This window comes from Pyrus communis, chromosome 3 (assembly GCF_963583255.1).
Source record: "Pyrus communis chromosome 3, drPyrComm1.1, whole genome shotgun sequence".
Lineage (NCBI taxonomy): Eukaryota > Viridiplantae > Streptophyta > Magnoliopsida > Rosales > Rosaceae > Pyrus > Pyrus communis.
In genome coordinates this window covers 3377729-3438898 of record NC_084805.1, presented here as the reverse complement: position 1 = coordinate 3438898, position 61170 = coordinate 3377729, and the positions used below count along the sequence as shown (strand labels likewise).

The 61170-nt window shown below is 38.0% G+C and overlaps 7 protein-coding genes across 9 annotated transcripts in view; 1 reads left to right on the top strand and 6 right to left on the bottom strand.

The window, feature by feature from the left end:
* Positions 1-493: 493 nt before the first annotated feature.
* Positions 494-9121, bottom strand: LOC137727442 (protein PSK SIMULATOR 1-like). The gene is made up of 12 exons (XM_068466301.1): positions 8730-9121; positions 6637-6935; positions 6426-6518; positions 6234-6324; positions 4344-4434; positions 4013-4098; positions 3737-3806; positions 3363-3463; positions 1815-1925; positions 1641-1717; positions 1345-1389; positions 494-1264 (listed from the first exon to the last, which is right to left on the bottom strand). Exons 1-12 carry the CDS (start codon positions 8883-8885, stop codon positions 769-771), a joined length of 1716 nt encoding a protein of 571 aa, XP_068322402.1. The 5' UTR covers positions 8886-9121; the 3' UTR covers positions 494-768.
* Positions 9122-15799: 6678 nt separating this feature from the next.
* On the bottom strand, positions 15800-21226 carry LOC137728788 (protein PSK SIMULATOR 1-like). The gene is made up of 11 exons (XM_068467554.1): positions 20997-21226; positions 20229-20554; positions 19889-20081; positions 19150-19246; positions 18567-18661; positions 18398-18470; positions 18093-18199; positions 16956-17072; positions 16739-16815; positions 16524-16568; positions 15800-16441 (listed from the first exon to the last, which is right to left on the bottom strand). The coding sequence occupies exons 1-11, from the start codon at positions 21147-21149 to the stop codon at positions 15925-15927; spliced, it is 1800 nt and encodes a 599-aa protein (XP_068323655.1). The 5' UTR covers positions 21150-21226; the 3' UTR covers positions 15800-15924.
* Positions 21227-23178: 1952 nt separating this feature from the next.
* LOC137728787 (protein PSK SIMULATOR 1-like) lies at positions 23179-30898 on the bottom strand. 2 transcript variants are annotated; one of them, XM_068467552.1, is made up of 13 exons: positions 30565-30898; positions 29723-30343; positions 28451-28776; positions 28214-28306; positions 28021-28111; positions 27160-27253; positions 26510-26607; positions 25940-26009; positions 25334-25437; positions 24507-24623; positions 24289-24365; positions 24071-24115; positions 23179-23988 (listed from the first exon to the last, which is right to left on the bottom strand). In XM_068467552.1, exons 2-13 carry the CDS (start codon positions 30077-30079, stop codon positions 23472-23474), a joined length of 1989 nt encoding a protein of 662 aa, XP_068323653.1. In that variant the 5' UTR covers positions 30080-30343; positions 30565-30898; the 3' UTR covers positions 23179-23471. The 2 variants fall into 2 exon arrangements, with proteins under 2 accessions (XP_068323653.1, XP_068323654.1); XM_068467553.1 differs by lacking the exons at positions 29723-30343; positions 30565-30898 and adding an exon at positions 28916-29256.
* A 3406-nt stretch (positions 30899-34304) lies between these two features.
* On the bottom strand, positions 34305-39237 carry LOC137729221 (protein-tyrosine-phosphatase PTP1-like). Of its 2 annotated transcripts, none has more exons than XM_068468083.1 (9): positions 38672-39237; positions 38499-38595; positions 38331-38413; positions 38095-38235; positions 37638-37772; positions 36026-36174; positions 35794-35935; positions 34863-34949; positions 34305-34697 (listed from the first exon to the last, which is right to left on the bottom strand). In XM_068468083.1, the coding sequence occupies exons 1-8, from the start codon at positions 38855-38857 to the stop codon at positions 34863-34865; spliced, it is 1020 nt and encodes a 339-aa protein (XP_068324184.1). In that variant the 5' UTR covers positions 38858-39237; the 3' UTR covers positions 34305-34697. The 2 variants fall into 2 exon arrangements, with proteins under 2 accessions (XP_068324184.1, XP_068324185.1); XM_068468084.1 differs by having other exon boundaries at positions 34305-34608.
* Positions 39238-39991: 754 nt separating this feature from the next.
* LOC137729302 (protein WHAT'S THIS FACTOR 9, mitochondrial) lies at positions 39992-44793 on the top strand. The gene is made up of 2 exons (XM_068468203.1): positions 39992-41998; positions 44428-44793. Exon 1 carries the CDS (start codon positions 40054-40056, stop codon positions 41956-41958), a length of 1905 nt encoding a protein of 634 aa, XP_068324304.1. The 5' UTR covers positions 39992-40053; the 3' UTR covers positions 41959-41998; positions 44428-44793.
* Positions 44794-59390: 14597 nt separating this feature from the next.
* LOC137727677 (protein DETOXIFICATION 54-like) lies at positions 59391-61076 on the bottom strand. The gene is made up of 3 exons (XM_068466502.1): positions 61041-61076; positions 60869-60877; positions 59391-59960 (listed from the first exon to the last, which is right to left on the bottom strand). The coding sequence occupies exons 1-3, from the start codon at positions 61074-61076 to the stop codon at positions 59391-59393; spliced, it is 615 nt and encodes a 204-aa protein (XP_068322603.1).
* The window catches only part of LOC137728883 (G-type lectin S-receptor-like serine/threonine-protein kinase At1g34300), a 4108-nt gene continuing 3196 nt past the window's right edge, over positions 60259-61170 (bottom strand). The window contains exons 1-2 of the mRNA XM_068467678.1: positions 61041-61170; positions 60259-60933 (exon numbers count right to left, since the gene is read on the bottom strand). The exon at positions 61041-61170 is cut by the window's right edge and continues 3196 nt beyond it. The gene's annotated coding sequence lies outside the window, so the exon portion shown is untranslated. The remainder of the gene's footprint in view (positions 60934-61040) is intronic.

The following is a 61170-nucleotide window of genomic DNA, read 5'->3' as shown; positions in this document are numbered from 1 at the left end:
CATATTAAGATTGTCTTTGAAATTGAAAATGTAAAAATGTAGTCCTTGAAAATGGGTATCGAAATCAATGTGGTCCTTTCACAATTCTGTAAAAAAATTTGTTATGTTTTGATCAAACACGTGTATAAGTCCCACAAATTTGATAGAATATCATCACTTGGATAAATGATTCAAAATAAAGAAATAATTTGATCATCTATCGTAGCTCTGCATTTTGATTGTTAATTTTTTTTATTTGTTATTATTTCAGAATTTAAAATTAACTATTTTTTTTACATTTTAATCCACATGACAATATTTAATTAGACTTGTGATTTAGTTTGTTTTACATCAACACATAACAGACTTTTGACAAAATCGTAACGAAAGAATCAAATTGATTTACAATACTTATTTTCAGAGACTACATTGATCAATTTTTAATTTCAAGAACCATCTTAATAAGGTAAGTCAATTTCAAAGACAATTTGTGATAATTTTTTTTTTTAAAGTTATACAGCTATGCAATTAACCTAGTATAGGCCTCCACAAACAGCACTACAATCAAATTTAGCAACAACCAATCAAGGGCGCCAAATAATGAGACAAACCACAGTTCAGTTGAAAAGTCCAAAAAAGAACTCGAAACACAAACCATGTGCAACACGAGTTATTTCGGATACTAAGTTTTTCAGAAAATTGGAGTGAGATGATAAATTAATAATTTTAAAAAATTAATGATACTATTTACACATATGAGACCTTTATACAGAACATGTTGATCTGCAGCTACTTGGAGCCTTTGGTTGTGTCAAGTCCATCAATGACATCCAACAGTTTGATCCGGTCGATATCAAAGTCGATCGGCCTAGGCCTCGATATCAGACTCTGAATGGGGAATGGAAGTTTCCTGGTTTCACTTGGTAGGGAGTGTCCGCAGCTCTTACTCAGCCTTTGGTGTTTGCTGAACCTGCTCTGTCCCGCTTCATAATTTTGACTCTTACTCGTTCCAAGCCTCAGGTTGTTCTTACTCACATCTTGAAGCATCTCTTGATCTTCATCTGCCAACAGGGGGGACGAACAGTTGGCGTTGTCTGTAGATAACCGATTAATAACAGGAGTTGACGGCATTCCACCAACACCTGCCCCCGCCTGGCTCATCAGATGGTGTAGCCAAACGATAAGTTGACAGATATAAGCTTCAGTTACTGCCTTATCAGCATGGTGTAGTGTCTCAATCATCAGAATGCCAGTCTGGTGACTATGTTTCCAGCGTGCCTCAAACCTACAAAGTTCAGTTAGAGAAGCTTAATAAATATATTAGGGGGGGGGGGGGGGGAACATAAGTGAGAGACGATAACTTACTCTGCATTTTCCCACTCTCCGACCCAGCCAAAGTTATGAAGAGCTCTACACAGGCCAAATTAAAACAGTCACGACCGGTCCAAGTTAGAAAGAAAACCAAAAGTAAGTTTCAAACAGTCAAATCATCGCAGAAATATAAACGGAGCAAAAATAGCATCTGGTCACTTGAGCATTCATCATGATATTCCCAAAGTGTTTTTTGTTGTGAGAGTTTCGATCTATACGCTCATTTTTAAGAAGGGTTACCAGATGTTATCAGGCTCAATTAGTATAAATGTAAAGAGTAGGAGCTTTACTTGGTTGTGTTACTTGCAACAGGAACAAGCCACTCCAATGTTTTCCCCATTTGATCTTTGATTTGAGGGATGGTGAGCTGCATGAAACGCCGTTTGTTAAGTTAAATCTTCAACAGAAATTGCTTGAAGGGGAATAACTTTTGGAATAGCAGTGCAACAAAGAACATAGCTCACCTCAACTAACCGTAATTTTGAGCGCAAACCTGACATTACATTGGATGGCAGCCCTAGATATAAAGTATCCCTCAACTTTTGAGCCACCGAACTTGATCGAGACAGAGACACCTGGGTGCATTCAGATATTAGCTCAGCACAAGCCCTTGACTAACAAGATTCAATATTGAGCATCTCCAAATGCCTTTTAATTTTCACTCAATAGAAAAATGACGGACCTCTGGAACGAAAGTTGAAAAAGATTGTTCAAAAATAATATGAGAATCCTCTAAGATCCCAAATATAAATCCTAATGAACAGCCTGGTTTATCTTCTTCCTCAAATAGGACATAGTTTATTAGTTTTGGGTGTAGAGTGGGAGTTAAGCCTTAATGTTTAGGGTTTAAGGAAGTGAAAAGAAAACAAACATGGTGTTCAAATGGCAAGGGATCCAAGAGTGGAGAATCCTGTTTAAGACGCCTTTCGTGCACACTTGCATGTATATATAAAACAGAGTAATTTCAATCAGTCATATATAACAGAAGGGCAAAATGGTGTCTGGTTTTTCATCGTTCCAATGCCCAGGAAGACTACATTATCGCACGGTGAAATTTCTGGGTAACTTTTATAAAGCTTACGTCCAAATTTGAGTAGACTGACAAAAAAGGCTGTAAAGAAACTCAAATAGTGTGTAAGACTACATTCCCAGCCCGGCGAGTTAAAAGTCGATAAAAGTAAAAGGAAAACACACTTAAATCCTTTAAAAAATCATGAAATTTGGCTACTTGGCTTTTTGCCTCTGCCTCCAAATGACTTCTCTAAAAGCTTAGCAAATATTGATCTTAGCCTTATCTATTCACTTCTCCTTGACATCAGAGGATGTTGAGAAATGGATCTCAGCAACACCCACCCACCTGATAATATACGCGAATCAATTATGTCAGGTAATATGTAAAGCATGCATTAGGCCTAGCACATTTATGAATTACCTGTTCTGCATCTAACCTGAAACCAATTGGCAAGTAGTCGACTGATCTAGCTCCTATGCATTGAGATGCAGGGCTCAAAATGCCCAACTTCGGATATCCTATTTTCAAGAGAATCTAGCATGGAAGTAGTCTTCAGTAGCCTCCATAACCTTAATGGTCTTTGTGGCAAGGGTATACTATTTCCTAGACACGGACTCATTAGAACGGAGCTTATATGTATACAGAATTGCCTAGATTACCAAGTTAAAACAATTGCTCAGGTCTAGTGTGAGGCAGAACTTCGCGCCCGAGTCATGGTGGTGATCGCGAGCTTCCTGTGCTATGATCTTTGTTTGCAGTTTAGTTGTCCTATGAGGTTGAGCTTTGACAACAAAGCAAAACATCATATTTCTCATGAATGCAAACAGACTCCACAACTTCTGCAAGCTATGCTGATTTCAATTTCGACTCATTTGATGGACTAATAGCGGAATAGAGTGTAGAGATGATACAAGTTTATAGAGCATAAGAAAGGAAAAACATCACCAAAGGTAAAATAAAATTAAAAAAGGTTTAAATAGCAGGTGATTCAATCACTTACGAGTGTGTTAATATGTGAAATAATACTTGCATAATGTAATGCAATACCAGCAGGCCCCAACTTCTTGTAGTTCCTCTCAGAACTTTCCACTGGTTCTTCAGCTGCAAGGAAGAAGGGAGACATATCAATATCTTTAAAGCCACAAAGAGCAATAGGAGAGACAAGTAATCTGATTTGTAAAGTCTAGATGGAAGATAACACTAATCAATAGTTTTCTTTCGGAACAAAAGAAGTATTTGCCTATGACATGCTTCTAGATCCATTGTAACAGTCTTTTTGTCAAGTTGTTATAACATCAACGAAAATAGTATGAGGATGAAAGGAAAAACAAGGCGGGGCTATGATTTGGATATTTCTTTTTTTTTAATACATACCAGCACTGCCAAAAGCTTCATGAATCATTACATGTAATAAGTGTACAACATCTACAAGCTTCCACACAACCTGTGAACACAAGATTTCAGATTGAGTTTCTGGAATATCCTTCACCAGATACTACTTCTGGAGTGAATACATTATACATGGGTGATAATATCAGGAAACAGGAAAACCCATCAAGGTTATTTATCAATACTCGGAAGCATTAATTTCTGCATATTCCTTCCTGTATGCAGCTAGAAAGAGTTCAATAAAGCACAATGACTTGCTACCTCTTCAAAAGTCTTAGACCAGAGTGATTTGTTCTTCAAACTGCTGACAACCTTCACTTGCTTCGCTCTTGAAATTTCAAGGTCTCCTACATGTCAAGAAATTATTACATGATAATTTCTGATTTTCCTTATGGCTACAAATATAAAACTAAGAAAGAATCCAGTTTAATAATTTAATAATCTACTGAAAGAAATTCAACTTGATACAGTAGCAGCGGTTCCAAGCGCTTTAAACTCATCCATCATAAATAAGAAATAATTTTTCATTTTTACCGCAATATCATAATGTAAAATAAAATGAAATTTGCCTAAAGAACAAACCGAAGGATACCTCTTCTAGCAGCATTGGAACTATCATCTTTAAGCTTTTGCAGATAATCATGTTCCATTTTCTCCAGCAAGTGCAACTCATGACATAATTCCTGGAACCACGGAACAAATTTGTCTTTCCATCAGTAGAGTTCAAAAAGGAAACAATACATGTATACCATAAACTATGCTGTTAAGTATTTGTCTCGTCAACATCATACCTATTATATACAATTAAAATGGGAGAGAGAGAGAGAGAGAGAGAGAGACAATGATCTTTCCCCTTGGGTTCATAAGCCTTCAACTAGTTAATGATCTAAGGAGTTACTATTCATAAATTTTCTATTTATTGGCACAATTGTACTGGAATATGGAATCCCTAGTAATGTTTCTTTGAGTTCAACCACATTATGTTCTTTTTTTTTCATCCACATTAGATTAAGGACCTGAGAATACTGCAACGGTACCACAGTTTATGGTCTAATATCTGATACTTGAAGAAAGTTGAGGTTCCACCATAAAACCAATTGGCAATATGGGGAATTCTTCCCATCATGTGGGATTCATTCTCAACATGCCCCCACACTTGTGGTCAATTTTCAAGCCAAACACGTGAACAACATAAACAGGGTGATGTGGAGCACGTCTGGCTGTTGGGCTTCACACGTAGGACAACCTGCTCTGATCCCATGAAGAAAGTTGAGGTTCCACTTCCACCATAAAACCAATTGGAAGTAGGAAGTAGCCTAACTCCTAATAAGCCCATACAAGACCCCTTGTCCCATCAATGTGGGATTCATTCTCAACAATACAGCAGGGGCTCTTTTCTACTGTTTACTTACGGCTTATATCCGTCTATCTACAGTGCAACTATAAGAAAAATCTCAGCAAAACAAGTGAAGTGCAATTTATAGATAAGTACACGTCATTCTGATCCAGAACTTCAAATAAATGCACTCTTTAGCATAGGTGCATGTGACTAAAGTCCCCTGATTTGGCGAGAAAAGTGTGCCTCAATGCAATCCCTCTTAAGTCTTAACAGATGCTTAGCTTGACCTAAAGGATGAGCATACAATTACTTCTAAATACTTGTGCATCGTAAGTTATGCTGGACCAAGGACAACCGGCCAATAATTTCCATCACTCATTTACCATCTAACGCGAAATCCTCTTCAGTTTACCTTCTAACAAAGTTTTAGTCTAAAAACTACTAAAACCAACAAATACTCAATGTGATTTGCAATTAATCTAAGTTGAAATCTATCCAACAGCAATATAATAGCCGGAGCAATAATAGCAGCAACAAGCCTTGCCTATTTCTCAATTGAATGCGTAAAGCAAGCAAAATGCTAAAGGAACATCAGATAAATAAAGAGAGAATGGTGGCTGGTAAATGACTAAAGTGAAGCACTGGCTACTAGTTTGAATACATAAAGAAACAAAAACTTTTCCTCTGCATTTCACACTTTCCTTTCTGATAATATTCATGCAATGACTTTTTAGCAATGAATATGTGCAGTTCCACTAAAGGTAAATAGATTGAGTGCACTTCCAAGAGTCAATCTGGAAAAAACTTTAAACGGAAAACCAGACTATACAGGCACGTGCTTATTCAGGTAAATGGTGTGAAGCGTAAAAAGAAGATAATGAATGTTTTCCCCATCCTATTCCTTAAGAGAAAATAAAATGTTAGGTAGAAAACTCATTTAACCACTACCCAGAGATAAGAGCTACTGTGAATGCATATAACGTCTTCCAAGTGAAAGAAAAGGAATTTGTGCTCTGATATTCTTTAAACTTGACCCAAACTGTGATAAACAGATACACGAATTTTTAAGCTAACCCATTAACAAATACACGCGTAACTAAGAGAGCAGCATTTTCTATAAAACATTAATACGTCAATACTCACCGCTGTTGATTGAACTAAAGCCATCAATTGTTTCATATCTGTCTGCACTTGCTTCTTAAAATGCTTCTGTTGCGTATCATCTGAACCAATCCTAATAGAATGAACAATTCCAGATTGAACAAATCAGAATCTCAGTTAAAATGTTGCAAATAACCAAGAAAGTAAATAGTCACAAAATTCCATTAGTATTACTTCTTAAAGTAGAGATCCAGATTACGAAACTTTGGATCTTTCGAATAGTTTCCAAAGCGCACCACATCTCTGATGAATAATTTCAGTTCTTCTCTGCCAAACCAAAACAGGATAACATTATTCAATTGATTTAGCAAACATGTAAGGAAATAATCAGAAAATTAACGGTAAATAATAAACAACAACAAATAGTATTATTCTGATCAACCACCTCTTGTCAGCAGCAGCAATTCTCAGGAGCTCATCCATGTCTGTAGATATCAAAGTTTGCACCCCTTTTGATGGTAACACCACCTCCTTTAAATGTCTGATGTTATCCTCTGAAAGGGATTGCATTAGGTTGCCACCCTTCACAATTGTATTCGCTACTTCAAAAGCCAGAATTGAAATTTTATTCCCTTTTTGTGGAACGGCTGAGGCAAAATCAGTTGAGCTCAAATCTTTCAGGCCACTACCAAGCTTGTCTAGAATTTTGATACCCCTGCCCAAAAGTGAGCTTACTTCTGAAACCTATTAAACAAAAGAAACCTATTTAGTCTCTCAAAAACTTATCCACAACATTTTCAATATTTAGACCAACTATAACTCAGGCCTTACAATATATAATTAAATAACTGCAGTAAATTACTAGCAAACTACGCTGTCAATCGGCATAATAATGTTAGCGAGCATTTAGGTTCAGAAACATCTTTATTGACCATCTCTCCACCAACATAAATAATGTTTACCTCTCCTCTTTTAATACTTTGTCAAGAAAAAGTTAACACAGAGAAATATGTGATAACTGATAAGGACATCAAGCCATGTATGGGAAGACTACAGATATTCGTTTTGCATTTACAGACAGTTATATGAGTAAGAAAACATAGTTGGTGGATCAATCTGAAACTATTTCCGGGTAGAATGGTTCATACAATCGGGAAGGAGTGGCCTGAATTTGCAGTTTCCCATACTTACAAAACTTAAGATCCAGTTGATTTTATTTCATCTACATTGTTTGGGGATAAATATTGTATCTTCATTTTTCACGAACTACCAGTAGCAGATATTTTCTCGCCTTCTCGGTAATGAAAAACAATTTCTAAGACAAGGATGAATGACAAACCAAAAATATGAATGAGACACCAAAAATAGTTTTGAGACTAATGTTCAAAAACATGAATGAGACAAAAAGCCATACGACAAGGATGTACTAACCCCTTCAATCATCTTATACACAATTGTGGGTATAAAGAAACTTCATAAGAATCATGTGACATTGGCACAAAGGAGATAGACAGAAACACCAGAAAACTAGTCAAAAATTTAGCCGAATCAAAAGATCCTCAATGATGGGAAAAGAAGAAGGATTAAAAGGCATCTCATAAAGGGATAAAAGGAACTTCAACTTAGAGGGAAATTGTCAATATGCCCACAATTCGTAGCATTGCTTTAACACCATAGTATCACACACAGAGAGATCATACTCCAAACATCATTACGTCGCCAAAAACAGTTTCACAAGTGGAAATGAATGTTATGGTACAGAAATTCTCAAATATGTGCCACCTTTTGCGAAGCTTATGCTTCGCCTTGCAAAACCTCATTTGCTATAAGTTAAATAATATATTCTCAAAACCTCATTTGAAATAAAAATCCAAAAACTAAGGGCCCGTTTGATAACCATTTGATGTTTAAGATTTTAGGTTTTTGCGTTTTGTGCTTAAGATATGCGGAAATTATATGGGGGAAAATGGGAAATGAAGAAGAGTGGGAAGGATGGTCGCATAGGTGTAGAAGAGATGCATCAGAAACGGCAGACAAAATAAAAACTAAAAACCAAAATCTATTTTAAGTTGTTTTCACTTTCGAAGATTTTGTTTCATCCATTGTTCTTTATTTATTCCCCTTCCTCTAACTATCATTCTTCATCACTCCTTTTCATCCATATACTTTATCATATCTCATACACAAAAAGTAAAAACTAAACAAAAAACCAAATAGTTATCAAAAGGGTCCTAAAATTTGAGATTAATATCTCACTAAGAATATCAAATGTAACTTTCAGGATTGCTAGTGATATGATCACCAAGACGGCTCCAAATTTCGGGCAGTGGAGTTAGCCAAGTGCAATTCTGTGGTTTGAAACTCGGCAGAAAACACACACAACCACAAGAAATGTTCATCAATTTTACATCTTTGCACACCTTTTAATCAATAAGACAGTACCAATCCAGTTTCCAACAACAACATCAGAATTCCAATTTCCAACAGATCAGATAAGTAAAACAAAGTTGGGAAATTACACCAAGGTGAAGAATTTACCTTTGGAGCAGCAGTCCGCTTAGGAAAGCAAGGAAACTCATCATTGACTCCTACGTCAGACCCATTGCCACCATATTCGGGATGGTTATTGCCTAAAACTATATCCACTTGTTGTACTTTGGGCGGCTTCTTCACCATGTTCACAATCCCGCCCATTAATATTGAAAGAATTCAAGCCCAAATCAGTAGCAATTCCGGAAGAAGTGAACGGTGAATGTGTCTATAGAGAGAGAGAGAGAGAGAGAGAGAGAGGAGGTGATGGGAATGAATGAATTAATGAATGAATGAATGAAGGAAGGTGACAAGAGAAGAAGACTAGGAAAATTCTCGGACGACTTTTGGGGGAGATGTCTATATGTTTTAGCGCCTTTTATTTCCCTTGCCATGCAGGCGCAGGAGGAGTTGTCTTCTTTTCTCCGCAGTTACCAGGTAGGATCCTTTATCAACATTGAACCTCGCCAAATAAGGCCTCGTTTGGATTGGTTTGAGAGTGAATTTTACCTGGAAAAAAAAAAATGTTATTCATTTTAATCTTTTTAAAATATGAGAATACACGCCATTTAGTACTACAATTGTGGTATTTCTCTTTACTTGTAAGTGAGATGTCATATGCTCGATTTTCGTCAAAAGCAAGTTTGAACTACGTTATAGCCCTACTTCTTAGGGTAGATAATATCATTTGTTAAAAAAAAAAAAAAAAAAAAGATCTACATCTTTGAACTTTTAAATTATTTTGAATTTAAAGCGTTATTTATGTCAGTCTAATTCACGATACTAAATAAGCCTTAATAATTTCTTTTTCCAGTTACTAATTCGACAATTTAATAATATTTTTCACCAATCCAACTCTCTTAGAGCAACTCCAGCCCAGCACTAATTGACTGGCACCAAGTGAAGAAAACAGCCCGGCATGCAGGGAATGAGCTCCAGCCCGCAAAATTAACTGGCACCCAGTCCGTGCCAGTCAACAGCCCAGCCCAAAATGGACAGACCCAGAGGCCGGTCCATTTCTTGGCGCGTGCACAACACGCGGTGGAGATGGCGAGTAGCCGACAGCGTCTGCAGGCAGTGGGGCCCGCGGTGCAGGGCAAGTGGACTGAGTCTGTCAAAGGGCTACGTGGCCCTCCTCAGAGCCGTTGGATTTCCAACGGCTAGTTTTTGTAGGCCGTTGGATTTCCAACGGTAAAAAAAATTTAAATTTAAATTTTAAATTGGACCGTCCGATCACAGATCAACGGTCCACGTTTATTTGACCAAAAATAAAAAAATAAAAAAAAAAAGGCCCAACGGTCAGAAATTTGACCGTTGGCCACGTGGCAGCGTGTTGGCTGTTGGATTTGATTATTTTTCAAATCCAACGGTCCAGATTAATTACAACATTAAAATTTATTAAAAATTAATTAAAAAATGTCAAATTTTTTTTTAAAAAATACAGAAAAATTTTAAAAAATTAATTAATTTTTTCTATAAATACATAACCCTCATCTTCCACCTTACACCACATTTCAATATTTTCTACACTTTCTACACTTTCTACATTTGAATATTTTGTACACTTTGAGAGAAAAAAATGACTTCGTGGAAGCTCAGTGAAGATGTTACGTTGTGTGAATGTTGGGTTCGCACTACTCATGACCCGATTACGGGTAATGAGATGGATAAGCGAGAAATGTGGAGTAAAATTACGAAATCGCTCAACGATGTACATGGAAAAGATGCCAGATCTAGTCAAGGTCTTCAAGGTCGTTGGAAAAAACTCAACGCATCCTTTACTTGTTGGAAAAACGCCCTCTCTCATGCTTCTGGTAATTTGCGTAGTGGGACAAGTTTAGCGGATGAGGTAACAATATTTTTATTTATTTATATGCATTCCACCCACATCAATATTTTAATTTATTTAATTTCTTATGTAATTTTTATGTAATATGCATTCCACAATACTTATGTAATTTTTATATAATTTTTATGCATTCCACAATTCTTATGTAATTTTTATGTAATTTTTATAGACACTACAAGCACAAGCATTCTACAATGCAAAGAATCATAACAAATCATTCAACAAATAGGAATGTTGGCAAATTGTCAAAGATTGCCCTAAATACAAAATTGTGGCAACCGGTCCAGAAGTTGTCATGCACGGTATGGGTCTACACAGCCGAACAAGAAGCCAACACATTTGAAGACACGGAAGGGATGCCTGAACAAGTGCCAGAGACCCAACCGACTCGTCAGTCCCTCAGGCCTCAAGGTAAAAAGGCATCAAAGAAAAAAAGTAGTTCTTCCAAAAATGACTACACTAAATATATGGAGGAACTTACTCGTCAAGGTGAACTGAACATGGCATGGGAAAAGACTAGAGATGAGGAAAAAGCTGCTGCTATGGCAGCAATTATTGCAGCTACTGAGGCTCGTGATGCGGCGGCTGAGAGACAAAGAGAAATAGTTAATCGAGAGAACGAGATGATTAGAGAAGCACTTCATCGAGAGAATGAGATGCTTAGAGAAGAAAGGATGGCTCAAACAGATCGTGACACTATGAACAAGTCTCTAGTAGGACTGTCTCCGAATTCAAAATATTTTTGGACATCAGAAAAAAGAGATGTCATGCGAAGGAGGCGTGCAAGAGATGCCGAAACAAGTCAAGGGGGTTCCAGCTACAGAAATCCTAGCAGCCAAGATCCTAGCACCACATATCCTAACTCCACAGACTTTATTTAATTTCTTATGTAATTTCTTATTTACTTTTAGAACTTTATTTAATTTCTTATGTAATTTCTTATTTATTTTTAGAACTTTATTTAATTTCTTATGTAATTTCTTATTTACTTTTAGAACTTTATTTAATTTCTTATTTACTTTTAGAACTTTATTTAATTTCTTATGTAATTTCCCATCCTTGCGATCTCATCCACTTGATCTGCAAATGCTCCATATGCAAGCATTCGCAAGGCAGCCGTAATTTTTTGCTCAGGAAGAAGACCTAGAACATGAAAAACATCCTCTTTTTGCACAAAATATGGATCATGGTTGCAAACATCACTCATGATTTTAGCGAACAAACTTCGTTGCATTCTAAAACGACGTCTAAAAACATGATCAGGGAAAACGCTGTTGGGAATAAAATAATCTTCCAAGAGATCTTTACCTCGTCTTTCCCTTCTTCTATCGATGTTTGCCGCACGTCCGGGTTTGGCTATCTGACCCATAGCTTCCATGATACAGCGGGAATGTGAGGCCCTCCGCCTTCTATGGTGATCATCCTCATCCTCCTCCATTGCGAAGGCCTCATCTCCACCTCCACCTTGGTCAAGATTGACCAATTCTTCCTGTTGTGCCAACAACCTTTTCTGCTGCTCTTGCAACTGTTTATACGCTCTCCTTGAAGAAGACATTGTAAGAACTCAAGATTTGAAAACAATAAAGAAGAATTCTGAGCTAAAAAAAAGGATTGAGTTTAGTGTGAGGATGGATGTAGGGATGTAGGGTTTATATGGACAAAAAAAAAAGAAGATGAGGTTCTGGACAATGCCACGTGGCACTACGTGATTGGTTGAAAATCTTAGCGGAAATCTATTCAAAAAATAGTACGTTCGGATAATGACACGTGGCGTGACGAGATTGGTTAAAAATCTTATCGAAATCTTGCCTAAATTATTGTAAACAGGAAGTGACACGTGGGTTGTCGGGATTGGTTGAAAATCTTAGTGAAATCTATTAAAAAAATAGTACGTTCGGATAATGACACGTGGCGTGACGAGATTGGTTAAAAATCCTATCCGAAATTATAACTATTTTTTTTTATTTTATAAAAAAATTATTTAATATTTTAAATGGACTGGGTGCCATCGCATTTTGTAGGGGTGGAGATCGTTTGTGCCAGCGCATTTTTAGACTAGGTGCCAGCACATTTTTTTTGGGGTGGAGATGCTTTGGCCTATTACTGTTCATTGGGTCTATTACTGTTCAATTAAGTGGATAAATGGGCTGGATGCTGGCGCAAAGTGGATAGGGGTGGAGTTGCTCTTAAAGACAATTTCAAAATCAAAGTATGATTAGTCCATATACAACCTCCTTCACCCTAATAATCCTTGCATAAAAATAAAAAAAATAAAAAATCATAAAGAAGCTGTCCTTTTTCCTTAACCGCCAAGCCTAAAATAGTTCAATGTCAGCATTAGACCTCAAAACACGACAACTAAAATTTTACTCATGATAAAGATAGTTAATTTAAAATATTTTGAGATATGTCGATTTAGTGGTATTCTTCTTCATCTGTAAGTGAGAGGTCTTAAGTTCGATTCTCGCAAAAGAAGAGTTTGAACCACATTATTGCTAACTCATAGTGAGACTAAGCTTACCATCTCTCATTTGGTGTAGATAATATCATTTATTCAAAAAAAAAAAAATTGTGATAAAATATGGAACTCATTTCGCTTTCATCAGTAATCACCCCAGAAGAACATAAATTGGATTTCAATTTCCAAATAAGAGACGAGTCAACTCTAAAACTAAGAGTTGAGACGACCTAGTGCTTGCTCGTGTCATAATATTTAGCGCGTTTTTTCTACTTTTAATGCAACGTCTTCCCACACAGCAATTACTTGTAAGTGCATGCAAGGTTCTTTCTACCATTTTTCACGGGATTAATGGATATAAGCGCCGCAGATGAACATTGGATAAAATGTTATCCTATCATGTTAATTATTGGTGTATTTTGAGAGAGCAAGGGAGGAGCATGAACTTTGGATTATTAATTGAATATTCTGTACATATTAGCTACTAAGGAAAGCTATAAACCAGCATCTTTTCCATCTACAGAAATTTAACTTACATTGATCAAAATACACTTCTCACCCTGCATTTTGACATTCAAAACGGCCATGACTTCTCTCGTTTCTCAGCACCTATGCCCGCTTCCATAACATCGCCACTGCCACAACAACGAGCACACGACAAGGACATATGCCGCCGATGAACCTACTAGACATACATACACAAGAACCACTTCGCCTCTGCATTCAAATACTTCGAATTGTGTCCACCCGATCAATGACATCCAGTGCTTTGCTCCGGTTAAAATCAAAGTCAATGATTGGAACGGAGGATGGCCTCCTGATTGGAAATGGATCCTTCCTACGTTCACATGTTGGGGAGTGGTTAATACTCTTGCTCAGCCGATTATGCTTGCTGAACACAGAAGTCTAGAGGTAGCATAACCCCACCGAAATATGTTTCCCAAACTTACCTGGATACAACCCACTCTCACACTCAAAGTCGGTTGCTCCACACTAAGATAACCCCCATAATAAACACATTGAAGCCTAAAAAGGTATTGAAACTTAAAACCTGCAAGCTTACAGTAAAAAAACAGTATTTTCACCACCGTATTAAGTAGTTCACTGACGATACCACATACTTGTTTATACTGAAGTAAAAGAAAAGGAAAAAAATATTATCACAAAGGTTGAAAATTTAGGAAATGAATATAACATCATCAACTCACAAGAAGATCAATTTGAGTGATAATATTTGCATAATGCAAGGCAAGACCAGCATTTCCAATATAAAAATTCCATCCGAACTTTTGACGCATACCTGCATTTCCAAATGCTTCATGAATATCCATATGTAAGAAATGAACAACATCGACAAGTTTCTCCACGACCTGTAAATAAGATATATAAGGATGGTTGTAGAACTTCAAGGGAAATTCTATTGGCACAGTGCACCCACGATCATCGTTCAACAACCCAGAACTTAAGCACAAGACATAGAATTCACACATCCTAGAATATTCTCAAAATGTCATAATAAAAAGAACAATCTTTTTATTTCTTCAGAACCAAACAATCTAAATCAAATAAAAGTAAAGGTCCCCTCCCTATCGCTGGCTTTGTTTTTTTTTTTTTTTCTTTTCTCCAAAAAACCAATTAAGTAATTTGCTTTCCTAGAGAGGTTTAGGCTTTAATGTCTTTTTATGACATCCCTTCTAGAAATTCGGATGAAGAGTACTTTAAAATACATGGGTGCATTCTCTAGCCGCAAATTGAAGCTTCCAAAGTTTTATGATGTGACTGACAAATATATACCATCCACTTTATGTGTGCTGCATTCGATCAACAGAAAGTTATTTTCAGTTGCACCTAGGTGAGATACACAAATAGAAATACTGACTTGCTACCTCTTCCAAAATTCGGGACCAAAGTGATTTTTTTTCTTCAAACTTCTCACATGCTTCCTTTGACTCTTCAACTCTGCTCTCAAGATTGCAAGGCTATCTCAAGATTGCACCTAGACGATTAGAGTTGCTTGAGAGCATGAATTTTATATCTGAAAAAAAAGCGATTCATTTTAATCTTTTAAAAATATAAAAATGATACGCCCTATAGTACTACGGTTGTGGTATTTCTCTTTATTTATAAGTGAGATGTTATATATTCGATTCTCGTTAAAAGCGAGTTTGAACCACTTTATACCCCTACCCCTTAGGGTAGATAAAATCGTTTGTTTACAATAATTGACTTGCATGGATCTTTGAACTTTAAGTTATTTTGAATTTAGAGCGTTATTTATTTCAGTTTAATTCACTATACTAAATGGACCTTAACAATTTCTTTTTCTAGTTACTAATTACAATTTAATAATATTTTTAGCTGCTTGTAAGTGACATGTTTTAAATCCAACTCTTATAAAAATAATTTCAAAATCAAAGTATGGAACTTATTTCGATTTTGTAATCACCCAGAACAACATACATGGGATTTCGATTTTCAGATAAGAGACAAGTCAACTCTAAAAGTGCGAGTTGAGACGACTTTGCGCTTGCTCATGTCATGATATTTAGCATGTTTTTTCTTCTTTTAATGCAACGCCTTCCCTCGCAGCGATTACTTATAAGTGCATGCAAGGTCCTTTCTACCATTTTTCATGGGATTAATGTATATTTATAAGCGCCGCAGATGAACTTTGGATAAATGTTATCCCATCAAGTCAATTTAACTTACATTGATCAAAATACACTTCTCACCCTACATTTTGACATTCAAAAACGGCCATCACTTCTCTCGTTTCTCAGCATCCATGCCTGCTTCCATAAGATCGCCACCGCCACAACAAAGAGTACACGACAGGGACAAATGCCGCAGATGAACTTACAAGACATACATACACAAGAACCACTTCGCCTGTGCATTCAAATACTTCGAATTGTGTCCACCCGATCAATGACATCCAGTGCTTTGCTCCGGTCGAAATCAAAGTCAATGATAGGAACGGAGGATGGCCTCCTGATTGGAAATGGATCCTTCCTACGTTCACTTGTCGGGGAGTGGTTGCTACTCTTGCTTAGCCGATTATGCTTGCTGAACCTGGTCCTTGCGGTGTCAAATTCTTGACTCTTACTAATCCCCGGTGTCAGTTTTCTCTTACTTGCATATCGAAGCATTTCTTGGTCTTCAACTGTTAATATGGGTGATAAGCAGTTGGTTTTGTTCATACATAACTGAATTGCCTTCTGGTTGGGGGAGCAAAGAGGGGATTTAACAGGAGATCTAATTCCACAGTTTCCAACCCTCGTTTGGTTGACGAGATGGTGAAGCCACACCACCAGTTCAAGAATGTAAGCCTCGGTTCTATTTTTATCAGCATGGTGCAGTGTCTCAATCCTCAGCAAGTCAGTTTGACCAGCAGGTTTCCAGTTCATCCCAGACCTAAAGAATTGCAACTAATAAAATTAAGAAAATATTGGGAAATCATAAGTAAATGGAAAGGCGCCCGCAATTAAGAACTCGCCCAGTGTTTGCCCATTCTCCAACCCAGCCAGAGCAATGATGAGCTCTACATAAAACCGCATCGCAAAAAGTAATCAGTAAACAGAATTGAGGGAAATGAGAGAGAGTTGTGAATAATTACATCGTCAAAAATGAAGAATGTGGACACCAATAAAATTGGATAATATGTAATCACTACAGTTAAGAGGGATAAAAGAAAAACTAAAGAAGCTTTACTTGGTTGTGTTATTGGCAATGGGAACTAGCCACTGCAACGTTTTCTCCGTTTCAGCTTTAATTTCAGTGATTGTTTGCTGCGAAAAGGAAAAGCATTTGAAGATAAGTTATAGATTAGTGCACGCAAGGGCATACAAATATGAGCTTACTTTGTAGTAGTAAAATACAATGTAGGCGAGTTGTTATAATTCCACTTGTTAAATAAAAGTATAGATACCTCTTCCTTCAACTGAAATGACTGTAGTTTTGATCGCAAAGCTGATTTCACACCAGGCGGGAGCCCCTGATATAAAGTATCCCGTGTGTTTGAAGGCACAGAACTTGATCGAGACACCTGGTTACATTCGAACATTAGCTCAGAGGTCATGGCCCAAGTGATTTGATATAAAGCATAAAATTCCCATTTATCAAGCAACAATAAACATAATATTTGATTGAAGGGAAGAATGATTATTGTGCTTTAACAGAAAGTAGAAAACTTCCCCTCATATACCAGGTAACTACTATAACCTGCTATTTGCTAGTTATGCTATACACAACTGAAGGAAAGCTAATACACATGCATTGTCCGAACTGTAAGGATGACAAGGATCGAGCTACAATCAATGATCAAGATGCCGCCATTTGTCAGTAGATTAGGTGGTAAGAGTTGTTAAGTTTGTTGAGAGAACGATTACTTAGAGAGTAAGGCAAGACTACTGTTGTATTCATTACAGTGAAAAATATACAAGAAGCATTTCTCATTTCTCTCTCTCTCTCTCTCTTAACTTCTCTTTCTACATTCTGCACCATTGATAACCTTCAAGCTCAGATCTCTATAGTCTCACACGAACATCCTATACATATGGAATCCAACTGACAGAAATCAGAACCCAATACAGTATTACCGTGCATGAAATCATAGGACTGCTCATTAAAAATAGTCTAGAGGCAGCAAAAACTTTAAAAGAACAGTAGAGGGACGGACAGATTTTGGCACTTAAGAATAATAGGTTGCACAACCCAACAAGAATATGATTCCGAAATTGACCTGGATACAACCCACTCTTTAACAGTCAAAGTTGGTTGCTCCACACTAATGACTAAGAGGTTGCATAACCCCATAATAAACATATCGAAGTCTAAAAGGGTGGGTATTGAGACTTAAAACCTGCTCTTACAGTAAAACAATTGTATTTTCACCACCGTAATAAGTAGTTCACTGATGATATCACATACTTGTTTACACTTGAATTAAAAGGACAGAACGGTTGAATATTTCGGAAATAAATATAACATCAACTCACAAGAACATCAATTTGAGTGATAACCTAAAGGACGAAGAATATTAAAAATGAATTTACATCAAACTCACAAGCGTATCAATTTGAGTGATAATATTTGCATAATGCAAGGCAAGACCAGCAGTCCCCAATGTTTCGTGATTATTCGGAGAATCATTCCCAGGTTCATCATCGGTTCCTGCAGGACGAGAATCACATAAAAGTCACTTGATAATCGATTTCAATGGCAGCTTCCACATATTTGTTTTGCAAGTTTAAAAATTACTAGAGATGAACGCTATCAACAAGGTCAACTTTCCACTGCATCTCAGAGCGGAACTAGAAGGCCTCGTAGAAGACCATTATCAGACATCTCATCCAGACTTTTGAAGCATACCTGCATTGCTAAATGCTTCGTGATGAATCTCCTTATGTAAAAAAAGCACAACATGGACAAGTTTCTCCACAACCTGTAATTAATATCAGATATTATTAGAGTTTAGAAAGAAAAGTAATTTTCGTTTGCACCTAAATGAGATACAGAATTAGAAACACTAATAACCTACCTCTTCAACCATCCTGGCCCAAAATGATTTTTTCTTCAAACTTCTCACAAGCCTCCTTCGATTTTTCAACTCTGCTCTTAAGATTGCGAGGCTGTCTGCTCCGCGTGATAAGCAAACAAAGTACAATTAAGTTCCTTTCTTTACGATTGTGTAGCCATTTCATTGGCAAACACAATAATCATATAAACTGAAGAAGACACTATTAGATGAGACACCCCACGGGAATCGGAGATGTATTGACTTGGAGTCGGACCACCCACAGGAGCATTTGAGTGGCCAGGCATGGCAAATGTAAAGTTACAGAGAAAAAAATGGATAATAACAGTAAATTAATTACATATTGAACAAACTTCGGAAGTAGTATTAATGTAAAATTATTATTACGTAAACATGGGCATAGCAAAACTGGCAACAAAAAAGTCTACAGTCGTGCACACGCATGGACACACACAGCACAGGTGAACTGAAAACCTTTGAAGTGAAATCTAATCTTGATTTCTTGATACACTCAATCATCAACTGAAAAAAAAAAATGCAGACAAAATTTCACTACATTTTAAGGGAAAAAAAAAAATGCAAATACCTCTCTGGCAGGTTTCTGGATTGTCTATTTGCTCTTGAAGCTTACACCGGTACCCTTGTTCAAAATAATCGAAGGAACACAACTCACGATATAATTCCTGTAACCAAGAAAAGCTTAGTTCTTCCCTCGACAAATTTCCAAAGAATAATATCAGTCCAGCAGTAACTTTGCAGTTAGAACATTTACTAGCAACTCCAAGGCTTGTTTATTTTGTTAAAAAACAGAACCAAATAAGCTAACAAATACACGGAGACTGACGTAGTTACATGGACGCATTCTAAAAAAGTCAAAAGCATGAGTAACACTCTAATTTTCAGGCAATACTCTCTCTCTCTCTCTCCATGGAATTTCAGTGATAGTATTCAATTACTCGATGCGGAAGGTCTACTGAAACGGTGCATAATGGTTCTGAACACAAGAAAGATCTAAATCCAGCATGGAGAAGAGTTAAAACACTCATGCGGCTTGAAAGCCCTTCAACACAACGAGGACTATGAGGATGCTCAACAACGTTTTTAGCATAATTGTAACAAGAAGACTAAATAGGACTAATTTACAAAAATAATAGACAAGACCTCTCAAAGAGGACTAATTTACAATTATGAAAATCCGAACCCATACTCATTAACACGCATCCATCATTACGGAAGAACGAGAACAATCCCTGACCTCATTCGAAGGCAAGTCACATATGGATACAACTGCAACTAAAGGCTGCATTCTCTATACGTTTACTTACATGTGTATTTGAAACTAACATCATCAATTGCTGCATTACCACCTCTGCATCTTCCTTCAATAGCTTCTGTCGTGCAACCATAATGTTTGAGAAAGGGCACTGGTTAAGATAGCGATCCAGATAATGCCACTGAGGGTCTTTACAAAAATTTCCAAACCGCGCTACTTCTCCCGAGAGAATTTTGAGCTCTTCTCTGCCAGAATTGTACCAGAACATTATCAATCTCCGACTTCATATACAATTATTCAATATATAAACACCACATGTTAATTAAAAATAAAGTAGCTATAGCTTGTTCTGATTGTTCAGAAAATTATACAAGGAATTTTCAGTTATCAACCTCTTGTCAGCTGCAACAATTCTCAGCAGTTCATCCATATTTCGTGAAACTAAATTCTGGACCCCTTTTGATGGAAGCACAACCTCTTTTAAATGTTTAATGTTATACGTTGACAATGATTGCATTAAATTTGAGCCCTTGACAGTTGTGTTTGCAACTTCAAAAGCCAAGACTGAAATTTTACTCCCTTTTGTTGTCGCCCTAGAGGTAAAACCAGTGTTTGTGTTCAGATTTGCCATGCTACTACCGAGGCCATAGATTGCTTCCACTGCCCTCCCAAGGCTAGATGTACTAGCCCTGCCCAGCAGTGAGCTCATTTCCGATACCTATAACCGAAAACAAAAGCAAAATACAATTTAACATGTCTATTCAACATCAAAGCAGTACCATTCGTACTCTAAATCTGAGATTCTGAATAAGAACAGAAAGAAACCAAGTTCGAAATTCAAGATGATAAGAGCAGTTGTACAGGAGAAATAATTAGTCATGATTATATATAGGCATCCGCATTTTTTTTTCATAAAAATAGGAAGTAGTTGTTGGATTCATACCAAATCGAACTTTAACGATCTAAATCGTCTATTTTTCAAGTTGTATCTTATAGATCATTTTTGTAAAATATTAGTCAAATCAGAAATATTTAAGATATCTAATCAGATAATTGAAATTCAATATAAAATGAGTCACCTAATCCCTATTTAAAAAATAATAATAATAAGAATCCCTTTGCATAAAAAGGGGTGTGTGTGTGTGAAGGTTGTGATTTACCTTGGGAACAGCCAGCTGCTTAGGCAAGCAAGGAATCCCATCATTGATATCAAGTTCCTCATCAGGGCCATTGCTGCTGTCATGCTGACTGTTTAAGTTTATGTCAACATATTCTACTTTGGCCCTCCTTATCACCTTCTCGAGAATCCCCATTATGTGTCTGTCGTCAGTAATCACCCGAGAAGAACACACACTCGATTTCGATTTCGATTTCGATTGAAGAGTTATGGAAAAAGAACATATAAGAATGATGACCTGAGAAAAGACAAGTCAACCTACAACCCATAATTGAGACCATCTTTCGCTCGCTCATGTCATGATACATTATATTTTACCGCGTTTTTTATGTAGCCCGTTCTCACCCAACAATTACTTGTACAATAACGGTGAAAGCTAAAATTTTAAATTAAATTTGTAAACAAGAATGCTTGGGGGATCAAATTTTAAGAGTAATATTAGAAAAATTAAATTTGTAGATAAAATTTGTAAACTAAATATTTTGTTTCCAATAGGAATGAACACGTTTATTAACATTTAAATAATAACCCGATAATCAACTTTCATATCACTTAGTTTACAAAATTTTATTTATAAATTTAGTCTCCCTTGTAATACCCAATTTTAAAACCAAATGATGTGGCTCCTGATGATTGAATTGTTACTTAAGTGTTGATTAACGTGTTTATATTTTATGGGTGACATATCATTTTGTTTCAAATTATTTGAAAAAAAAAAAAAATTGGAAGTTTCATAAAAAGGTTTTGAGCTAAGTTTATTTTATGGAAGGGCCCAACAAGTCGTTTATTTATTTATTTAAAATTTGTTTGTCCTTATCATTAAATAAAGTTAATAAATAATATTTTATTGATATACAAAGTTTTAAATATTTTTTCATTAATCTACCTTGTGACATCCCACATCGTCCAGGGGAAGTGATCCTTAAATGTATATTCCCATCTCTACCTAGCACGAGGCCTTTTGGGAGCTCACTGGCTTCGGGTTCCGTAGGAACTCCGAAGTTAAGCGAGAAGAGGGCTAGAGCAATCCCATGATGGGTGACCCACTGGGAAGTTGCTCGTGAGTTCCCAAAAACAAAACCGTGAGGGAATGGTAAACCCAAAGCGGACAATATCGTGCTACGATGGAATCGGGCCCGGGAAGTGATCCGCCCCGGGCCGAGATGTGACATACCTTCTGAACATGAATTGCAGGATTTGCAGTTCTGTCTTCTATGAACCTCGATAAAACTGAATAACATGGCACTGTCATATTAAACTGACTCCTATAAAATATAGATCTTCTACCACATTGCTCTTGTACAAAACAGACAATCACAACAAAAAATTAGGAGCAATTTTTCATTACCATCATAAATATCAGTATTTAATTAAATGTCTTTTAATTTTTGCAATGCAGTTTGGTTTTTGTGCGGTTTCATAAGGCCAAAGCCGAAATCAAACCACTTTCCTACACTGCGGCTTGGTTTCAAACCAACAAAGTTTCAAAACCACAAAAACTGAACCTTTGGATGCGGTCTGATTTGATTCGTGTTTCGATTTCGATTTCCTATTCTAAGTGCCTACCCCTACTTCTCCTAATGTCAAGACGAAGCTTTTCAATGTATTGGAGGTACCAAAGGAAAGGAGTAGCGCACAAGATTTGCTATGCCAAATAGAATATAATCGTCTTCAACGGTAGTAATAGAAAAAAAAAAATTAAGCTCTTAAGTGGTAGTAATGATTACCACTCTATTTATCACCGTTGAATGAATTTAAATTTTGAAATTTTTGTCTATCCATTACACAGATCTTGAAATATAAATTCATCTTCCATTGATAAATCGGATAGTAAGCACCACCATCAAACATTACCATCACTTGATGGTGATGAGTAAAAATATTGACTTTTTTCCACAACATCTATTTAAACATGCACTTGTTGCCCCACAATGTATTTTAACTGTTAAAATAAAAAATAAAATTTAAAGACATAGTTGAAAAGTGGATTAAAGCACCAAACTTTTAGTAGATAATAAAACTGCCACTTAAATTAGCAAATGATATTTTGAAAAATAGAATTTGCTAAATGCTTTAAGAACCAAAGTCTGAATTGTTTTAATAGGGCATAACAGTGTCAATCCTATCATGTTAATTATTAGTGTATTCTGAGAGAGCAGTGGAGAAGCATGAACTTTGGATTATTAATTGAATATTCTGTACATACTAACCACTAAGGAAAGTATAAAACCAGCATCCTTTCCATCTACAGAAATTTAACTTACATTGATCAAAATACATTTCTCAATTCTCACCCTACATTTTGACATTCAAAACGGCCATGACTTCTCTCGTTTCTCAGCATCCATGCCCGCTTCCATGACATCGCCACCGCCACAACAAAGAGCACACGACAGGAACAAATGCCACAGATGAACTTACAGGACATACATACACACGAACCACTTCGCCTGTGCATTCAAATACTTCGAATTGTGTCCACCCGATCAATGACATCCAGTGCTTTGCTCCGGTCGAAATCAAAGTCAATGATAGGAACGGAGGATGGCCTCCTGATTGGAAATGGGTCCTTCCTACGTTCACTTGTCGGGGAGTGGTTGCTACTCTTGCTCAGCCGGTTATGCTTGCTGAACCTGGTCCTTGAGGTGTCAAATTCTTGACTCTTACTAATCCCCGGTGTCAGTTTTCTCTTACTTACATATCGAAGCATTTCTTGGTCTTCAACTGTTAATATGGGTGATGAGCAGTTGGTTTTGTTCATACACAACTGAATTGCCTTCTGGTTGGGGGAGCAAAGAGGGGATTTAACAGGAGATCTAATTCCACAGTTTCCAACCCTCGTTTGGTTGACGAGATGGTGAAGCCACACAACCAGTTCAAGAATGTATGACTCGGTTCTATGTTTATCAGCATGGTGCAGTGTCTCAATCCTCAGCAAGTCAGTTTGACCAGCAGGTTTTCGGTTCATCTCGGACCTAAAGAATTACAACTAATAAAATTAAGAAAATATCCGGAAATCACAAGTAAATGGAAGGCAATCTGCAATTAAGAACTCACCCAGTGTTTGCCCATTCTCCAACCCAGCCAAAGCCATGATGAGCTCTACATAAAACCGCATTGCAAAGAGTAATCAGTAAACAGAATTGAAGGAAAATGAGAGATAGTTGTGAAAATAAACATTGTCATAAACGAAGAATGTGGCCACCAAAAAGATTGGATAATATGTTAAACCACTCCAGTCAGGGGGGATAAAAGAAAAACAAATGAAGCTTTACTTGGTTGTGTTAGTGGCAATGGGAACTAGCCACCGCAACGTTTTCTCCATTTCAGCTTTAATTTCAGCGATTGTATGCTGCGAAAAGAAAAAGCATTTGAAGATAAGTTATAGATCAGTACATGCATGGGCATACAAATATGAGCTTACTTTGTAGTAGTAAAATACAATGTAGGCGAGTTGTTAATAATTCCACTTGTTAAATAAAACTATAGATACCTCTTCCTTCAACTGAAATGACTGTAGTTTTGAGCGCAAAGCTGATTTCACACCAGGCGGGAGCCCCTGATATAAAGTATCCCGTGTGTTTGAAGGCACAGAACTTGATCGAGACACCTGGTTACATTCAAACATTAACTCAGAAGTCATGGCCCAAGTGATCTGATATAAAGCATAAAATTCCCATTTATCAAGCAACATAAACATAACATTTGATTGAAGGGAAGAATGATTATTGTGCTTTAACAGAAAATGGGAAACTTCCGGTCATAGACCAGGGAACTACTATAACCTGCTATTTGCTAGTTATGCTATACACAACTGAAGAAAAGCTAATACACATACATTGTCCGAACATCCTACATTTATGGAATCCAACTGACAGAAATCAGAACCCAATACTTTACAACTACGCTTGAAATCCCCCAGGCATAGGACTGCTCACTAAAAAAATAGTCTAGAGGTAGCAAAAACTTTAAAAGAACAGTACGGAGAGAAACAGACAGAAGGATTTTGGCACTTGAGAATAAGAGGTTGCATAACCCCACAGAAATACGTTTCCCAAACTGACCTGGATACAACCCACTCTCACACTCAAAATCGGTTGCTCCACACTATGATAACCCCCATAATAAACACATAGAAGCCTAAAAAGGTATTGAAACTTAAAACCTACTAGCTTACAGTAAAAAAACTGTATTTTCACCACCGTATTAATTAGTTCACTGACGATACCAAATACTTGTTTATACTGAACTAAAAGAAAAGAAAAAATATTATCACAAAGGTTGAAAATTTAGGAAATGAATATAACATCATCAACTCACAAGAAGATCAATTTGAGTGATAATATTTGCATAATGCAAGGCAAGACCAGCAGACCCCAACTTTTTGTGATTGTTCTGAGAACCTTTCACAGGTTTATCAGTATCTGCACGACCACAAAATTCACACAAAGTCACTTAATAATTGAACACTATGATTAACTTCTAAACAATTGTTATGCACAATTGAATATTACAAGAGATAAACAATACATGTACAGATATATTACAAGATATGTTAGCTTTAATTTGGAGATGTTATCTTTACCAGAGTGGAGTGGTTCCAATACCATACCATATATCAACTACACTTAAATTTGGGAATTGTTATTAGCACTCCAAAATTACAAAGAAAAACACTTGTGATGAGTGCACAATGAGAATTTTGGAGTGCCAATAACAATTCCCTTAAATTTTTATACTAATTCAACAATGCCAACTTTTTAGCAGTCAGGTGCAAATTTGTTTTGTAAGTATTAAATTTAATCAAAAACAAGAAATAGCCATTATCTTTCTCAGCCTCCTGTCCCACTCCCAACTGTCCAAGCAGACTCCAAGCAAACTTAGAATACCAATATAAAAAATTCCATCCGAACTTTTGACGCATACCTGCATTTCCAAATGCTTCATGAATCTCCATATGTAAGAAATGAACAACATCGACAAGTTTCTCCATGACCTGTAAATAAGAGATATAAGGATAGTTGTAGAACTTCAAGGGAAATTCTATTGGCACAGTGCACCCATGATCATCGTTGAACAACCCAGAACTTAAGCACAAGACATAGAATTCACATATCCTAGAATATTCTCAAAATGTCATAATAAAAAGAACAATCTTTTTATTTCTTCAGAACCAAAAAATTTAAATCAAATAAAAGTAAAGGTCCCCTCCCTATCGCTGGCTTTGTTTGTTTTTTTTTCCCAATTAAGTAATTTGTTTTCCTCAAGTGGTTTAGGCTTTAATGTCTTTTTATGACATCCCTTCTAGAAATTCGGAAGAAGAGTACTTTAAAATACATGGGTGCATTCTCTAGCCGCAAATTGAAGCTTCCAAAGTTTTATTATGTAACTAACAAATATATACGATCTACTTTATGTGTGCTACATTCGATCAACAGAAAGTTATTTTCAGTTGCACCTAGGTGAGATACACAAATAGAAATACTGACTTGCTACCTCTTCCAAAATCCGGGACCAAAGTGATTTTTTCTTCAAACTTCTGACATGCTTCTTTTGACTCTTCAACTCTGCTCTCAAGATTGCAAGGCTATCTCCTACACGTGACAAGAATATACAGGCACAATAAACCAAAATTACTTTCGAGCAACTCTAATCATTTCATTGCAAACAAAACAATAAATTGAGGGAAATCAAAATTTCAAAAATATGGAAGGTTTTGTAGGACACGTTTAGATGAGGCCAACCACTGGTATTAAAGGTTTATTGGCTTAGACCAACAATGGAAGAACATTTGAGTTCCCCGGCATGGCATTATAAAGGTACAAACAAAGAAAAAAAATCTGGAAATACCAAAATAGTAACAATTAAAAAATTACATAATGAACAAACTTCAGAACAAGTATTAGCATGGCATCATTATTAGATATGAGAACTGCCGAAACAGACCATGGAAAAATCTACAATTCCACACACATACAAATATATAGAAAGTATATAGATGTACTCCTTTCTTTATGACACTCAGTCATCAACTGAAAAAAAGACTGGATAAATACAAAACAGAATAACTTTATTAACCTACAAGACCAAAATATAGCGATAAATTTTCATATGACATTGTAAAGGAAATACAAGATGCAATTTACCTCTTTGGGTAGTACTTGAGTTGTCTTCCTCTTGAAGCTTCCGCCGATAATCTTGTTCAAATCTGTCCAAGGCATGTAACTCATGATATAATTCCTGTAACCAAGAAAAAGGTTTGCTTTTGTTCAGTAAGGTTCTAAGGAACAACATATGCCCAGCAGTTGCAGTAACGTTTTTTAACACCACCAATGCTTGTTTACTAAATTTTAAGTTATCATTCAGTAAAGTTCTAAGGAACAACATATGCCCAGCAGTTGCAGTAACATTTTTTTAACACCACCAATGCTTGTTTAATGATTCTGCAACACTAAAGAGTGTTAAATCCTAAATTTGATTGTCTTGCTTGAAAGCCCTTCAACTGAATAAAGACTACAACAAAGCTAAGCAACGTTTTGAGTAATTAACTGTAATCTTCATACGGATAGATGATTGACCAAATATTTTGTACTTCAAGCAACAAAACCTATTATACTTAGAATACAGCTGACAAAATATAAAAATAAGGGAAGTTATCAACTCTTAATGCTACAGAAACAAAGAAACGAGGAGAAACAGCCTCTTTGATCCATAATATGAAGCATTTTAATTCAGTTTCATTTGATATCCTAGTTATAGAATTCAACCATGTCAGACAAGAAAGCACATAGCTTGAGGAGGGGACCTTATTCAAGATAACTACAAACAATAATGTAAAACTAATCCAATGACATTCTTATGCCAATTATGTTTCCCAGTGGAAAGAGATATTAAAAATATTATTATTTTTCTCTTCAACATGTGCATGCTGTTACAGAAACTTCTAAGGTAAGCCACTAATGGACACAACTGCTACTAGAGGTTGCATTCTCTATATGTGTACTTACAGCTGTATTTAGAACTAACGTCATCAATTGCTGCATCACTGTCTCTGCATCTTCCTTCAATTGCCTCTGTGGTGTAATTTCTGAACCCAACCTAACATTTGGGAGATAGCACGGGTGGCAGTGTCAGAACATCATCTAAGGAGTTAAACAGAAACAGACATGAGGAAAATATCAAATTTTTTGATAGGTTTACTTTTCAAAATAGCGATCCAGATTATGCCACTGAGGATCTTTACAACGATTTCCAAAACGCACTACTTCTCCCGAGAAAACTTTGAGCTCTTCTCTGCCAGAATTTTACCACAAAAATATTAACTCTCCAACCTTCATGTACAATTACTCAAGACATAAACACATGTTAAGAAACAAAAATAGTAAAAGCTTGTTCCGATCATTCCGAAAATTATACAAGGAATTTTCAATTATCAACCTCTTGTCAGCGGCAGCAATTCTCAGGAGTTCATCCATATCTCTTGATATCAAATTCTGTACCCCTTCTGAAGGAAGCACAACCTCTTTTAGATGTTTGATGTTATCCTTAGAAAGGGACTGCATTAAATTTGAACCCTTGACAACTGTGTTTGCGACTTCAAAAGCCAAAATTGAAATTTTATTCCCTTTTGTTGTCACCCCTGAGGTAAAACCACTGCTTGGATTCAAATTCGTCATGCTACTACCAAGGGTGTCCAATACTTCCACTGCCTTCCCAAGGCCAGCAGTACCAGCCCTGCCCAAAAGGGAGCTTACTTCTGATACCTATAACAAAAGAATAATAAGAATAGGAATTAGATAACGGATAAAGTGATATGACAACGATGGTAAATAGTTACAAATAACATTAAAGGGGAACATCCCTATAATTGAGTTGCATCCCCTGAAAAGGATTTTCACATACAAATGGGAACATCTTTCTGTGAAGCTCTTGATCTGTGTAAAATGGCCCTCCAATCGGGAAAAGAATTCCTCTGGAGACCGAAACCCACAAAAAATTCCAAATATCTGTTCTATTCCACAAAGCTTCCACACTCACCCCTTATCTGTCAAAAAAGCCTTCTACTTTTCTGCATTCACACTACCCAAGAGTCAAGACACAGCCTTTGTTCAACACCTCCATAAAACTACAGCCTTTATCCCTTCCCCAAAAGCCTATAATTGTATTCTTCTCGCTAAATAGTGTGGTAGATACTGGAATACCCTAGCTCAAATCAGCTCCTTTATACTTCCTACTTTCTAACGATGTGTTCTAAATATTTGTTCAACCAAAAGACACTCTGGAAAAAGCCCTGATAATTCCTGAAAGACTTTCCTGTTTAAAGTATTTCACTTCTCACTTCTATTATCACCAAGTCCAGTCAACTCCCTCAATCCAAACGAAGTGGGAGAAACAGACGGACAAACTTTTCTTCTAGTCCAAGTTTCACGCCAGTATTTCTAAGTCAAACCTAATTAAAGGTCAACTTAATACGCAATAACTCATAAAACTGGCGTCTTTGAACAGCTTGTCACCCTCATTCTGATGACCACACTTTTAGAGTAACAGTTCCATCCCAACTCGCTACGGAACAATTTGTGGTTCCAAAGGGTATAGAAACCAAAATGTGCATCCAGTAACCATTCATACTGCAATTTCAAATCATTCATTCCAACACAACATAGACAAGAAGTGAATGACTAAAAATTAACATAAAAAAGTCAGGATTACCTTTGCCACAGCCTGCTTAGACTTGGTAGATCTATTTTTGTGCGATAAGGTCCTCGACAAGTGAGGAATCCCGTCGTTGACATCATCTGTAATGAGCCCATAAGGTACCATATTATTTGTCTCCGGCAACATAAATGGGTCTCGCAATTGTTTATCCACGCCTTCACTAACTGGGGATGGAGTCGAATTGGAATTCAATTTCGGGGGCAGACCACGAGATCCATTACTAGGATGGCCATTAGCAGTAGGAATGCCTCCATTGGGGGCATTATTTACATTGACATCGTCTACAGTCGATCTCCTCGTCTTGGAGCACATCCCACCCATTGTGTTGATAAGCCACAAAGTATATTTCATACAAAATCCAAAGACAAGAACTTGAAGCCTCTTCAAGAGTTAAAGCCAACCCAACTCCGGACGACTATTGCTATCTATAAAAAGCTAAAGATTGAAGCAACCAGTGGCGAAATCGGAATCATCCTCAACGAGTTATAAAACAAGAATGACCAACTCCAAAGCTGTGAAATAAGTAATACAGATATCCGGGTTCAACATAGATTACCGCAAAACCAATTCTGATCACTTTTGGAGTTCCAATCCATCAACTCTGGATCACAGAAGCTGCAAAATCAAGAAATTAACCATAACCCATCAATCAGAAACATTCATAACCAACATTAAACTACAATGAGGATGGAATCTGCAAAGAACAGAAAAACCCCACATCTAAAAATTACATAAATTGCAATATTTGAGATTTTACAAATAGATACAAAGCAAACCAAGCAATAGTAGTTACAAATTGTACAAGTTAGAGAGAGAGAAGAGTGGAGGGGACTTACAGCTGGATCTGTGAGAAGATGGGAGAGATTCTGTACTGCAATACTTTTGAATAGGTTAAGAAACAGAGACGGTGATAGGAATGGAAAGATGGGTTTTTTATTTCCTTCTTTTTTCAGTACATGCAAAGGGAGGTACAGCAAAAAAGAAACTAAGAAGAGCAGAGGGAAAACTAGAGAAACCTAGCAAAAAGCAAAAGAGCAGCAGTCAGTGAGAAGACAGTTTTTGCACTCTCTCAGTCTCTCTCTCTCTCTCCCTCCTTATTCTCTCTAGGTTTGGTCAGTGGAGGCTCTGGGCCTGGCACAAACAGTCTCTTTCTTTCCCGTTTGAGGAGAAAGTGAAGGTGGTCAAAACCCAAAGTCACCAACCGTACTGCTAATCCTTGTGTATTTTGCTCAATTTATTTGAACCCAATAAAAATAAAGAAAAACTAATAAAAATGATTTGAAAATTTTGAGTTTTAATAATAATGATAAAATAAAGGGCAAAGTGAACAGTACCAGATTGACTTTTTAGTGTAAAAATATGGTTTTTCGTTAAAGTGAACAATACTGAAAGCTTTTCGTTAAAGTTTCCTAAAAATAAAACAGCAATTGACCATTTACCATAGTAGTGAAAAAGTATTATGTTTTTATATGACGGCATGAGTTCAAACACCATCAATAAATTATCTAATATTTAACTTACTAACGTTATCGCTCGACTTAAAAAAAAAAATTAAGCTGTAGTTGTCAACTGAAAAATCATTAGCATTTGACAAATAAAAGTGTCTTAAGGATTAAGCTTCGGTTGGCACTCAACTTTTCCAATAGACGTTTGACCCACCAAAGAAATGGGTCTATCTTTATTAAAAATACGGTACAAATGTGATATATAATTTTTAATAAGAGTAACATTTTTGCTAGGTTTATTTAGTTTAACCGGACTAGTCAGAATGAGGATCCTCTCCGGATTCTTTTTGTGAGAATCTTGAGGATCTTCAAATCGTGTCCGTTTATCGTACATCGTTTGAAATACTTTTATTTAAAATTAAATATGAATAGTATATAATAAAAACTGATCACATAATGTACGATAAACGAACATAATTTGAAAATCCCTAGGATCCTCACAAAAAGAATCGTGAGAGGATCCTCATTCGACTAGTCATACACCAATATTGGTAAGTGAATGTGTAACGTTAATTAAAGATTCTATCTTATCAAGTATTATTTTACCTTTTTTGGTGTTGATTGAATATTACACCAAGTGAAACTAAAATGTCTTACAAATATATGGTAAGTCTAACATTATTTTTTTGATGAATTATATTTTACAAATTTGTCATTTTAAATTCTCATTCATAGAAAGTTAAAAATAATACTTATTTACATGAAATTTCACGCGGAAATTCTAAATTTCTATACGTATGAATCTAAACAAAAGAATTGGTGCATGTCAATTTATAAACTATGACTTTTGTTAAAATTCCAAGCTTATTCCCTCATCTAAACATAGTGTAAAAGTAAATCAGCAATTCACTCCCCGAATATTACCAAACAATACTTGTCTTGGTAGCCGTATGAACACTGAAAATTCGTTTCAAATAATATAAGGTGAAGGAGAAAGACACACATATGCATCTAAAGAAAATGATATTTTTATTAGGTTTGCAGAATGCGACCAAGGAAGGTGTAGTTTTCATGGATTAATAATGCATGTTTTCTTGTAAGTAATGCTATGCTTTGTCTTTTATTTAAATCCAAAACTAGTTGGACGACCTTCTTGTAGATCTATGATGAACTCTTGCCGAGTCAACTGAGTCATGAGATGTAGGGTCCTTTTTAAAATGATGGATGTCAACTTTAGCAATTGGATTCTTTCTTGGGACAAATATTTTTTTACAAGCAATGATAAAGAGATTTCATTAATTAACTAACACAATTACACAAGCTGTTAAATGGGTAAATTCTCTCATGACTAATAATTTGATCTGAGAAAAACTCTTACATGGTCGTCATATGAACAATAATCACTGAGAACACACAAAATTATCACCAAAAGACAAGACCACATCATCTGCTAAGGCGGCACAAATAATTACAACAAAACTAAACTAATCTGAATTATAAAAACTTAAAAAAAAAAACGACATAACCATATGCCTACATTCATCTAAGATGAACAATTGATGGTCAAGATTTACTTGGTGATGCCAAGATGGATAAATGATGTGTTGCCTTCGTTTTGGGCAAGACCAAATCAAGTATGTAACTTGGAAGATCAAACAAAGACTTTTGGGGCATTTTTCGTCTAAAAAAAGGGTCATATACTTTACTTGGGTCTACGGGGTAGTCAAAAGCAACCTATACCAAAAATCAAAGACAGATAAAATGATTGAATGTATTTGATTGGGAAAAACTTACGCAAGAGAAGTGGTAAGGAGACTTTCTCAATTGGATTGTCTATGGAACATCTGTCACCTCACAGTTTGATATAATATTTTATAATATTGACACGGAAATTGACGTTAAACTGTGAAATAACAGACAGTCCATAAAGAGTCTAACTTTTGAGAGAGTCTACTTAGCATTTCTCACTTACACAATATATATTTGTAACTTATGTTGTAAGAATGTCCTTTACATTGGGAAGAGTAGGGGAGGAAGACTTGTAGCATTGCTCCTCTTTCATGGGTGGCTTATAAGTTGATTTTATGGTAGAACCTTAATTTCCTTCATGGTAGAACCTTAACTTTCTTCATACTTCCCGTATTGGCAATTAGTTTATGGTAGAACCTCAACTTCCTTCATGATATTGTGGAGTCTCAACTTTCTTCATACTCCTCATATTGCAAATTGATTTATGGTGAAATCTCAACTTTCTTCGGTTTGAAGTTCGCTCGTGTACGAGATAAATTACACATTATTAATTGATCTTAGATTATTGATTAAAATATGTTGACTCCTTTCTAGTTTAATTCCATTATGTGTTGGTAAAATGTACTGAATGATAATAATATCTTACCATCTCATTCCTGATAGCAATCTACTAAAAAATTAAAGGAAATTATTTCTATAACGTTATTCGATATGCTACCATATCCATGATGTCACTTTCTATGCAATATTAATAGACAATTAGACGTGATGCTGAAACTTTTGTCATATTGTAATTATGAATAGCATTTTTTTTTTTGCATACATGTTGTGTTGCCTGTGTATACAAAGGGCAAGCTCACTTCGATACACTAGAACTTCTATGAATTTTATTTTGTTCACAATTAAAAAAAAAAAAGAAAAAAAAAAGGGGCAATCTTAAGTCAATAAAGGTTTTCACTTTGCAAGAATCGGAAGGAACGTTTATCGTATGCAGTCTTATCCTTACTTTGCAAAAAATCTTACTTTCACAGCTTCAACTAGTGACTTTTCTGTCACAAATGAGTAACCTTTTCGTTGCATTAAGATTGAGTTACTTGTGTATAGATTGTGCAAGGCCTTAAAGACTCTGCAAGACTATGGCAATTTTCTGGTCCGAAAAACAAAGAAGCTTACAGCAGCGTACGCATAAAGCAAGTTGTATGGACAACATCGGGCGGGATCCTGCTGGAGTCTAAAATTGTGGTCAAGATCTGAACAAGTAGCAGCAGCTAAATTGCATTTACATCGTCAGATTTGGCAAGAATTGCATCTGCATCTGAATTATCAGGCATGCGTTGCAGGCTCGCTCTTGCAAGTGAACCAACATTTGATGTCGCTACGTGCCATATTACACAGCCACTATGCATGCTTGAAATACATATCACATCCAATTAGCAAAATGTTGAGCAGGAATGCCAATGAGCAGTTAATACAACCTTTCGATTATCGGAGTTATACGATTTAGACATACAGAGTCATACTTGTCAGAATCATACGGCAAACACCTTTGAAATGCCTAGTCATTACGATCCCTAGTGCTCTTGAGTCTCTTGTGTTATGAAATAGTGGAACAGATGATGCCGGAAGAGTTGATAAGCTCTCAGCAGCACTCTACTTGTTCCACAAGAATAATGATGCATCAGATCACTGCAAAGTGCACAAATACCGGCAGAGTTGGTCAATAAGCAAGCGGACTAATTCCAGCTTTAATGAGCATTGCCGTTATCATTAAGCTACTGCCAAAAGAACAGGAGACAAGGAACGGACAGATGTTATTCAAGATTAACACAGCTATATGTCAGCTGTTCAACAAAAGTGCTATCTGCTGCACAAGTAATCCTAACAATACCGCGGACAATCTTCTTTTAAAACACAAGAATTAAGAACGACAATGAGCATACCTATTTTGAGTTCATTTTGCTATTCAAATCTGACATGAGCTCTTCCAATTCATCAACTATGGCAGAATAACAGAAAATATATTGCTCCTAATAAATCACAAGTTCGAGAGAGTTAGAACAATTGTTTTAGTAAAGTTGGCACACCTAGTGACAGAAAACAGTAATCTAAAATATTATTATTTACAACAAAACAAACCAGTATTCTGAAATATCATTGACATTTGCTATCAAATATATGAATTAAAAATTTCCAATAAGATCTAAATGTTATAATTCTGACTCTCTCTAGATCTTGCTCTTTGATGTATCTGGCAATTGACTAAACTTGGAAAATTAGAGAACAACTAGAAACAATCAAGATTTATATTGGTTCGGCAGAACTTTTGCCTACATTCAGCTGTGATTTCCCCGAGTAGAGAAAGCATGGCTTCTTTGATTAATAATAGAGTTCAATTATGATTTCCCTGAGTAGAGAAACCACAGCTTCTTTGATTAATAATAGAGTTGCCGTACTTTTGCACAACCCTAGAACTAATCACCCTTTATCCCTCTCAGTTGTCTCTGGCTTTTCTCTATGTTTCCCTAGCCCTTCTGCACCCTATTTATAAATATAGGGTGTGGTAGCATGTGCACTACGATTATTTTACTCTCTTCAGTTTTGTCTGCAATTTAGTCCAAGGGGAGTTTCCAATTTGCATTACTGCAAGATAGGAACTGGGTAATTCATATAATTATCAAATACCTACTTGGCATCTAGTTAAGTTTTCGACAGTGTGTTCTATTCTACTCTCAAAGCTGCCAAAAATAATAATAATAATTGCATGCAGTGAATGGCGCGACGAAATGTAATTGGTATTTGTTAGGCATTCTGGTTTAAGCCTTAAAAAGAATAATTAACAGTGGATATTTAGACAAATGAGGAAGACGTTACCAGTGTCTGGACCATTCCAATTCGCTGAGACCTAAATGTGGTTATTGTATCAACAAGATTTAACGCAGACATGTCCCCAGCAAGAATTCTTTGTACTGCATTATGAATTGTGCAGTATGTTCCAGTTCTCCCAATACCTGCACTGAGTAAGATAGTGAAGGTGTCAGTAAAACATGCACGTATAAATTACCAAGCATAACCCAGACATGAAAGTCATAAAAGTGAGTTTAACCTGCAATGCACCACAATTGGGCCAAGGTTTGGTGGTACTTGATATATTCTTTTCAAGATTTCACGGACCACAAATGTGTTCTTTGGAACTCCATGGTCAGGCCATTCAGGATACTGAATATGCAAAACAGACATGGGTGGTTCTTCGGACTGCAGCATAACAATAAACAAATAGAATGTGAGGAAATACCACTCCAATCTACGCACAATGGTGGTCATAATTCCAACAAACCATTCGAATAAAATATGAGGGAATACAAAATCCAATCTTTTCATAAAACATTTGAACAAGAAAAAGGCACATTTAAAGGAATATGGACCAGAACCCAAAAATTGCGTTTTATTTTCTTTTTCTAATGTTCAAATGGCGATTTTGGGACCAAAATGTGAAGCAATGGACAGGCATATTAAAAAATAACTTCTAACGGGGGAAAACAACAAATAGAACCTCAAAACCGAACTTAAGACAACTAAACACCGTATAAATATCAAATATCAGAACCAAGGCCCAGAATAAGTGCTTTTTCAACATTCAGAATTTCAGATCCAGCAAATATTGGAATCATATTACCATGAATGACTCCAAAAACAGGTAAGCTCACACAAAACAAAATAAAAACCCCACAACAAAAGACATAAACAAAGATGCACACTATCGATTATCAAGAATGCACGTCATGGGGTTATGTAGCATGCTCCAAGACATCTGTGCCTCAAGGTGATGCAACAGAAACGCCAGAGTATTTGGCATATGCCTCACACCTTTATGCTGAAGGATATGCTTCCGCCTCCAGGGGTATCGTGGCATCGAGTTTGAATTACATATAACAGAAACCCAATTCCTCGATCATTCCCGGCCTAACAGCATTCTCCTTCTTTGTGTTCCCTCATTAATGGCTATCTACTGCTTTTGGCAAGAATTTTCCTTTGATGTGGCCAGAAAACAAAGGAGATAGGAACAATGTTCAACGAAGAAGATTATAGTACAGAAACCCTAACTGTCCTACAGCCATCGTCATGACTCACGCATAAACTTCAACTCAACCAAGTCAACTGAAGGTCTTGTTCAGAAACAAAGTTTGGGATTGCCAACAAACTATGGAAAAGGAAAACGCCTCATAGCTCCAAAGTCGTTCCTAATCCGTAAAACGTGCATCAAAACAGTCAAAACAGAACTATTTCATCTTGAGAGTGAAATAATATAGAAAATCTGTTCATAGACCAATCTATTTGGGAGACCGCTATTAGTGCATTGCTCAAGATCCCAATTCACGCAATACCTATTAACATTAGATTGACTCTTTGACTAACTCTTCAATGAAGCTTAACAGACAATGAGTCTTAAATGACATTTTGCCATTTGATTACCTCCAACCAAATGAAACCCTCATTACTATTCAGAAATGACTGCATTATTATATTCCTGATGTACCAAAATGCTCCCCAAGTAATCAAACTTTTTAAAGACCCTAGCAAAATCTATCGCTCCTGTCCCCAAATTCTATTAAAACAAATAGGATAACTGATATAGCATGAGTCTTAATTATGTTCTTTAAATTGGCTTAACAACCATTTGTATCCTGGACAAGAATGAAAATCATGTGATGCCTTGCCTCTTTGTAGTTAACCTCCAAAAGGCGCAACACTAATGAAGTGTCAGTAGTTCTTAGCCACTTGGTGCTTATACATATGTTACCGAATTCCCTAGGGCCATCTTCAGCCTGAAAATAATCTCCACATTTAACCATCTGCGCATACATGGGAAAAAGGTTAAGAAATCAGGAGAAAATAATACTTGTAAATTTATTTGTTCATGTAATTTCAAAATGAAGTTGTCACTTAAAACCCATAAGCATGAGAGGGCAAACTAACTCTAGTAGCATTATTTTGTTAAGAAGAATATATCATATGGATTAACAAATAAGTAGGTAGCATCTCTCAAAAAAGGTCTGTACAATGTAGAACAAGCTTCTTATTGCATTTTTTCATGACAATCAAAGCCTCTTTAACTGTATATCTTCCGATGAGATGCCTGACAAAATTTACGTGCAACTCAAGACAGGAAAATACCGTGTAACAGTCAACTAAGCGAGTAAGCATGATAACCACCGGGCAGCGTTGCTCAAGTACCATCTCCCAGAAATCCTCATATGTGTGCGGAAGTGGACCTTGTGTTGCTATAAACCGAGAAATGCTTTTGGAGGAACTAGTCTACAATTAACAGATTACTAACTAGTCATTAATGATGTGTTACTAATATCATTTCAGATAACAATTCTCTCTTTCGGAAACATGAATGCAAATACCGCGATTAAGCTGGCGTTGATGTAGCCCCGCGCAGAAGGTCTGTAATCCTTACAGGAGTTGAGAACAACCCTATTTTTGTCAACTGAATCCAACAACAAAAACTCAAATCAAATTATCAACATTGTAAATTGTGTAAAAATTTAAAGAGAGCCCAGATTGAGGCATACATGGTACGACATCAGTGTATCGGTTTTTGCTGGAATTGACACTGTCAAGAGCCACAGTGCAGTTCCTCTTCATCTCAGATAATGTGATCCTCTTGGCCTAATAAGCATTCATGGCAGATGTTAATTATTAATTTTTTGAGAGAAATTAAGTAAATCACGAGAAAAGCAAAGACCTGTAGCTGAGCGAACTCCTGGTTGATATGGTCAGGCATCTGGAGCTTTTCTTTTAAGAGCTTGAGAGCCTGAGAGCAGTACTTGTACTGATCGGGGGTGAGCGCGAGTTTCGGAGGCGGAGAATCGGCCGAGACTTTCAAGGAAGGGAGGGGTTGGGGTGCGGCGGAAGAGGCGGTGGCGGCCATCGCCGTCGATCTCCGGTGGCTGCGGGAGCGCCCGGAACTGGAAGTGACGTTCCCCAGTTTTTGGGGTTTGGGTAGTACAGAATTTGATCGGGTAATTTTCTTGGAATTGCAGTATTCTGTCCACGGTTGCGATTTGGTTGAAATCGAGGGTATGCAACCAATACGTGTAAAAGGTACGAATAAATCAAAACTTCAAACCAACTTTATGAACATTGTGATCTTGCTCTTTCCACGTTTAGTTAAGCTTTTAAATATGAAAACTGGACGAGCATTCGATGAAGAGATTGTGTGAAAAATCATACGTTACAAGGGAAATATGTGATTGGATTAGAACGGGTCAACAAAGAAGATGGCTCGGCATAAGGCACAACTGGTGCAAATCGTTTGGTTCGGTTCGGTTCGATTTTAAGTGATATTGATCAAAATCAAGTTCAATTGAACCATAAGTGGTAGTTGGTTGGATCATGTTTTTTTTTTTTTTTTTTTTTTTAATGGCAAATCAAATCAAACTAAAACGCACCAACCCTTAATAATAGAGACAGTGATGTGTCACACCACTACACAGTACAATGTGGGGTTGCATCACTAGTTGTTTTTCTATGTCGCAAGAGATTTTTTAGTGTGCTATAAACATGAGCAAAACATCATACGTCATTGTACAATTGGAGTGAAAATTTATTTAAAGTGTTCCTTCTCATTGTATGAGGACATGTGATATTATCTTCCATGCTTCCAGCATACTAATGAAGTTCATATTGGTTTTAATTGCTTTTTGTATAATTTTTGTAATCTTGTGGCATTTTTTGACATGAATTTGATGTTGCTTAGATTTTGGGTTGATATGTATAACTTATAATTTGAAATGGTGGAAGAACAAATTGGGAAGAAATGTATTAGCTACTTGTAACTTTGATAAAAGTTCACGAAAGAAGTCCACATAAATCTTAAGAAATCTATAAAAGAAATCCATACAAATCCATATAAATCTATTATATAAATCTATATAAATATACCAAAATCTATATAAACTTGTAGAATGTAATAAAATCGTTTGAAATCTGTCGCTTTAAAAATATCTAAAATCCAAATTAACTCCGACCTAAAAAACAGTGCAATTCGAAAGAAATGAAAAAAATTAAGTGCAGTATCACAAAACCCTCCTTAAACCCTCCCCAAACGGAAGAGCGAGGAACCAAATGTCTCCAATATACGTCGCCGTCCGCCGCTCTCTCCCAAAATCACATCCTCAGTCCTCCCACCACCGCCACACCCTCCACAGAACCTTCTTCATCGACACCACCACCACAAAATGGGTCCGAGACCGAGGCCTCGACCACGCCGTCGAGAGGGAGAAGAACCTCAGGCCACTGATCAACATCAAGAACTTCATCAAATCAGAGCCGTCCAAGTCCCTCCCCATTTCCATCATCGCTCAAAACAGAGAATCTCTCATGATACCCACCCGCTCCATCGAATTCATCCGCAAATACCCTTCGATTTTCGAGGAATTTCTCCCCGGCGGCGTTGCAGTCCACCCCCATGTCCGGCTCACTGCCCAAGTGCTCGATCTCGACACTGAAGAAGAGCTCATGTACCAGAGTGAGAGCTACAAGCAGGACGTCGCTGACCGGCTTTTGAAGCTCCTAATGCTGGTAAGAACCAATAAACTGCCCCTAAATGTGATTGATCGCTTGAAATGGGATCTGGGGCTTCCTCATGATTTTGAGAGAACCTTAGTCCCTGAGTATCCGGACTATTTTAATGTCGTAGCTCGCAAAAGTTCGGCTTCTGGGTCCGAAAGTTTGCGGGATTTGGAGTTGGTGTATTGGAAAAATGAATTCGCAAGTTCGGTTATACAGAAGAAAGCTTTAGCTATGGAGAAGAAGGCTTCTGCTAGGAAGAAGAAGGCAATGAGTGGGGATTCTGCTTCAAAGGAGGAAAGTCAAATTGTTTTTCCTATGGAGTTTTCGAGAGGTTTTGAGGTGGATAAGAAGTTCAAGAAGTGGATTGATGAGTGGCAGAAGTTGGCTTATGTGTCTCCATATGAAAATGCAGCTCATCTTTCTTCAAAGAGTGACGAATCAGATAAGTGGGCGGTCGCGGTTCTGCACGAGCTTCTGCATATTTTGGTTCCGAAGAAGACGGACAGGGAGAATATCCTGTGTCTTGGAGAACATTTGGGTCTTCGGTCAAGGTTTAAGCAAGCATTACACAATCACCCGGGTATATTTTATTTGTCAAACAAGATAGGAACTTATACTGTTGTTTTGAGAGAGGGGTATAAGAGGGGTGTGATTGTTGAAGATCATCCATTAACGAATATGAGAAGCCAGTATATTCACCTTATGAATACGGTAAAGGAAGATAGTAAAACGATCAACTTGCCAGGTAAACGAACTCAAGAAAACAAGAAGGTAATTCATGCTAAAGGAAACGATGAAGAGGAAGAGCATGATGAAACTGAGGACCAGCAGGAAGGGGAGTTGTGTGATTCATCTGATGATGAAGTTGAGCCTGATGATGTTGACGATGATAGTGATGAAGAAGATGAAGATCAGAGTGAGACAAATGTTGAACAAAATGCTATCAATAACAGAGGACGAAGAGGTAGGAAGTCTAATTTTGATGGGAAAGCACCTTTCAAAAATGCTGAAAGAGGAAGGTTGGACAGCAGAAGAGCTAGGAAATCTGATTATGATATGAAAGAGCCTTCCAGAAATGCTGAAAGAGGAAGGTCAGATGGAAGAAGAGCTAGGAACTCTGATTTTGATGGGACAGCACCTTTCAGAAATTCTGAAAGAGGAAGGTCGGATGGAAGAAAAGCTAGGAAGTCGGATTTTGATGGCACAGCACCTTCCAGAAATGCTGAAAGAGGAAGGTCGGATGGAAGAAGAAGATCTGATTTTGATGTGAAAGAACCTTCCAGAAACTCCGAAAGGGGTAGGGATGGTACACAGCACCCTGGTAAGAGTGGAGATGGGGTCTATTCGGAAACTTCTAGAGGAACACAAACTCATTTGAGGCATGATAATGTAAGAGGAAGATTGAATTTATCTCGAAGCAAGGGGAGGTCATTACCAGAAAAGAACACTAGTGCTTAGAGAAGATTCAGCTAATTTTTCTGCGACGACATTTTGATAGGTTCGTATCAAGTTCTAAATCTTCCTTGTTACGAGCTTCGAAATTTATAATTACCTTGACCTGCTTAATGATTTTGTGATTGGTTATAACTTTGCACTTGGAAGCACATGAAGACTAAAGGAATAGCTAATGGATAATAACTTAATGGTTTTAGTTATATATATTGATTGTGCGTAGAAGAAAATGGCTAAAAGTAATTGAGAAAAAGATTAGTGACATAAAACATTGTCGATTAGTACAAAATTTGGTTAGGGAAAGAGTGTAAACTCTTCAAAATATTGATCAATATCTCTGAGTCTGTTAGCTTTGATGCTGTGGTTGGAACTCTGCAATAGAGTACTTCCATGTTGCTGACAGTAAGAGTTAAAAGTTCTTTGGGAGCTTGGCATGACTAGACCACATACGCTTTGTTGATCTGAAATTACATTATCATTTGTTGGATCTTTGGATTTTCCATCATAAATAAATGAACTTGTATCTATTAAAGTTGAACAAAAGAAAAGGAAGAGGCATGATAAATGTCTTCAAGCAAGGAACTTGCAAATTAGTTTCATCTTTATATTTTGTTTTCCTTTTTCATTTGCCATACAGGATGAAGTTTCATCAAAATCCAAAAGGCCTTTTTACATATTTCCCAGCACAAGCATTGCATTCCTAGTGTTCCCACTATGCATGCCTCTATTTTAGCTATCCTTTTGATGAGACAACAGGTTCACAACTTGTGGATCTATTGGGCATATAGTAGGATGGCTTTCCAACTTTTATACCTCTCTTAATGAGTTCCCTTTTTTCTGGCTAGTTATTTCTGTTTTCTTGTTCATCGTTTTATTCCCCTTCATTTCTTAAGATCCAGTTGTACTATCGTTGTAAAAGTTGATATTCATAATTTCATATGGGAAAGTGTTTTCCCCAAAACATTTTTATTGAGGAAAACCTTGATCCTAAAATCCCTCCTCAACAATTTAAAAGTACATGCAAATTAAACTGTGGTCAAATAGTTTTTACAGTTTGATGATGGAGAAAGTAGAGGGTATATTGTCGAGTGGAAAAATTTCAAGAGGTGGAAGTTTATTCTCGATACCAGCAGTTTTAAGTATCTTGCCGATTTATTATCTTCCATATTCCAAGGAAAGGGGCATTAGAGCTGGAATATTGAATGAGAAATGTTTTGTGGGGAAGGCCGTATCAGTAGTAAAGGTAATGCAGAATGGACTAGGGTTGTTTTATCTAGGGCTGCTACTTATTCTGTTTTTGTTAGTTTACTCTTTACCTTTTAGCTCCCAATTTTTTATCATGTTCAGTGTCCTGTTTCGAGAAAGATGAGGTCCTTATAAATACTTACGTTCTTATTCAGGAAGACAGACTCAGATGTTTGAATAAACAGATTTTTCTCCCTGAGTATCTTCTTTCTGTGTCTTCCCTTCTATCTCAATCCTCACTCCTCAGGGCATGTTTCCATACCCAAAACCAATAGGACCCACCTATTCATTCCTCTAGTTAGTAAACACACGAATAGGAATGGTATCCATTCCTTGCAGATTCATTCCTTGTAAGCAAACATACCCTAATTTCTGTTACAGATTATCAGTTTTTTTTTTTTTCCATTCTTCTCATGTAGTCTACCTATTTCTCCTGCTCATCTATTTCGCTTTTCTTGAACCCTACCGCTTCCCTTCGAAATCCACCCCAGTTGCCATAGTCTTGTTACTGATTTTACATCAGAGGGTTCTTAGAGAGAGACATTTCCCAATGCTATAGACCATTTTCTTCTTGCTGTCAGGTTATGGGGTTATGGGGAAAGGTTATGTTTGGGAGAAAAGTTGGGTAATCACCTTTATTTGTTTAGTGTAGTCATTTATATAGATCTCCGCCTTTCATGCCATGCCTATTGCTATATTGTCAATCTGCTAGTTTCTTCCTTTGAGCTGGAGTTTGGCTTTCAAAGAAACATAAATGAATCTGCAATTGGGGAACTCACTCCTCTGCTGTCTTTGTAAGAGAATGCCTGAATAGTATCAGATAGCTGTTAGAATCTTCTGGGGTTTTGTTTGTGCATATCATATTTTAGAGTCACGTGACAGTTCTCTTTCCACTTTCCAACCCCGTCCTTTGATTTGGAAGGCTAGGGTAGTTCCTGAGGTATGAATTCTGGCTCGGGAAATTTGTCATGGTAGGGGTCAAAAATGCAGATTGTTTCTCTTCACTTCCTTGTAATATTAAAGTTGAGGCTGAGGCCGGTTAGAGAAGTTAAGTTCGAGTAAGTGCTACGAAGATATATATAACGAAATTATAATACAGCATAAGCATATAATCCATACAAATTTTGAGTAGTAGTTGTCATTGAAGGGAAATGCGTAAAGAGTTTCATTTGCTCTTTCTTGTCTTATTAGTTGGTGCACTGAAAAGTACATGCTTGTTATATTTTCTAGGAATCGCGAAGGACATGGGTTCGGTTCTGTCAGTGCGACTATATGGTGGTGAGCGGTGACTTCAGTTTGCCGGCAGAAATTGTTCTAAGCAGGAGACTTTCTGCCCTCTAATTGGTTGTGTTCGGAACAAAGCATCGTTCCTTTCCTACATTTCAGCTTGTTTGCAGTTGTGTTAGCTGATCATTCTTCTTGCATGCGAAAGTACAGCAGCAAGCTATGTAGCCACATTGCTGGCTGTTTTTGCACGTTAGCTATTCACCAAATACCTGGGAAATGACAAATCTTGGAAGGCTTTCTTATGTAGCTTGGTTTACATTAGTTATTGTGTTATGCTCAAATTAAGATTACTTGATTGAAAAACTTGTTCGTAAATTCTCTGTTTAACATCTTTACACAATATAGTAGAATTAAAAAGAGCGAATAGTCTTGTTGATTTGGGGATAAAATATCATTTTCGTACTTGTAAAATGTGGGATTCATACCCTCAACAACTTACCAAAGCGAAATATTTTGCCACCCGAATCAATTGAACCGCGTTATGAAAATACACTTCATGTGCTAGGGGGCGGGAGCAATTGAACTCGAGATTTTGGGTACAAAGGTAAATGCTGATATTTCTGGACCCGTTGAGCTAGAAACCCCTTGCACATTCGTAAAACTTACATGTAATTAATACAATATGATGATTGTATTACATCCATTCACATAAATTATATCTCAACGTTAGATGGTGAGTGTACTAATATATTGTAGACAATCCCATCTACTTCTAAATTTATGTGTTACCTGAAGTCACCCAAGAAAGTTCCCCCAAAACACCATAAGTAATTGGTTGGGGTGATTTTCAGTAGGATTGGATCAGAAACAAGCATTCGAATGCCAATCCAAAAATGTTTCGGAACCAAATATTAGTTCTAACATCTAGAAATAAAAATATTATTTTCAATTTCTGAATTTTGGATTAGAGGAATTTATCAAAAATTTTGAATCTCTTACGTTTTGCAAGACTTCGAAAAAATTGTAAACTTTTTATGTATCCAGCGTTCAATTTTTTTTTTTTTTTTTTTTGAATTTTCACGATATTTGTAGACCGCTATGTGCGTATTGTGGAGCAAAAAAATAATTAAGAAAAATATGAAAGTGACACGTGGATTGTTGGGTTAAAAAGACAAAATCACCCTTGAGGTGCACAGAACTCCTACACGCGAGTAACGGACAATCACAACTCAATCAAGGTCAAAATTGATCAAAATAGGTATTTATTCAAAACCTATTTCATCCATCCTCATCAAATCCTCCCCACAAAGTAACCTTCAATTATTCATTCAAAATAGAATTAATTACCTAAATTAATTGATTAATATCCTAATTAATTAATTAATTTTCTAATTAATTTCCTAATTGATTGTAAGATATTATTTTGACATAATATCTTGCAATTACACCAAAAAACCACCATAAGTGGCCGGACCCCTTTTCTCCAAATAGGGGCCGACCACACCCCTATAAGACTATCTCCAACCAAAGGATCTAGAAGGCCTAAAATAGTCCGAAAACTGTCTCCAATTGAGGGCCAGACCAAATGGCTCGTGGGCCCCACTGGACAAAAAAGGGCCAAAAGGCCAACTGGCCCCGGGCTGGGCCAGAATTCAAATTGCAACGGCTAGCTAGCTGACATCAGCTAGCTGTTATTTTTTAATTTTTTTTTTTACAGTTTTTTTTTTTTATTTTTTTATTTTTTTTATTTTTTTTACAAAATTCTTTTATATATATTTTTTCCTATAACTTCCTAAGCCATTAAACAACATTAAACAATATGAAATAACATTAAATAATATTAAACAACATAAAAAAAAAACATTTAACAACATGAAACTTAAACAACATTTTTAAAAACATTTAACAACATAAAACTTAAACGACTACTCCATGCTTCTTTTGGCCCAAAGATGTGCAACAAGAACCAGTTGTAGGTACTTGTTTGTGGCACAGGAAAAGAGTCTTGATTCACATGCTCGAAGAAGACTCTCGCATTCAAGGTTTCTAATTTTTTTGTTTATTCGTAGATTTTTCGTACATTCTCATTCCTAGAATTTTTTATACAATTTTTTTTTGAATAAACGTAAAAGAAAAGTATAATGACAAGAAATTTGGAAACCATGACGAACGGAACTTCCTACGTTCAAGGATTTAGATAACGACGATCCGTGAAGCTCAACGCGATGGCAAATGGAGTGGCACCACACCTACGGGGCACCACCGTGGCAGCCACCATGGTAGTAACCACGGCAGCGACCCTCGGCGAGCCCACTACCTATGGTCTACCACATTATTTCTCCACGAATTTGACATTTCCCAACTTAAATTTTACGCCCAGAGTTTACCACATTTTCACTACCCAAGGGACGCATTTCGTCCAAGCTTTTCCAACCTAAATGGAGAACAACACTTGTCTCGACAAGTTATAGAGTTAACGAGCGCCCTCGCACAACAGATTACCTTGGTGAATTAATTCTTGCAATGCACCAATATGTAACGTGCCCCAGATGAGGTGTCCGGAAGTAGGACAAGGGCAGACGAAGAACCCCTCCACCAGCGTCTCGACAAGCAGCCACTTGACTAGCTACGAACTGAGCGTTTTAGCAGTGTAGACTCCCAACTGGGTCCCTGAGATAACGTATACTCCTGTCGTAGCGCGCAGAGGAGCGTGCACTCTCGACTAGGCCCATGGACGAGCATACATTCACGGTTGGGGCCACACTCCGATAATCAACATGAATAGCCTTCCAGGCGAAGCGTTCATTCACGGCTAGGCTTGCAAAGAGCATCTTCCACCTCACATAGGAGTAGGCAACACGACGAACGGAGAGAAGCATTCACTCAAACCAGCTCAAGTTCAACCAGCAGTCTACGAGAAATTCGCTCGCCTTCTAGGAACATACCATATGCATCACAACCGCGGCATAGATGAGCCGAATACATGGAAGAACATCCAAGACTAGCAGGTCACGACCTAAAGCAGCCGAGAGCTCCTCTACCCCAACAAAGATAAATTCAGGAAGATATAGATAGGCTCTTAAACAGTGTTCTAAAAAATGCCCTAGGCGGCTGCCTAAGCAGCGCCTTGGAACCGAGGCGATTTTGTGCAAAACGACTAGAAAAATCGGGACGGCTCTAGGCGGTTGGGTGGGTTTTTTTTTTTTTTTTTTTTTTTTTTTTTGTTTTTTGTGAAATTTGTTTAAAGTCTAAGTTCTAATTATATGTTGAAATTTTGTTAATTTTATAGAATAGTTGTGTTGTGTATCAACTTAAATTTCGGGATGCTAAAGATAAGTAGCTTACATTACTAAATTCCCTTATTTTCCTCATATTTTCCATTTTATGTTGTTTGAAATTATGAACTTGTTGTACATGTGTCATTCTACAATACTCCTCAATATGGTTATATGGCATATATGCTTAATGTGTTTTTAAATTTTGGACTTGTTGGATACTCTTTTTGCATATTATCATTCTTTTATTATCTTATCCATGGATTTCATACTAGTATAATTTTTTGTAAGTATCAATATGCACTTATTTACAAGATATACAAGAAATTTACCTAAATCCACCTAGGCTGCCTAGGCACTAGGAGCTAGCCCGCCGCCCAACTAGCGCCTATTGTTTTTTAGAACCTTGCTCTTAAATGAGCAATTGCGAGTCATGGCCAACGTAAGCATGTAATCTTTCACGAACGAGATTAAGCAGGCAGAGCCTCCACACAAGTTCAGCATGCCGCATTTCACATCTTTCAAAAGGCATAGAGATTAGGAGAGACACCTAAAGCACTACTGAAGTGCAATGATCTTCTATCAGAACAACGACGCTCTTATGTGCAAGATATTTACCACCACTCTACAAGGCGAGGCGCAAGATTAGTTCCACACATTGCCACCACAATCCATCCGAAGTTTTGACGAACTTTCTTTGGTTTTCACTAAGGAATATTCATCCTATCGCTCGATCAAGAAGAAGTCTGACCATTTGATCAACGTCAAGAAGAACCCAAAGGAATCACTTCGCGACTATATGAAGAAGTTCAAAGCAGAGAAGCCAAAGATAATCGATGCAACGACTCGATAGCTAGTGCAACATTCCAAAAAGGATTCTCAACAGACCACCCGCTGTTCAGATAATTGATCATGAAAGAATATCTAACTCTGGCAGACTCTTTCGCTATGGCAGAAAATCATGCACTTTCGGATGAGGCTCGCCGATGCACATTCAAGGAAAATCCGAGTGATTTTGAATATGAAGTCCCCTATTACTTTGAATGAGATTTAAGGTTTGACTGGACGAGCGCTGCATCTGAAGCAACAATAAGCTCTACCCTCATATGAGAAGAGTTGGGGGCCCAATTACCTATATTTAGCAGTTCAAAAGCTCTATTGGATGCGGAAACCAGCTACCAGAAATTCAAATGCTAACTTTGGCAACAATTGTTACAACTTAGAAGCTCAAGTTATACCTTCAGACGCACGCAGTCATCCTTATAATGCACTATTCCGCCCAATCTAGACGTGCGATGATAAAGATGCAGATATTGGCGGTGCAAAGTTTTTGACGAACACAACAATTCAGCCTAAAAGGCACGTCAAGGGTAGACGAACACTAGAAGGGCAATCAGAAGCATGTTTTGTCCTCGTTGCCCCATGAGATTCTACATAGGAGTAACATATATCCACAGTTAAGCACCATCTCCTGCTGCGCATCACACGGCCCCAACCGACCCTTGCTCCATAATTCAGCTATAAATCGGCCTGATACCCTACAGTTGAGCATCTTCTGCTACGTGTAACATGGCTCCAGCTCCACGGCACCTTACCGGGCCTTCATGCCTAGCCTAGGCGATGCGACAGAGCAATCCAATAATGTTTTGGAGGCAGCCGAGCACACCCTAGCTAAGATTGTTTCACCCGATGAAGATTTTTTGCATTTGCACATCGACGACGCATCCAACTATAAGGGCTCAGGAGCAGGCGTGGCCCTTGTCTTCCTAGACGGTTCGATGCTTGAGCAGACATCACTTTAAGCTTCAAAGCATCCAACAATGAAGCAGAGTACGAAGCCCTACTAGCAGGCCTCCGAATAGAAAAAGACTTGGAGGTGAAAAAGCTTACAATTCATTTCGATTCCCAGCTAATCACCAGCCAGATTACTGGGGAGTACATGGAAAAACATCCAAAGATGGTGCAATACTTAGAGAAAGTACACAAGCAACTTGAGGCATTTCAGACGTACAACCTCACTTAAGTTCAGCGGGCAGACAACGCATACGCAGACGCACTAGTGGGCCTAGGCTCCGTCCTCGACCACCAACTCAAACGCTCTATCCGGGTGGAGTGTCTAGACATGCCAAGCATAGAGGTGGAGTTGACAGCTGAAGTGTCACAGGTTAGTACAACTCCAAATTGGCAAAGACCTATTATAGACTACCTAATCAATGACATACTCCCCACAGAAATGTTGGAGTCTAGAAAGCTCCAAATAAAGGCAGTACACTACTATGTGTGGAACAACATACTCGCCAGAAGATTCTACACTGAACCACATCTCCGCTGCCTAGCGCCCTCCAACGACCTAAAGGTTCTAAGCCTAATCCATGAAGACGTTTGTGGAAATCACTTCAGAGGCCGATACTTAACGCATGCTACTACTGACCTACCATGTATCAAGATGCTAAGGAGTTAATGTAAAAGTACAACCGCTACCAACGTTACAAGTCGGTACCAGCACTGCCTGCCACTGAGTTACATCCACAAATGAGTCACTGGCTATTTATGTAGTGGGCAATCAACTTGGTATGGCCAATGTCGTCTGCTACTGAGGCCAGAGGCAGGATGATCGTAGCAATCGATTACTTCACCAAATGAGTAGAAGCAAAGCCCATGACAACCACGACTTAGGCGGACATAAAGCGCTTCATATGGAGGAACATCATTTGTCGATTTGGCATCCCCAATCCATCATGCCCGACAACGGCCCATAATTCATAGGCAAAGATTTGGCGAAGTTCTTTCAAAAGTATGGCATCAAGCAGCATATGCCCACGTCGAAATATCCTCAAGGCAATGGGCAGCCCGAAGCATCCAACAAGACGATTCTTGATCACCTCAAGAAATCTCTCTCCAACAAGAAGGGAAAATGACCAGACGAACTCCCTGGATGTCTATGGGCATATCGCACTACCAAACGACGAGCCACCAGTGAAACTCCTTTCTCTTTGGTATTTGGTTCAAAAGTAATCATTCCTCCTAAATGTCATCGTGCCGAGTATCAGCACTCTACTGCCAAGCATTGAGCAGAACAGTAAGGAGATGGCCACAAGTTTAGATCTGGCAGAGGAGAAATGCGAGCAGACTATCACTCGTATCGCAGCCTACCAGCAGCAGTTCCTCTCCAACTACAACAAAAAGGTCAAGATCCAACAGTTCCAACCCGGATATCTAGTCATAAGAAAAACCCTTATCACTACCCGTAGAGAAAGCTCCAAAAAGATGCATCCCATATAGAAAGGTCCGTACAAGATCAACAAAGTAGACGACAATGGTAGTTACACCCTCGCCATCATGAACGACAAATAAACCAAAAAGCAGTGGAACGCCTACAATATGAGGAAGTACCATTTGTGACCTCTTGCCATATCAAAGCTCGAAGACTTAAACAGCTTGACGGGCACCAACTCGTGAGCTGAGGATTATCTAGTTGTTATGCAACTCCTACCTTACAACTAAGTTCTCGTTAGTTTCACTTGTTTTTCAATGAGGAATTCAGAAGTAATCTACAACTTGGCTCAGCTGCATGCTTACAACAACTGATCACTCCTGCACTTCAAAAGAAGATCACGCCATTCTTAAGGACTCATCGCAGGAATTGCGCCCCCCGAAGAACCAACTTTGCTCTTCAAGGTGGGAGAATAAACTTACACTTCAAATATCCAGATGGGGATGAGCTAGGCTGCCCTGGTATAACTTGGCGCATGATGGCTTGCGCCGGGATTTTTAGAAATAGCCACAATGGTCTTTTTCAAGGCTCAGCTAACTGAAAGATTTTAGGTCTTTTGGCCTAATCTGCGGGGAACCTGGCCTCAGAGACGGAGAAGGCACATTACGCAGTACACCCATGGAATGCTGCCCTAGAACCCTAAAGCTGCTACTGAGTGCACTAAGGTAGCCTACGATTTTCGGAAGACTGCCTACAACTTGCCTTTTGAGAAGTAAAGCCGTGCTAGACTTATACAACCGCACATTCTTGTGAAAGGTTAAACAAGCTAGCGTGCATATACGGAGCTTTATCCACTGTCGACATGCTACGCAGTTGATAAGCTTCACCTCTGCCAAGCGCAGAATGATCAATTAGATCTACACTAATTCCTAAAGTGTTGTGATATTTGCTTCGCAACCTACGGAATTGGTTACATAAAGAGCAATGAGTTCTCTCGAACCTTTACTTATGAAATTCCATACAACCACGTACTTTTGATACAAAAGGTTTGCGAATTTCATGACCCAAAAATCCTTAGTATGTTGTGATGCAAGCCACACAGCTTAAAGGATTGAAGAAAACCAAGGTTAACAACCAAGTGGTCACATGGACTCATCTGCTTTTGTAAGTAAGGTGTTCGGTTGCCGACCTTATGGTTAACAACCTTGCTTCTGTAAGTAAGGCATACGATTGCATAGGCTACGCGGGCCTACCTGCTTATTAAAAGCAGCACGCATGCCGCTGGTTTAAAAGTCAAAGGTTGGGCATAAACAAAAGAAACGAAGATGAAGAAAAACGAAGGAAGTAAGTTTATTAAATTTTCTAGCAAAATTGATAAACGACTAGCAAAAGTCGAAAGAGTTTAAGGAAAACAAGAGCAATAAGGAAAACAAAAAAAATCATAAAGGCTACCTTGAAGACTACCTTCAGCAGCTTTGACATCCCATGACTACTCGACCGCCACACCTTCAGCAACCACAACGCTCCCAGCAATGGCATCATCCGGCGCTTCATCCCCAGTTACTCCAACTTGGACATCAACCTTTCCAACTACTTCACCAATAGAGGCCTCAAAAGTAAAGTCAAGTAAGTCTTCCGGGGAAATATAAAAGGTTTCGAAGTCTCTCCCACCAAACTCGAAGTCAGACGGCCTACCAAATAGATGATCTACATAACCCTGCTTGTAGAAATCAGCCTGACTCTAAACAAGCGGAGCCTCGAGCATAGCCTTCTCACCTTTCAACTACCCATTCTCCTTGAGTAGATCAACATAGACAAGCTACAGCTTATCCACTTCTTTCTTCAAACTTTAGTTAATCTTCAGCGCACCTTGAAGTTCCAACACTTGGGGTTTAAGCCTATTAACGACCTTCTTGAAGTGGATCACTTAGTTATAAGCAGTAGGGGTGGGCAAACGAGTATAGGAACCGTGGGTCGGGGCGGGTAATCAAGGTTCGGGGCGGGTACGGGCCAGTTCCTAATTTTTAAAAAGGGAAACGGGTTGGGGTGGGGCAAGGCTTTGGAATGCTACAGGCGAGCTAGGTCCAAAAGTATAAAAAAAGGGTACCCGGACCGACCTGTTTGTAACATCCCAATTTAAAAACATTACTGTCTCCTAGGCCACTTCGTTTTTTCCTTCCTCATTCATTTCCTCGGTTCTTTTCCCCCTATCTCTACAACTCACATTCTCGGAGCACAGACACACCACACCCACACCCCACTGCGATCTCCACCATAATGACGCACACTTCGGCATGCACCATCACCACATGTGGATCGTTCCTCCTCCCTTTCTCACTTCCCAGCGAACATCATCAAGCAAGGGGAAGCCTTGTTTGGGCCATACGAGGCGGATGACCCATTAAACCCGAGCGTGTTTTGGGATCCGGAGAAAAAAGATTGCTCATTTTGATGGGTCTGAGCGTGGATTGTAGAGAGAGGTGCAGATCTTGGCTGCTGCGACGACGGAGCCTTGGCTACAGCTGTGACGATAGAGCCTCCACCATTGTTGTCATTCGATTAGCAAACTCAATTGCATCCACTCCCGCGAAGCAATGGATGCCTGTCGTGGTCAGATTGTGGGTCTCCATGCCTAAAACCGACGCGGTGGTTGAAGTCGGATTATAGATCGGATTGTGCCTATTCTTAGTTTATAAATTATATAAAAAAACATTAAAAAAAAAGCTTTTGACCTGTGGGGCGGGGCGGGGCGAGTCTAGTAAATAATGGGTCGGGTAAAACCTGGTTCCAAAACTTAAAATCCTTCTACCCTAATCGACCTACCCTATTACTTTTAAAAACAGGTAGGTTCGGTTCCTTCAAAAATGGGCTTGGCCCGGCCCGAGCCCAACCCTAATAAGCAGCAATCAACTTTTCATCCTTTGCATAAGCAGCGGAACAAAGCTCAGAAATGGCACACTCAAGATCTTGAATCTGAGGTATGTGACATCCGATCTTCTTCTCTTCACTTTCATACTTAACTTGGATCGCGTCAAGCTTAGTCTTCAAGTCAACAATCTTTTGGCGAGTGTTCTCAAGCTGCAGAAAAGTAGGGGCAGATATATTATACCCCTTCAAAGTGACGAGCTCAGATTCCAACCTCTTGATCTTCTCGGCAGAAGAATAAGCTTCGACTGCCACAGCCTTTGCCACCTCATTGGTAGCCTTGGTATCCTCTTGGTCAAGGAGCATAGACTCGACTGCCAGAATAACCGTCTTTTGCATCACTGCAAGTAGAGCGGTCTTTCTATACTTGGTCGTATGCTTTGCAAAGGAACTTGGGCAAACAACCTTTCTAACGTCATCAACAAACTTGGCACAAGCAACCATGTCTTCAAGTAGATCTGGTTTCAAAAAACGCACAGATTTCAGCAGCCTCCCAAGAAGTAGGCTTAGTAGATTTCTCACAGCTGCCCATGCGTGCAATCTCCTTCTTCCCAACAGGCGAATCAGTCTTAACAGCAGGGGGGAGTAGGCTTTGGCACCACTTTAGTAGCAGAGTCCACCTTATCGCTATTCATAGTAGAAAGTCTCTCTAAAGGTGAACCAAAATTAGCCCCCGATGGACATTTTGGCATAAATTTCAGCATTGGGGACATGACAAAACTTCTACGTTTAGCAATCCTATCAACAATCGTACTAGCCACCTTTAGCACTGCAAGCGTCACTGGCTCAGATTTAGCAACCTTATATTTCTTCCCCTTGGAAAAAGTCAAGTTAATCACAAGCTTATCCGCAGCAGGCGGACCCTCACGAGCAGGGAATAAAGTCCTCGGCTTTTCTTGGGCAGTTGAGGAAGATCTTTTTTTTCAACTTTCATTCATCCACGACAGTGATCGGACGAGCCAATGCATCCACCTTGATTCTCTTCATTCCTCTCTCGAGAACAGCCTACATTTCTCTTGGTAGAGAAGACTAAGCAGCCAACGTCATTCATGATACTTGGTAGATGAGCTTAACCCATGATGATTTTTCCCAAATTTTTCTCTCAGACCAGCAGGCAAGAGGCATGCATGCCCAACATTCCAGCAGCCCATGAGCCTACGACCTATTCATTGCTCTCAATCGCCGGCCTAGCCTGCGTCAGGTACAAAAGCTTAAAAGACATAAGCCATGCAACTCACTTAGCACTGCGGCCCAATGCCTCGATCCACGACCCCAGCTACATCAAAATAGGAAACAATCCTATGTTTCCTAAATCAAGAAAATCTATACACCTGTTACCCTTTCTTGCAAGCAGCCTAACATGACACACCTCGACTGGAATGTCCACTAGGACTCCGAGTCGAGCTGTGTTGGTCCACTAGTGCCTAAAGACCAGAGTGCACTGTGAGCGGGAATGAACCCATTTCACACGTGACATCAGAGCATAAGTAAAGTACAGTAGTGTACATAAGGATCATACCCTCAGAGGTAGCCACCTATACTGAGATTCGCCAAGAATCCTCGTCGATATGAACTTTTAGTAGCTAAAACCTAGAGGGGCGAAAAACAGAAAATGTGAGTGGGCAAAAACAAAGCTTTTTAGAACCATTTCTCTTTCCAAAAATAATAACCCCTCACCGTAAACCCGTATAATTTCCCAGAAAATAATAATACATACATATATAAAAATCAGGCTTGAGAGCAATGAAAATCAAAGTAAGTGCCATGTCAAGTATCTTAGTAATAAACATGTAAGCCAGGTGATGAAAATCAATATAAAAAGATATATCAGTTGGAGTCACCTAACGTGACCTGTACGGCTAAATCTATAGCTCATAAATAATTCCTGCACACAAGTCGGAACCATATATTGTGGTCTGTACGACAGGCTATGTGTAAATAAATACGCACAAGTGCTACAATCACGTGAAGGTTGTGCGAAGTATCGCAAGTCACCTACGAGTCGGAACCACTTAATGTGGTCTGTACGACAGGCTGGTACCTACCTTGGATCCAATGTGAACGTATAGTGCGGGAGGTAAAAGATCACGTGAAGGTTAGGCCCTGACCTCGGGTGGAGCACTAACATCGGGGTGCAGGATAATGAGTACCAAATGCATCTAAGCATAACCATATACATCACAACCACTAACATCATAATGTACGCACCTATAGCTTACCTGGGCTCCGCAACATCATGCAACATTATGCATGACTACACTAATGCATATACTAAATTATAACGCAAGTATGACATGGCATTTCAATCACATTTCATTTAAAACAATTTCTGGAAAAAACGTAAAGTATGCATACATATATATAAAAAACCAAAAGCTTAATCACCTGGAGTCTGCGCTACAACTCCCTAGCATGAATATTGAGATGTCTCGAACGACAGTCACCTAAAGCAAATATCAAATCACATCTCAGAATCCTTACTAATAGAACACGTAATTTACATAAAACACATCCCCCGAGGACGATCTAGAATGATTTAAGACCTATTGACCAGAAGTCAACCGTCGGTCAAAGATCAACGATAGGGTCCACAACTCTATGTAACTTAATCTGGAAGATCTGCTCCTTGGATTTCCAACCAGTAACTTCCAAAGATCCACATTATGTTTCTAAAACATCATCCTAAAATTTCATTATGATCCAACGGTTGGATCTCCACCAATTGCAAATTCAAGTGGCGGTTAACGTTTTATTTTACGAACTTACAAATCCAATTCAGGAAGATCTGCACATCGGATTCTCGATCCATAAGTTCCTATGATCCTCAAATATTATGTACTATAACATATTAAATTTTGGTGACAATCCAAATGTCGGATCGTCGATTCATATTTTTACCAAGTAACGTACCTTAATCAAACTAGATTCACAATAATCAAATCACATCATATGGATATCAAATCTAAGATCAATGTATCAATTTAACATAAAATAGCATCGCTGATCCATTGGCCACGTGCTGCTGCCGGTGGCTGTCGGCCGCCCCGACTCGTCGGAAAATTCAACTATTTCTAAAAATTCTCAAATTTTATAGGAATGGAGATCTTAATGAGTAGATCAACTTTCATACCTGTGACTAAGGCCAATTTGACCGGGAAAAGCCCCAATTTAGCTCGAACCATACGGAACCCTAAACTTGGGTGTGTTCGATTCAACCTCCAAATTCACTCTGACGCCTCAAACATTGCTTAGGCTTTATTCCTGGGGTTGAAGGGAGCCCAGTGGTGGTTGTAATTTGCTAGGTTAACTTCACGATCGTCGGATTTCGCCATGGCAGCCATGGAACCCATAGGTTTCGTTCTACTCAAATTCAAGCTCAAACCCAATAAAATTTAGTTGGAAATGGAAGAGGGTAAGATAATGATTAGTTTTTACGTGGTGGTGAAGGTTAGATCGCCGGAAAACCGAAGGAAAAATGTCGGGAAGGCAGCGGTGTGGGTGGTGCCCGACAGGTTACACAGGCCAACCCGTGTCTCCCCCCTTCCCCCCCCCTCCCCCCTTTTTTCTTCTCTTATTTCCCCTCCTTGCTCATGTTTCTGATTGGTCACCTTCCTCCCTCATTTCCTCCTTTCTCTTTTCTCTCCTTCTCATCCCAGTCGTCGATTTCTTTCTTTCCTTCCATCCCAGCCACACACGTGGCCTCACAGATCTTTGCTCCAGAAATCTATAGCCTTCCAAGTTAAATAAAATTACCAAAATATCCCTAACTTTAAACGTTAATAACTCTTCCGTTATAACTCCAAATCACGCCCTGTTTGCGCCCACGCGTCTATAGCGATAAGTACTACAAGAATACGCTAAGAAAATGAACCTTACGTAACATGACACGACAGTCAACAAAAGCCAACATTTTACCTCGAAGAGCATTTTCGTAACTTCACTTATTAAAATTATAAAAATCATAATTTTTAGGAACGGGCTGTTACACAACAGGTGTGAGGGCATTTGTGGAGCAAAAAATAATCAAGAAAAATATGGATGCGACACGTGGATTCTTAGGTTAAAAAGACAAAATTACCATTGAGATGCACCAGAACTCCTATGCGCAAGCAGCGGACAATTACGACTCAATCAAGGTAAAAAATGATCAAAATAGGTATTTATTCAAAACCTATTTCATCAATCCTTATCAAATCCTCTCCACAAGGTAACCTTCAATTATTCATTCAAAATATGATTAATTACCTAAATTAATTGATTAATTTCCTAATTATTAATTAATTTTCTAATTGATTGCAAGATATTATTTTGACATAATATCTTGCAATTACACCAAAAAACCACCATAAGTGGCCTGCCACACCCTAATAAATACTACCTTATTTCTCCAAAAACCTAATTCCAACTCTCTTGCAAACTCTCCAAATTTCTTTAAACACTTTTCCCTCAAATTCTAACTTTGCCATCAGAGGTTCTTCGGCCAAAGCCCCCCCCCCCCCCCCCCCCAAATTCATTGTGGGCCCGTGAGGCTCTTGCCCTTAACCTAAGATGTTAATTGTTTTGCAGGTGCAATTTCGTCCAAGAAGAAGAAGGTGGAAATTTGCATCCACATGTATGACATAAATCATATTAGGCAAGAATAAATAATACGTATGATTATACTCTTCATATTTAAAATATAATAGTAGGGAGTTTTCCTCCTCTCTCTCTCTCTCTCTCTCTCTCTCTCTCTCTCTCTCTCTCTCTCTCTCTCTCTCTCTCTCTCTCTCTCTCTCTCTCTCTCTCTCTCTCTCTCTCTCTCTCTCTCTCTCTCTCTCTCTCTCTCTCTCTCTCTCTCTCTCTCTCTCTCTCTCTCTCTCCACTTACCATTTCCAATTGCCATCCAATTTGTTTCGAAAAATTTTAGAATTGGAAATGTTGGGATTCAGATTTTGGAATTTTCAATCCATCTTGAACCATAGTAATTGAACACCCACATATGCTTTTAAAAATCGAACTCTCCTTTCACATCATATATGCTCCTCCGAAATTGTACTCCCATCATAAGGCTCCATTCATCTCCCACCAGAGTGTAAATGACTCGTCTCCAATGCCCGATGAACTATTATTTGTTCCCCAAGTCTCTACTTTTGGCTAGGGCTTCCATGGGGAAGCTCTTCTATTCGCCCGTTGTATACGGCAACATGTACAACCATGTAAATCTTGTCTAGGATCGCCCCGTTGTTTAGCGTCTGTAATCATACATGAGAGATATTGTCCGAGCAACCAAACTCAAGAATTTCTACATCTCGAGTTTTGAAAATTAGACACAAATAATACAGTTGCTATGGACCAAAAAAATCCTAAAAGTAGGACTGTAGGCCATATTTAAACTTGGCTGGACCCTGGCGGACGAGTGAGACATTGCAAACTGCAATTCCCATAAAAACTCTAGCTTTTTAAAATCCAACTAACCAAATAGTCAGCATAAAAAATAAAACAAAAAAGTGTTAAAACTACTACTGCACGGTCAACAAAAGTAGAGTCTCCGACGAAGATCCCACACAAAACCTCTAAATAAAATCATCTCCACCTTTTATCATCAATAACCCTTTGCTTTCTTCTTCATCTTTCTCATGCCCTTGTCCTTCGTTTTTGTAGTCACCCATTTCTAGCCCGGTCAACATCTTCGCCTTCAACGACTCTGCCTCCCAATCAGTCCTTGCCACCACAACATACAGAATGGACACAGCACACGCCACCTGAGCAGATAAAAGCCTGAACCAGAGCCCGCCAAACCTTACCTTGAGCCAGAAGGCAAGCCCGACTGCCACAGGGGTGCCCACGAAGTAGAACGACCCCAAATTAATGCTGGCACCCACAACCGGGCGTGCCGTGCCACGTAGGATGCCACAGTCAGTGGTTTGGGGGCAGTTGCCTAACTCACGAAGCCCCATGATTGGCATGACTGATGCAACCAAGGCTTTGACGAGCTCGTCCTTGGTGAAGAGGCCTGCCCACCTTACTCTTAAAATCACTATCCACGTCACGTTGATGATGCCGATCACAAATGCACATCCCAATGCCACCATCGCTGGTAACCTCGCCTTGTATGGCTTCCCACAACCAAGCTCATTCCCAACCTGCAAACAGATATGCAGATTCAAACATCCATATAAGAAGCAAAACACTTACATAAGTGATTGTAACTTTGGATAAAAATATTATGAAATGAAGAAATATGCACACGATGAAACCTTCATGAACGACATGCGAATGCATAACTACCAGGTACCAAGCTTGATTGGGTACAACCTAGAAGTGCCAATTATATACACATTATTGAAACAAACAATTGCAAAGGAAATTAAAGGTTTATTTGCTCCAGAAACCAGAAATAAGAGCTCACATAACTAAAAGGTTAATTAGGAGATGAGGAATTCAATATGAATGATGAATCCATAAATACTGGCCCTTGTAAAAAGAAAATTTTAATTCACATTACATCTCATTTGTATGAAAAAATAAATACCTAACTGCTTATCTAAACGTATCACAGATTCACATTAGCAAAGAAAATAATCCATTAATCAAAGCAGAACCTTCTGTACATTTATCCAACAAATAAAACACAAAATCTCTGCACATGTTAGAGCATAAAGGCATGAAGACTAGCTTGACTATGACCTTTACATCTTCTTGGTAAGAGTCAACTGAATTCTGAAATCAGTAATTTCTTTCTATACCATATACCACAAAACTAATTAGCCCCAGAAATTGGCTCCACTTAGAACTAGAGATTAGAGAAACCAAATGCTGGTGATTATTAAAGAAACCCTTCTATATTTCAACAAGTTCAAAAGAATAATTCACTACGGGTTCCTTCATAGCTAGCAGTTACATGATGAAACACATGGTGAAGCATAAGGGGTTCTTTTACGAAAGAAAATCCTCAAGTAATGAGACGCTAACGTTTCAAAATATGCACACTCGGATGCAGTTGGTAAATATTAACACGTAAACAAGAAACAAAAACACAGAACACAAATACCTGCTCACACTGTAACCACAAAGAATGGATGTTGAGTTTAAGTTTGTACTCTTAGGTCATTTACTCTGTGTAGAATTACAACCAAAACACAAATAGCAAGTCATCATCCTTTGGATCATCAAATAGCTTCTAGAAAAGCACATGAGGTAAGAAGAAAAACAAGACATGATACCTTACATAACAATGCAGGTGCAACCATCAATGCCATCCCATTTATATCCACTTGATCTTGATGCCCGGCAAAATGCCAGCTCCAGAGTGTACAGCTTAAAAGAAACTAAATGGTGTATTTGACAAGAAAA

Coding starts and splice junctions, on each gene's coding strand:
- LOC137727677 (XM_068466502.1), bottom strand. CDS start 61,076: ATGGCATTGATGGTTGCACCTGCATTGTTATGTAAG.
- LOC137729221 (XM_068468083.1), bottom strand. CDS start 38,857: ATGGCCGCCACCGCCTCTTCCGCCGCACCCCAACCCCTCCCTTCCTTG. Junction 37,773..38,094: donor GCTTAGTTGACTGTTACACG/GTATTTTCCTGT, acceptor ATGTATGCGCAG/ATGGTTAAATGTGGAGATTA. Junction 34,950..35,793: donor TTGGAATGGTCCAGACACTG/GTAACGTCTTCC, acceptor GTGATTTATTAG/GAGCAATATATTTTCTGTTA.
- LOC137727442 (XM_068466301.1), bottom strand. CDS start 8,885: ATGGGCGGGATTGTGAACATGGTGAAGAAGCCGCCCAAAGTACAACAA. Junction 6,936..8,729: donor AGCGGACTGCTGCTCCAAAG/GTAAATTCTTCA, acceptor TTTGTTTAATAG/GTTTCAGAAGTAAGCTCACT. Junction 6,325..6,425: donor CTGGATCTCTACTTTAAGAA/GTAATACTAATG, acceptor TCATTCTATTAG/GATTGGTTCAGATGATACGC.
- LOC137728787 (XM_068467552.1), bottom strand. CDS start 30,079: ATGAAATATACTTTGTGGCTTATCAACACAATGGGTGGGATGTGCTCC. Junction 28,777..29,722: donor CTAAGCAGGCTGTGGCAAAG/GTAATCCTGACT, acceptor CTTTTGTTATAG/GTATCAGAAGTAAGCTCCCT. Junction 24,366..24,506: donor CATTTCAGTTGAAGGAAGAG/GTATCTATAGTT, acceptor TTCTTTTCGCAG/CATACAATCGCTGAAATTAA.
- LOC137729302 (XM_068468203.1), top strand. CDS start 40,054: ATGTCTCCAATATACGTCGCCGTCCGCCGCTCTCTCCCAAAATCACAT.
- LOC137728788 (XM_068467554.1), bottom strand. CDS start 21,149: ATGGGGATTCTCGAGAAGGTGATAAGGAGGGCCAAAGTAGAATATGTT. Junction 18,662..19,149: donor TCCAGAAACCTGCCAGAGAG/GTATTTGCATTT, acceptor CACGCGGAGCAG/ACAGCCTCGCAATCTTAAGA. Junction 18,471..18,566: donor GGGCCAGGATGGTTGAAGAG/GTAGGTTATTAG, acceptor TATTAATTACAG/GTTGTGGAGAAACTTGTCCA.